This window comes from Apodemus sylvaticus, chromosome 21, assembly GCF_947179515.1.
Source record: "Apodemus sylvaticus chromosome 21, mApoSyl1.1, whole genome shotgun sequence".
NCBI lineage: Eukaryota > Metazoa > Chordata > Mammalia > Rodentia > Muridae > Apodemus > Apodemus sylvaticus.
The window spans coordinates 35595419-35664930 of record NC_067492.1 but is presented as its reverse complement, the minus strand read 5'-3'; the positions used below and the strand labels follow the sequence as shown (position 1 = coordinate 35664930).

The 69512-nt window shown below is 48.5% G+C and overlaps 4 protein-coding genes across 8 annotated transcripts in view; 3 read left to right on the top strand and 1 right to left on the bottom strand.

Moving 5' to 3' along the window:
- Cx3cl1 (C-X3-C motif chemokine ligand 1) overlaps positions 1-3384 on the top strand; it is a 10740-nt gene extending 7356 nt beyond the window's left edge. Inside the window, exon 3 of the mRNA XM_052167157.1 lies at positions 586-3384. Within this exon, the coding sequence (XP_052023117.1) occupies positions 586-1582 (997 nt within the window). The 3' untranslated portion in view covers positions 1583-3384. The remainder of the gene's footprint in view (positions 1-585) is intronic.
- Positions 3385-26229: 22845 nt separating this feature from the next.
- Ccl17 (C-C motif chemokine ligand 17) lies at positions 26230-27657 on the top strand. Its single transcript, XM_052166860.1, has 3 exons — positions 26230-26341; positions 27012-27129; positions 27480-27657. Exons 1-3 carry the CDS (start codon positions 26242-26244, stop codon positions 27562-27564), a joined length of 303 nt encoding a protein of 100 aa, XP_052022820.1. The 5' UTR covers positions 26230-26241; the 3' UTR covers positions 27565-27657.
- A 10359-nt stretch (positions 27658-38016) lies between these two features.
- Ciapin1 (cytokine induced apoptosis inhibitor 1) lies at positions 38017-52511 on the bottom strand. Of its 4 annotated transcripts, none has more exons than XM_052166183.1 (9): positions 52425-52511; positions 47492-47674; positions 46930-47082; positions 44706-44782; positions 44060-44222; positions 41691-41764; positions 39848-39963; positions 39152-39233; positions 38017-38647 (listed from the first exon to the last, which is right to left on the bottom strand). In XM_052166183.1, the coding sequence occupies exons 2-9, from the start codon at positions 47646-47648 to the stop codon at positions 38537-38539; spliced, it is 933 nt and encodes a 310-aa protein (XP_052022143.1). In that variant the 5' UTR covers positions 47649-47674; positions 52425-52511; the 3' UTR covers positions 38017-38536. The 4 variants fall into 4 exon arrangements, with proteins under 4 accessions (XP_052022143.1, XP_052022142.1, XP_052022141.1 ...); XM_052166182.1 differs by having other exon boundaries at positions 47492-47677; positions 52425-52510; XM_052166181.1 differs by having other exon boundaries at positions 47492-47677; positions 52129-52483.
- Positions 52512-52556: 45 nt separating this feature from the next.
- Positions 52557-68428, top strand: Coq9 (coenzyme Q9). Of its 2 annotated transcripts, none has more exons than XM_052166179.1 (9): positions 52557-52666; positions 56730-56874; positions 59059-59194; positions 63747-63889; positions 64142-64226; positions 65387-65491; positions 66640-66795; positions 67131-67184; positions 67634-68428. In XM_052166179.1, exons 1-9 carry the CDS (start codon positions 52591-52593, stop codon positions 67667-67669), a joined length of 936 nt encoding a protein of 311 aa, XP_052022139.1. In that variant the 5' UTR covers positions 52557-52590; the 3' UTR covers positions 67670-68428. The 2 variants fall into 2 exon arrangements, with proteins under 2 accessions (XP_052022139.1, XP_052022138.1); XM_052166178.1 differs by having other exon boundaries at positions 56727-56874.
- The last annotated feature ends 1084 nt before the right edge of the window (positions 68429-69512 follow it).

Here is a 69512-nt window from a genome sequence, read left to right as displayed (position 1 = left end):
CGTTGGCTCTGAGAAGCTGCTGCAGCCAAAGCACAAACCCTAGAGAAGGAAGTTCGGCTCCAGAGGGCAGCTCTCACCATGGGATTGGGAACTTGTGCATAGGATCTTTCCAGATGAAGAAAGCCCACCTTGTCACATACCTGGTGTCAGAGAACGCCTGTAGCATCCCCAGGAGACCAGAGCCCAGGGCCCCTTGATAGCAGTGATGTGGTTAACACGTGGTTACTTCTAAATCTTACAACCCCACCTCTGACAAGGCATTTTCTCACTTTCTCTTTATTTTGCTTAACAATATCACCGAAGTAGGATCCTCATTTGCCTGGGACTTTCCTGGTTTTGAAAGGGAAAGTCCCTCAGGCTGAATGTTGACTGCCTCAGTTCATCTTGGGTGGAGGGTTCCCCTCCAGACCACAGGCATTTGTGTCTTAGCTAAGGACTAGGAGACATAGGGGATGGAGTGGCCCCCAGCCTCATGCTTGCAAGTCCGGCCAACTTGCCTGCAGAGCATGCGAGCTGTACCCCCCACACCACAGCAGCCCGGCTGTCTAGAATCTGGGCATCACCAGCCCCCTGTTTTCTTTATAGCCTGGAGACAAGACAGCACAGATACTTCTGTGCTGACCCAAAGGAGAAATGGGTCCAAGACGCCATGAAGCATCTGGACCACCAGACCGCTGCCCTGACTAAAAATGGCGGCAAGTTTGAGAAGCGGGTGGACAATGTGACACCTGGGATCACCTCGGCCACCAGGGGACTGTCCCCATCTGCCCTGGCAAAGCCTGAATCATCCACCGTGGAAGACCTTGCTTTGGAGCCGACTACTATTTCCCAGGAGGCCCGGAGGCCCATGGGGACTTCCCAAGAGCCGCCAGCGGCAGTGACTGGATCATCTCCCTCAACTTCCGAGGCTCAGGATGCGGGGCTTACTGCCAAGCCTCAGAGCACTGCAAGTTTTGAGGTGGCTGCCATCTCTACCACCATTTGGCAGAGTTCTGCTGTCTACCAATCTGGATCTAACGTCTGGACTGAAGAAAAAGCTACCGAGTCCCCCCCTACCGCAGCCCTATCCCCTCAGGTATCCACCACTTCACATTCAACCCCAGAGGAGAATGTTGGGTCTGAAAGCCAGCTCCCATGGGTCCAGGAACAGGACCCAAGTCCAGAGAAGTCTCTAGGGTCTGAGGAGATAAACCCAGTGCATACTGATATTTTCCAGGACAGGGGGCCTGACAACACAGTCCACCCCTCAGTGGCTCCCATCTCCTCTGAAGAGACCCCCAGCCCAGAGCTGGTGGCCTCGGGCAGCCAGGCTCCGAAGGTAGAGGAACCCATTCATGCCACTGCAGATCCCCAGAAACTGAGTGTGCTTATCACCCCTGTCCCCGACTCCCAGGCAGCCACCCGGAGGCAGGCAGTAGGGCTACTGGCCTTTCTTGGTCTACTCTTTTGTCTGGGGGTAGCCATGTTTGCTTACCAGAGCCTCCAGGGCTGTCCTCGCAAAATGGCGGGGGAGATGGTAGAAGGCCTCCGCTACGTCCCTCGTAGCTGTGGCAGCAACTCATATGTCCTGGTGCCAGTGTGAGCTGCCTGCTTGCCTGCCTGTGTCCAGAGTGTGATTCAGACAGCTGTCTGGGGACCCCCATCCTCATACCCACCTTCATCCACGCTGGGAAAATGGGAATGGAGACGCTGGATCCTCCAGGGGCCATGGGCTCCAAACCCCTCCCCTGAAGGTGTGGCCCTGGAGGCCACCCTAGACCATTATTCACTTATCAGAGACAGAACAGGTGACCTTCCAGCTCTCCTGTATTTGAAAGAATCCTCTGCTGCTGGCTGGTTAGAGGGGCCCTTGACATCCCAACTCGAGTGAACAACTATTTATTGGATTCCCAGCCCCCGCGACACCTGTTTCCTGTGCGCACCGTGGTCCACCCATCTCACAAGCAGCAGGCCAGGCCTATCTGCCTGTTCCCCTGACCTCCTTGTGTCTCCTGGCTTTGCTGTGTCTCCAGCCCTCCTCCCCGGCCAGCTGCGGTGCTATCTGCCCTGTGTCTCCCTATCCCCTGTACAGAGCGCACCACCATCACCAACCATCAACACCGCGTTGTGTCTTTTCTTGCATGAGGTTAATGCTGTGTTTTCTGGAGCTCTCTGGGAAGGGAGATGAGCTTGTGTGAGGGTTTAAAGTGGTCCTCCCCAGACTTTGATGTGCTGTGAAGGCATGCTGCGTCTGAAGGAAGGGTCTGGTCCCCACTCGGCTACTGGCACAACAAAGTGCCCCACCTGTAAAAGAAAAGAAACGTGGCCCAGAGCTGGCAATAACCTATGGCCCTGACATCATCACTTTCTCTGAGGCTGTTCCCATTCCTGGATACAACCCCAGCCCTTATCAACACTAACAGTCACTGCCATTCCACTGGACTGACGCTTTTGTACCCTGTGACTCTGAGGGCTGGCAAGGGCTGGCTTGAGAGAACAGATCCTACCCTGTAGGCCCCCAAATGGAGGCTGAGTTGGAGACTTGCAGGAACAGAGGCCAACTCAGAAGGCTCCCCTGTGCTCTCACTCGGCACCCCTCCCCCATGCACCAAGGTGACAGTCACAAGGTCTGCAAGGCCTGAAGAGCAAGCCACATTAGAAAGATTAGGACACGCCCCTGGGAGGCAGAGGATCCAGGGTCAACCCCTGGAGTGGCCACAGACCCAGTTTCAGTTTAGGAACCTGTGCGTGTGTGTGTACTCGCACGGTCCAGAATCATTAGAGTCTGCCAGGGTCTTTTCCTACTTCTGAGAGCGCTGTTCATGCCACGGTCTCACCTTTGCCCCACCGCAGGCAGGGCCAGAACTCCCATAACATTCTCCGAGCGCCCTGTGAAGTTTCCTGGAAGGGACTCTGCCCTGGGCACAAAGTGACTGCTGAACCAAGGAGCAGCGGGAGCTGAACCGGCAGGCCACGCCCCTGGGGGGGGGCAGCTCTCCCCACCCTGCTCTGAATAGCTCCAATCTGTCACCTTAGTCACCTTCGGAGCTTCACCCAGAAGCCAGGGACTCACTCCTGGAAGCTCAGAACAGTTGGCTCTGTCCCAGAGTGAGGAAGCCACTTCTTGGCGACCCTCCTCCTGGGAAGCTTGTGGGAGGCTCTGGCCTGGCTCCAGAGTACTAGTTGAGGGCCTGAGGAGCAGCAGCCCGAGCACACTCTATCCTGGCTCCTTGGGTGGGGAACCTTCAAGGGTTCCTCCCTCCCCCAGCAGAATGTGGGCCAAAACAATCTGAGGAGGACTTTGGAAGGAGTTGGTTGATCCTTTAGGTTGGTTTTTTTTTTTTTTCCCAAGCATCATTACCAATGTCTGTGCCATTTTGTATTTTACTAATAAAATTTTAAAGTCTTGTGAATCAAATAAAGGAACTTTTCTCTGGGGTAGGCCTTGAGTGGGGTCAGGGGTGGAGGGGTTGGGTGGTGGTGAATGGAAGAGGAGAGGGGGCAGGTTCTGAGACCCTGTCTCTAAGTCACTTGCATGGGGGAGGGAGGCAGGGATTTTCCCAGAAGGCCCTGCAGATGGGAGTGCGGAGAACTGGGCCCTGGCCTGCCTGGCTCTATGCTACCTCTCTCTGTGTGTATACTGGCGACCTTTTACCTCTCTGGGCCACTATGCATGTGGGTGTGACTGGTCTCTTAGTCTGGCAAGACTTGGGATCTCTGTGGGTCCTACTCAGGGTCCAGTAGCCACCACCCTGATGTTACTGTGACTTATATGGTGTCCACATTTTCCTCTACACTGTCTCTACTCATTCCTGGCTCTTATGAAGATGAAGAGGGACTAGCTCGTGTCAAGAAACCAGGAAGCTCATTGATAGGACCCAAGCGGGAGCTGCTCAGTGGCCCTTCAGCTTTTCAGGATACATCTTTAGAGCTGCTACGTACAGTCGTGCAGATGGAAACCAGCACAGGGCTATCTCAGGTCAGGTCCAGCCTATGGTATACAATCTTTCATGAAGTCTAAAATAGACATTTTTTTCTCAGTGTGACGTTAGAGTTGGGATTGACTTTGCTATCGGTGGCTTAGCAGGGTGTTTGTTTGTTTTTTCCTTTTGAGTAAGGTTATAACCCCAGGCCTCAAGCCTGCTAGGCAAAGTGCTGTGCTCCCACCTGCACCCTCTGCTCTCTTTTTTGGTTTTTTGCTTTTGTTTTTCTGGGTTTTTGTTTTGTTTTGTTTTGTTTTGTTTTTCCAGACAGGGTTTCTCTGTAGCCCTGGCTATCCTGGAACTCACTCTATAGACCAGGCTGACCTCGGGCATGTGCCACCACTGCCCAGCCTCTGCTCTCTTTTTGATGTTTTGTTTTGACTCATTGTCTGAGTTACTCAGACTGGCCCAGGCAGGTCTCTCTCTTTTTTTTTCTTTTTCTTTTTCTTTTTTTCTTTTTTTTTATTGAACATAATCTACATTTACATTTCAAATGCTAAAACCTTTCCTGGTTTCCCCCCTCCTCAAAAACTCCCAACCCCCTCCTCCCACCCCCTGCCTCCAAGTATATGCCCCTGCACCCAACACACACTCCCACCTCCCCTTCCCTTTGTTGGGGCATCTGTTGAGCCTTCACCAGACCAAGGACCTCTCCTCCCACTGATACCCAACAAGGCCTTCCTCTGCCACATTTTTGGCTGGAACCATGCATACCCCTTGGTTGATTGTTTAGTCCTTGGGAGTCCTGGGGCATCTAGGTGGCCAACATCGTTGTTCTTCCCATGGGGCTGTAAACCCCTTCAGCTCTTCCAGTCCGTCCTCCATTGGGGACTCCTTGCTCAGTACAATGGTTGGCTGCTAGTATCCCAGGCAGGTCTCCTGCCTCAACCTCTTGAGTAGCTACCTAGCGTTACATATTCTGCAGTTATTAAATATCAGAACAGCTTTCGATCAATAACATCTTAGAATCAGTGTCTACATTGTAGTTTTAAGATTGGAGGCAGCAAGGGGCTGGAGAGATGTCGGAGAGAGTTAAGAGCACCTTCTGCTCTTGTAGAAGACACAGGATTGGTTGCCAGCACCCACATCAAGCGACTCACAGGGGATCTGATGCTCTCTCTCCAGCCTCTACGGGTACCATCACACACAGGCAGACACCCAGGAAATCTTCAAAAATAAAATTAGAGACAGCATTTAAAAATCAGGAAGTTGGCCACGGACACTCATTTCCTAAATTCTCTCAGTGACTCAGACAGGACCCCGCAGGCCTATGTTCTCCCCAGGTGACGGGTGGGGATGGGAGCGGGGTTACAGCCTATGCACCAGTTGTCCTGCGCAGCTCAATCATTTCCTGCTCTCTGGGCTCACTGGGATCCATCAGGTGCCATTTGTTGTCACTACCCTCTTGGTTTCCTGGGGTAAGGACATTGTTTTGGAGCCCCTGTCTCTATCAAAAACACATCAAGGGAAGGCAGACCATGACCTCACTTCCCTCTCTTCTGGGGCCTCCTTCGCCCCATCGTTTCCTGCCCACTTTCATCAGGAGCAGAAGCAGCTCCTGGAGGAGAGAGGCTGCCTCTCCACGTCCATCTGTGAAAGCTGCAGTGAGGGGAGCTCTTCAGGCAGACCTGCATCCTCTTGACCTGATTGCCACATCCAAATAGAAATCACCACAGTTCGTTGCCCCAGGTTTTTCCCTGGCTGGAATCCTTGGAGGTGTGGGTGACATCTTGAACAGTTCAGGAAGAGGAAGGGAGTAGAGAAACCTGGATCTGGGTTCAGGGCTCCCCAGGGACCTCAAAGTGCCGCCCGTGACCTCTCGTTTTCTCTTTCAGTTTAGCAAGCTCGACTTAGTGAAAGCAATTCCCATTACCAGTTCCAAGTTTGAAATGGTAGGTAGTTATTCTGAAACTCCATGCAATCGTGCTGATAATAGCCACTCTTTCTTCTTAGTTTCCACGTGCCAGGCCATGTGCCAAGTTCTTCCAACAGTCAAGTTCGCCAAGGGTATGTGAACTCGGGCTCGGGGGCACAGCTCAGTGGTAGAGCACCTGGCTCGTTCCCAGACCTGAAGATGTGTGATTTGTTCCCGTCTCCTGCAGAACTGGCACGAGACCAAGCCTTTCTGCAGAGTTCAAATCCTAAGGAAGATGTCATTAGGCTTTGGGGGTTTGGGTTTGTTGTTTGTTTGTTTGTTTGTTTGTTTTGAGACCAGCTATCCCCGAGTGGCCCAAGCTGGCTTTGATGGTATCTCCTCTGACCTCTTCCTACACTGCAAGAAGACCAGCAGAAATAAAGGGGCAGAGCAACTTTACCAAAAACTTGATGGTCTACCCTCTCTCCTCACCTTTCCAAGTGCCGCAGTGTGTGACCCCCCATGCCCAGCTCCACATTGTTTCTGTAAGTGAGTGGGTGTCCTGGGGTAAGGACATTGATTCGTGAGTGTGCAGACTCCTGAGCCCCTCAGCCCCCTGCCCTCAGCCCAGGAGTGTAGTCCTGGGATTTGTGCTCTTAAGCTACAGCCCCTCCTCCTCTCCCTTTGCCTCTGCCTCCTATTTGGCCATGGTTTTAGGGCCCACTGCAACAGGTACACCCCTTTCCCCCATAACTGTACCCCCAGCCCCCCTTACCCTTCACCCCCACCCCCTACCCTCCATCCCCCACCCCATCCCCCAACCTCCCACCCCTGTCATCAGGGAACTAAGGCAGTAGCCAGCCTCAGCCGTTCCACCTTAGCCCCTTAGCTCCTAAATCTCTGCTCCACTTCTGCATTCCCCAGAAGGGCGAGGTCAGACAGAAAAACATACAAATGAATGGCTGGGAATTTCCAGCTTTGAGCCGAATAATAGATGTTTTGGTGGTGGTGGTGGTGGTGGTGGTGTGTGTGTGTGTGTGTGTGTGTGTTGCATGTAGTATATGTGTTCAAGTATATGTGAGTGCATACATCTGCTCTCAGGGGGTTGCAGGGAGGGCTCAGAGGCCTCCCCATGCACATGTTCAAAGTACAGAATGACTCAACTTCAAGGACTTGAAGCAAAACCTAGTCTAGGCAGCCTTTCCTGAACCAGAGCCAAGTTCATTGGCTAGGACTCCCGAGGGACCTCTGTAATCTCAACCCACTGCAGTCAGTGCCTCTACTGCCAGAATTCCAGAGCAGATGCCCTTCCTTAACCTCCAGGTGACCCTGCTGCCCCTAGGGGGCAGAACAGTATTGCTCAAAATGAGCACCTTGTCTCTGGCGACACAGGGACACAATATAACACGGGTTTTGTTGGCTGCGCAACTTTAACCCAAACCCAGTCTCTTGTTTTTCTCCTATATAAAACAGGAATGAGAACTTATCTCAGGGGTATAAAAATCAAGACAAGTGATTATGGCCAGTGGGTTCCTAGCTAGTAACTAGAACCAATGATCCATATTTCCACATGGTTTGAAATTGTGCACACACACACACACACACACACGCACGCACACGCACACGCACACGCACACGCACGCGCACGCACACGCACACGCACACGCGCGCACACACACACGCGCGCACGCACGCACACACACACTTTTGAGACTTGATCTTAGGAGCTGAAGAAACGGCTCAGTAGTTAAAAACACTTGCTGTTCACCTGGAGACCTGTGTTCAGCTCTCTGCACCCATGGCAGGCTGCTCAGAATGGCTTGTTCTCTGGGTCCTAACGCCCTCGTCCAGCTTCCAAAGCCACCATATCATGTACACATGCTCACACACAAAAATACACACAACACACATAAATAAACAGTAAAAGGCATCCTCAAAGAAGAAAATAGAGAGGGTCTCACATAGGGTAGACTGGCCTTGAACCTAACATGTAGCCAAGGGTGACCATGAATTCATAATCTTCCTGCTTCTCTCTCCCAAGTGCTGGGGTTGCCACCATCCTAATTAGGGGAGTGGGGAGGGGGTGCAGGGCATCACATGTAGTCCAGGCTAACCTCAAACTGTTGGGCACAGGATTCTCTCAGCCTCCAAGGGTCTGGGAACACAAGATTTTGTTACTGGGTATTCAAACAAAACTATAGAATTAATTACAGGGTAAAGCCAGGCAGTGGTGGCATACCCCTGTAATCCCAGCACTTGGGAGGCAGAGGCAGGCGGATTTCTGACTTCGAGGCCAGCCTGGTCTACAGAGTGAGTTCCAGGACAGCCAGAGCTACACAGAGAAACCGTGTCTTGAAAAAACAAAACAAAAAAAAAACAAAAAACAAAAACAAAAAAGAATTACAGGGTAACCATAAATAAAGTCTTCCTAGTCTTCAGGGAAGTAAAGAAATACTGTGGTGTTGAATCCCAACTCTAGAGAGACAGAGGCAGGAGGAGGATTGCTGAGAGTTCAAGACCAGTCAGACCTAAAGGGAAACCTGTCTCAAAAAAAGAAGAGGAAGAGAAAGGCAGAGGGAGGGAAGAAAGGAGGGGGGAAAGGCATTATGGTATTATTAAGCAGATAACAATAATGTGTAACTTGGGGCTGGAGAGATGGCTCAGTGGTTAGGAGCGTGCACTGGCTACTCTTCTAGAGTGCCCAGGTTCAATTCCCAGCACCCACACGGCCATCCATCTATCGCTGTCCCTAATCCTAGGCCCAGATTCCCGGGAATCTGACGCCATCTTCTGACCTCCTCCAGTACTGCAGGCACATGGAGCACAAATACACATAAAACAAAAATACATAAATCTCAACCAAAAAAAAGAATAATCTGCAGTTGCACCATTTGTTCCCTAAGCCAAAACTTTCTGTCTAAATTGATAGTTTTCTCCTCTCAATTGTTTTGAACTTGGTAATTCAAAACTTATTGAATCACAAGTAATTCAAACCAGACTATCCATATGCTTGGACAGAAAGGGAAGTTTGGGTGGTTTTTTTTGGTTTTTTTGGGTTTTTTTTTGTCTTTTAAGTTTTCGAGTCCTTGGAGACTGGGGTTGCTATTAATCTTCCTGGCTTGCTGCCTTTCAAGCACATGACCTGACACACCTCTTGGGCTGGTGGGGCATCTCTGGTAAGTGAGATGGGAAACAGTGTGCAAACTTGGCAGAGTTTGGGGTAGCTGAGTAGACCGATACTCACCAGGGCTCCCCGCACAGTAGGGAGCCAGTGGAGTCTGAATGACTAAGCACTGCTTGGAAAGCCTTGTCAAGAACCAAGGTCTGAGCCTCATGGGAGTGGCAAAGCCATGCCGGGTGACACTCAGCCTTCCTTGAGACCAAGTGAGTTGACAGGGAGCAGAATATGCCTACTGCAGCTTTCTCTCCCCAGCTCCCCCCTGTTTATGGCCTAAGGGCTGCTCCTCTGCAGAGCCTGCTCCTACTGAGATTGGCTATACATGCCTTCCTGTTCAGCTGCATGCAATAACCCTGCTTCTTCATTTATCTGTATGCAACACCCCACCTTCCCGGACAGCTGTGTATCCACTAAGCATACTGAGTTTTGAGGGGTGCTGGGGGCTTTGAGTTTCTGGAGGTGCTGGGGCTTCTCCATCACATGTTTCTGTCATTTCTTCATCGACCCTAGTTAGGGTTCTGGGACTGACTGACACTGTGCATGACACCACAACTGGCCCAGCCTCTACAGTATTCCAGGAAGTACCTGGGTTCCAGAGCACAAGGGATGTGGAACTTCTGGCTGTGGAAGAGAGTCCAACTGATCAACATGCAGAGTCAGAACAAATAAACATTTGTGGTTTTCATCTGGGAGGGCTGGAGGGTTCTTATCAGTCAGTCAGCATCACCGGCCCGTCCGGTTAGCTCTGACACCATCAAGAAAACATAGCCTTGGCTTGGAGGATGACATATTGGCCATGAGGCCATTCAGAGGCTGGACACTTCTAAAGAGGACGTAGGTCTTGAGTTGCAATCACCCCAGGCTGGCCTTGAATTCGCTATGTATGGGAGATGACCTTGAACTCCTAATCTTCCTATCTCCAGACTCCAAGTGCCAGGATTACAGGCATGCACCACCACACCCAGCTGAACTCTGTCTCTTAATGGACATAAATATGCTGAGCCCCATCCTTACGCACTGGCCACGGTTGCTCCACCCATTCCCCTTACTGTGATGGCCATTCTTGGATGTCAGCCTGTCTACACCTGGGATTACCTGAAAACCCAAGCCGAGTGGCACACCTGTGAGGGATGGCTCTGGATTGGGTCTTTTAAGATTGGGAGACCCATCCTAAATCTGGGTCATGTCTTCTCACAGCAGCCCATATAAAAGACACACACAAAAAAAAAAGAAAGAAAGAAAGAAAGGAAGGAAGGAAGGAAGGAAGGAAGGAAGGAAGGAAGAAAGAAAGAAAGAAAGAAAGAAAGAAAGAAAGAAAGAAAGAAAGAAAGGAAAGAAAGAAAGAAAGAAAGAATGAAAAAAGAAAAAGCATTTGTTTTTTGCCCTCACCCACAGGCAAGTTCATACACCTGCTGCTGAGGCCATCACTTTGCTGGGTAGCCTTTTCACCCTTAGCAAAGAATGTACCCCAACCCCCACCTCCTGAGGAAATCAATCCTTCATTGTCTGCTATCCCTGAAGAAGATAGCAGACAAGATAGTACCGATGTCCCTAAGGGGACATGGTAGTTGCCTCTAGACCTATGACCAGACTTAAGGCAAAACAGGCACCTAGAGAGGAGGTAGAAAGAACACAACGTAGTCTGTGAGGAAGCGTACAGCACCACCTAGGAGCTTAATGAAGTGCTGATTCCAGCGGAAGTCTGGGGAATGTGTGTGGGAGAGGATTTTAAGCTTTTGGGATAATGATGGAAGGAGCATACAACTGGATGCGGCTGGGTTTATTGATATGGACCACAGAGCAGAGAGTCTAGGTTTAGGAAGCTTGATCAGTTAAACATGGTGTTAAATGCTTGATTTTTGCTTCAGAGTACCAGAGCAAATGCCTGAAGCATTTGTCAAAAGATGACATATTGAAAAGAAGCTCAAAAACGACTTATATCCTTCAGCTTAGAATCGATTATAAAGAGTCCCAGACTTAGTGGGCTCTGAGACCTTAGCACAACTGACTCCATGATGGAAGTACCATTCAGGCCACAAAACTCAGTGTGTAGGTAGGACCACCTGCCAAAACCAAAACAAAGGCCCTATCCATCAAAGGCCATACTTCTAGAAAACTCCCTAATTACACTAACCTTATTTTTTGGCATCTGGAGTTCTGCTTCAGGATAACTGTTCTTGTTAACAGTTATGTCAAACCAGAACATTGGTTTTGGGGTTTAAAACTCACCCTTAAAAAAGGCCCAGTGCTATACTGGGATCCCAAATACCAAGTATAGTTGCTGGTTGGCTAATATAGACTTTCAATTGACTTAACCCATGTCTTAGCTGCTTTCTCCGGTGACTACCCCACAACATTGATGAGGGGATTTTAAGGCTCAGGAAAATCACAATGCTAGATCTAGTACTCTTTGTAAAGCCTAATCCTTCATAATGGACAGGCCCAGAAGACATGCCCTTCACTAATCCTATAAGATTCAAAATGGTGAGCGGGGCACCAGCACATTTGAAGAGCTTTGTAGTTGCCCCTTTCCTTGTGTCAGACCTTAGGGTCAGAGATGCTATTGGATGAATTAGATGTGATGAGTTTATTTTTGCTTCAGAGTACCAGAGGCCAGGTGCCTGCACTGAATTGCCAAAGGCAAGATGATCTCAGTTATCAGGATGGCTAGCCCAAGCAAAGCAGTGTCCGTAACAGCCTGACCTGTAATGGGCTGCCCAGGAAAAATGATTAATATACTAACATGACCTTTGGTACTGGCTAATCAGCCATGGTGTTTCCAGGCATGAAACAGATAAGGAGCTGACTGCATTTTTGCTTGATCTGCATAAGTGGAAAAAAAATCTCAAACAAATAAAAGAATAGCTATATTGGATCGTGGCAAAGGGGAATCATCTCGGCCCATGAATTGATCTCCAGACTTGAACCAGTTTTCAGACTCAGAACCCCTTGAGTGAACCGACAGCCAGCTTTCTCTGAGGAAGGACCTTGACAAAACACCCAAACGTTTTGTTTGTTTGTTTGTTTGTTTGTTTTTTGATTTGGTTTTTTTGAGACAGGGTTTCTCTGTGTAGCCCTGGCTGTCTTGGAACTCACTCTGTAGACCAGGCTGGCCTCGAACTCAGAAATTCACCTGCCTCTGCCTCCCAGAGTGCTGGGATTACAGGCGTGCGCCACCACCGCCCGGCCACCCAAACGTTTTACTGTTAGCCTTTCCCCAGTTATACAGACCCTCTGGACTTTTACATGGGTAACTTGAAATAGGAGGAAAAGGAAACAGACTTTCTAGGTCTATTGGATACTGGTTCCAAACTGACTCCAATTCCATGAGACTCCAAGAGACATTGTGACCCTCCAGTTAAAGCCAGCGCTTATGGTGGCCGGGTGATTAATGGCGTTTTGACCAAAGTCCAATTCATAGCAAGTCGAGCGCATAACTGAACTCATCCTGTGATTATTTCTCCAGTTCCAGAAGGTATAATTGGAATAGATATAATTAGAAATTAGGAGTTCCCACGCTGGTTTTCTGACTTGTGGAATAGGGCTATTATAGAGAGGCTAAATGGAAGCCTCTGGAGTTAGTTTTACCAGGGAAAATGTTAAACAAAGGGAGTGTTGCATCCCTGAAGGAACTGCAGAAAGTAGTGCCACCATCAAGGACGTAGACGAGGCAGGGGTGGTGGTTTGCAACGTATCTCTCTCTAACTTTCCTATGTGACCTGTGCAGAAGAGGAGCAGATCATGGAGAATGACAGCTGACTTAATCAAGGGTAGACGGAGGAATGGTTACACTCACTATCACCGCTAGTGACCCACCAAGAAAATTTTTCTTCCTGCTCCAGAGATCTTAACTTCTGCTAAGTTTGGATTCCAAAGTTGGAAGAGCTCCTGCCTGGAGATACACCAAACATTTCATTGAACTGGAGGCTCTGACTTCCCCCTGGACACTTCGGGCTTCTGACCTCCTTAAGACAACAGGCTAAGACAGGAATAACAGTGTTAAGAGGGAGTGATTGATCCAGACTTCTGGGGAAAAAAAGTCTGATTGAGTCTCCTGAATGGAGACAAGAAAAATTACATCTGGAGTGCAAGAGACGATTTAGGGTATCTCTTCAAGTTATCAGGGCCCGTGATTAAAGTCAATGGAAAAGCTCAACAGCCCATCTTGACAAAGGGCACAGGCCCTTCAAGAATGGAGATATGGATTGCTCCTCTGGGGATAGAACCAAGGCCTGCCGAGGTGCTTGCTGAAGGTAAGGAAATACAGTATGAGTATTTTTAAACACCAACCAAGGCCAGATGATCAGCTGCATGCATGAGAATTAAATTGATCTGGGTGTTTCTGTCCTGTCTTGTTAGGAATGTGTTTGTCCAGATGTTTGTTTTCTTTCCTCAGTTTCTTTATCATGCAATGTATCAATGGTTATCATATTTGGGTTATGAGATACTAAAAGAATGTTCCTTAATCCACATTGCCACCTGTTCTAAAATGCATAGAGTTTGAGGTTCTACACAGGATAGTTGAATCATGCTAGGTGTAATTATGGCATGACTATTGTTTTCATTTGAAAATAAAACATGACGTAAGGAGATATGAGTGTGTGTCAAGGCGACAATGGAAGGATTTACGATGGCTAATCTCAGTTGTCACCTTGCCTTGACTACATCTTGAACTAACTAAAAACCCACACAGCTGCACTCTCCCGTGAGGGATTTTTCTCTGTTAGATCATTTGAAGCAGGGAGACTCACCCTAAGTCTGGGCCGCTCCTTCTCATGGCAGCCCATATATAGGACATGGAAGAAGAAACCACTTGCTATTTGCCTGCTTGCCTCTCTCTGGCAAGTTGATTCCTTCACTGGCATTAGAACCTACTTCTTTGGGATTGCAACATTCGCTGAAGACCAACTAAGACTTCCGGCCTTGAGGACTGAACAGCTAGTGGATTCTTGGACTTTCTGTTGAAAGACGACCATTGTTGGACTAACTGGAGTACAACCTGTAAGTCATTCTAATGAACCCCTCTGTGTATACGTAGATCATTCTATCAGTTCTATTCTCCTAAAGAACCCTGACTAATACACCTACCCACCCCTTTGGTCACACGCTTTGTAGATCCTCTTGCCTGGATCTAAAACTTCCCCGTCTTTGTTCCCCTGTAACCTTTGAGCTTAGCTCGGGTGTCACTTATTTCAAAGGCCTGTCTTGACTTAGTTTAATGACATCCTTCCATGCTTCCGCTGTAGCTGCTGCTTCGCTGTGGTTCTATAGGCTCCCAGGGGAGGACTTTCCGCTCCCCTCTCTGTGGCAGTGCCTCCATAGATACTGGAAGTAGAGAAAGGGAAAATGACAGTCACCTGTGTCCTTCGGCACCCCTAACCTGGTGTCTGTGCTGTACCCCATCTCTCTGCAGAGAGCTAGACGTCTGGTGGATATACATAATTGCCAGGGCTGGGGCAATGTTCTGTTTGTCCTTCTGCCTCCATAGATAACTGGCTAGCAGAGATCCAGCAGGCCTGAGCCCTGGGCAGCCTGAGAACTTAAACTCATTCCTTACCAAATGATTTTTCTGGTCCACATTGCTCTCTCTGTATGCATGGGACCACTTTTAAGTGACCCTGTATTATCACAGTCACCACTGGATAGATAGGATTGAAGTGTCATCCACATGGCCCAGGGGTCAGAGGTAGAGCCGCTGTCAGCTGCCAGAGGCTCTGATCTCATTGGCACCTTTCTAGAGAGGTGTTGTGAGCTTTGGTGGTGGTGGTGGTGGTGGTGGTGGTGGTGGTGGTGGTGATGTGTGTGTGTGTGTGTGTGTGTGTGTGTGTGTGTGTGTGTGTTTCTAGGTAGGGCAGCCAGAGCCTCATGCATCCTAACCACTAAGCCAGATCTCTATCTGTGCTGCAAGCCTTTAGACAAACGTTCTTATATAACTCCTGCCGATGCTCTAAGATTAGTTCATGCTGAAAAAAGCTACCTCTTCTACACGGGTGTACAAAGACACAGAGAAGGTTCAGAAATATAGCCAAGGTCACAAAAGTACTGAGAAGAGTAACGCCCATGTGGAATAGCATACAGTCATGGGAAGAGAGACGTGGGCACCCAACAGCAAAGGATTAACAAGCAATGCTAAGGGATGTGGAACAGACCCGGTGTGAGCCTGCTAGTGCAGAGCTAAAGTATGCTTTGAGAATTGCACACAGTCAACCCATACCCCAGGGTCCACATGCAAAAACCAACCAACCATGGGCCCAAAATATCAGGTCAAAATGTGTACCAATTAAAGGTGTGGTGGCACACGCCTTTAATCCCAACGCTGGAGAAGCAGAGTCAGTTGGAGATAGAGCACTGTAAGATTGAGTCCAACCTGGTCTACATAATGAGTTCCAGGCTAGCCAGGGCTACTTAGTAAGATCTGGTCTAAGGGAAAGAACAAACTAAAACAGGGCTGAAGCTATAGCTCAGTGGTAGAGTGCTTGTCTGCTGTGCGCAGGCCCTGCATTCTGTCCTCATCAAAAAATATATCTCAGGGCTGGAGAGATGGCTCAGTGATTAAGAGCACCGACTGCTCTCCCAAAGCAACCAAAACAAAGTTTAAATCCCAGCAACCACATGGTGGCTCTCAACCCTCTGTAATGAGACTGACACCCTCTTCTGGTGTGTCTGAAGACAGCTATAGTGTACTTACATATAATAATAAATAAATCTTTAAAAAATATATATATCTAGTGAACACATAGGACTTTCTTCTTATCATTTATCATTCCCCAGCAGTCCGAGATAGATGGCATTCACGTGGTGCTTACATAATGGCAGGCAATACAAGCGATCATCTAAAGAGCAGTTCATAGGAGAATGAACAGAGAGACTGGTAAATACTGTGTCATTTCACAGTAGGGACGTGAACATTCTTAGGCATTGGTATCTTCAGAAAGCCCTGGATCCACACCCTGGGGTACTGAGAAGCAACTGTATGTTAAAGGTGTACACACTGCTTAGGAAAGTACAAAGAAATACGGGGCCAGCAGATGCCCAACTCTGCTCTTCCCAGTCCAGCGGGATGTGACTGCAGAAGCACCTGCACATTCATGGCCATGGCTAACACAGCTAAGTGCCTGGGCAGGACACAAGGGTGTGGCTCACTGTGCCAATCCTGTCTGGCCTGGCTCTCTTTGGTTGGTCTGACTTCTGACCCTGAGCAACCTGGAGCAGCATGTTGAAGTTTCCCCTCTGTTTGTTAAGTTAGTCTACCTTCTTATACTCTGACTCCCTCACCACCTCCTTCCCCACTATATGCTATGTGTGTATGTGTGCATGTGTGTGTGTGTGTGTGTGTGTGTGTGTGTGTGTGTGTACTTGAAATTGAGCTAAGGAGCTGGGCGGTGATGGCGCATGCCTGTAATCCCAGCACTCTGGGAGGCACAGGCAGGCAGATTTCTGAGTTCAAGGCCAGCCTCTTCTACAGAGTGAGTTCCAGGACAGCCAGGGCTACACAGAGAAACCCTGTCTCGAAAAAAACCAAATCCAAAAAACCAAAAAAAAGAAAGAAAGAAAGAAAGAAAGAAAGAAAGAAAGAAAGAAAGAAAGAAAGAAAGAAAGAAAGAAAGAAAAGAAAGAAAGAAAGAAAGAAAGAAAGAAAGAAAGAAAGAAAGAAAGAAAGAAAGAAAGAAAGAAAGAAATTGAGCCGAGGGACTCATACATATCCAAAGGCTACACCATGCATACACATTTCCATCTCTCTTTCAAAAATAATTGTAATTGTAATTGTCTCTTTTATTTTATATATGTGGATAGTTTGCCTGCCTGTATGTTTGTATACCACTACTGTGCCTGTGACTGCAGTGGTCAGAAGAGGGCAGTAGATCCCTTGGAATTGGAGCTACAGACAGTTGTGAGCCACCACACAGATGTGGGAATTCGAATTCAGGTTTTGGAAACAGCACCAGTCCTCTTAACCTCTGAGCCATCTCCCCAGCAGCAGCTCCCCAGTCTTTTACTTTTGTGTTTTGAATCAGGGTCTCATGAAATAGCCCTTAAACTTGTGATCCTTCCTGTGAAACTCAGTCTTCCAAGTAGCTGGATTGCAAACCTGTGCCAGCAAGACCTGCCTGCACATCCTTGAAGGCCCACCTAAGAGGTTGGCAGTGGTCGCCCATGCCTTTAATCCCAGCACTTGGGAGGCAGAGACAGATCTCTGAATTCCAGGCCAGCCTGGTCTACAGGGCAAGTTCCAGTTTGGCCAGGGCTATGCAAAGGAACCCTATCTAGAAAAACCAAGAGGGTTGAGGAGATCACCTAAGAGGAAGGAGCCCCATCCCCTGCTCCTGTGGAAAGAAGGGAAGGTGGAAGAACTGGCTTGTGGAGGAGATGGGGGGTAGAGAAGATGAATGGGACAGATGTCCGTCTTCCCTAGGTAATCTGTAAAGTCAGCGCAACTCCAGTCATCTGTGGAGGTGGAGTAAGCTCCGTTAGTTTCATTTAAAATTAGAAGCAGCAGCTGAGAGCTGGAAGGAGCCCAGGCATGGCAGGAAGGGTGTGCAAGCAGCAGGCGGAGCTGGGAGGAAGCTGCTGTCCCTTCTGGCTGGGGCAGAGATTGTGGGGTGCCAGCCTCTCTCAGGAACGGGGTCTTTAGGGCCATGCTTCCTGGGTCTGGACCCTGCTCAGAAGGAGCCACACCCCTCTCCAATCCTGCCTGCTAGGGGAAGATATGAAGTGGTTGAGAGGTCAAATCACCAGTATTGGTGGGGCTTGGTTGACCTCGCCCTGGTGGCTTTTTGGCTCTGGATGGCGTTGGGTAAAGTTGGAGGCGGGGCCAGGGACCCTTCTACCCAAGCCTTTCAAGCAGGCAAGATTTAGTCTAGACACCATTTCCTGGACTCCGGGGGGCCAAACGCTGGCCCTGGTGCTGAACCAAGAGGGTCCGATTGGGCAGGAAGAGCCCCGAGCAACCCAAACAAGCTGTCACCCTAGTGATGACAGACTGCTGGCTTCTCAGTGGCTTCTTTCATTGCACCCATCGGGTGAGCCTTGAACTGTCCCAGGGGCCATTGGAGAACCAAGGACCCGCCTTTGAAGTAACCTAGAAACTGGAATAAGTGCTCTTTGGGAAGAGCTGGCCCTTCGCAATGGGCAAAAAGAACTGACGTCCATGCAGACAGAAGCTCAGTGCCTTCTGTCCAGACATCAGAGACATGGAGACAGGCTCATTATCATGAGAGAGCTTGTGATAAGCTAATGCACTCTGCCTCGAGAATGGTATCAGGCTGGCTTGTTGTCCTCCCCCCTCCCCTCCCCTTCCCTCCCCTCCCCTCTCCTCCTCTTCCCTCCCCGCCCTTCCTCTCCCCTCCCCTCCCTTCCTCTCCCCTCCCCTCCTCTCCCTCCCCTCTCCTTCTCTCCCCTCCCCTCCCTTCCTCTCCCCTCCCGTCCTCTCCTCTCCCCTCCCTTCCTCTCCCCTTCTCTCCTCTCCCCTCCCCTCCCCTTCTCTCCTCTCTCCCCCTTCACCTCCTTCTCTCTCTGTCTCAGTTGATGGTGGGCCAGAGACCCTCAACAAACTGGTGAACAAAAGACATATTTTAGCCCAGCAGGAATGTGGTCTTGGTGCAGGTAGAAAACGGCTGCCAAGCAGCAGACATGAATGAGTCTGCAGCAGTGTCAGCAGAAAAGGAAAAACGGAGAGCCAAGGAGGGGCAGGACGCCAGCGGAAACTGGGACACCTCGTGGAACATCCAAACAAGGATCCAGAGGTGTGCAAATGTCTGCAGGCTGTTCTTCCAGAGGGAATGTGTCAGGGCATGCGGGGTTAGTGGGGAAGACCCGGGAAGGCTGGGAGTGGCCCCAGAGGGCTGCGGGCTTGTTCCCTGAGTTAACACAGCGAGCCTCAAGGAACCTCTAAGCAGGAGAGCTGTGACATTTGGGCTCCCGGGCTGGGGACAGAGTGCAGAGCAAGTGCAGCACAGGTGGATGAAGGAATCCAGAGGAGAAGGGATGGCTTCTGAGGCCCGGCGAAGGAGGCGCTGAGAGCTCTCGAGAGGCAGACGGGATGTAGGGAGAGAGGCAGAGGCAGTAAGACAGCACTCGGGCTTCTGGCCCGTTCAACCGGAAGGAGGGGGCTGGTGGAGAAGGGGGGGCGGACCACGAGGGGGGCGAGGGAATCAGGAACTCAGCTTTGGACACGGGGGTTGGAGATGCCTATTTAGTGTGTTGAGTGGGAAGCTGGATATGCGTGATTCTTCAGTTTGTGGAAGTCAGAGTCACCGGCATAGAAATGGCTTTTCTTTTCTCTTTTTTCTTTCTTTTCTTTTCTCTTTTTTTCTTTCTTTTCTTTTCTTTCTTTCTTTCTTTTCTTTTCTTTCTTTCTAGCTTTCTTTCTTTCTTTCTTTCTTTCTTTCTTTTTTCTTTCTTTTTTTTTTTTTTTTTGCCTGCTATAGTCACCACAAGGCACCTTAGACTTCTGATGCCATTGCTATTATTATTTTCAAATGTAGAAACTAAGGGTTCAGACGGAGGTGACTTTGACCCTAAGAAGTGCCACCACCCGTTAATGGTAGACTGGAATCCCAAGCCAGGCACCCAGCTTACCCACTGCTCCTAACTCTTCTGCTGCAAGGAGAACACTGGCTATGCATCTTCTAGAGAGTTATGCTCGAGGGGTAGACTGATTTGAAAGGGACAGTCCCCAGCCACATAGAGGTAAAAGGACACAGAGAGCCTGTGTTGTCAGCTTTCTAACTGTGTGCCACATGCCCGGGAGAAGTGAGTTAAGGAGGAAGAGCTTAATCTGGCTTTTATGGCTTTAGTGTGTTGACTCAGGTCTATGCCGAGACAGGTTTGACCTGGCTGTCCTGGAACTCACTATATAGACCAGGCTAGCCTTGAACTCAGAGAGATCCTCCTGCCTTTACCTCCCGGGTGCTAAGATTAAAGGTGTGCCACCACCCTAAGCGGTGGTAGAGGGGAGATAGCATCTCACTGTATAGACCAGGCTGGTCCCAAGCTTTTAATCCTCCTTCCTCAGCCTCCTGGATATACGGGTATAGCCTCGGATACAAGCTAGATAGCAGTGGGAGAAACTTCCCAGGAGGAAGTGGGCCCCGTGGGTTGGATTGCGTGGGTGGGAAGGAAAAGAGGTAGTGGGATGAGGAGGGGGAGGTGAAGACAAGTGACGGAGCAGAGCCTCTGTCTGATGACGTGTTGGGTGGGGAGGCGGGCCAGGAATGAGTCAAGGGCAGAGCTCCAGACTGGGTGGTGATAGGGAGGTGAGCGAGATGCTAGTGCGAGGAGAACAGAGGAAGTTGTCTGAGAGGGAGCTCGGTCCTGAGGCTGAGTGGGTGCAGAGGGCGTGATGTCCTGTCTCCCAGGAGCATGTCCATCCATTACCAGGATGACCTCGCAGCTGCCAGACGGCGAGAGGAATGAAGGGTTGAGGAACTCACAGATAGACAGGTGAATGAGCGAGGCAGCGGGGTCCCAGCGGTCAGCATCTGGAGCTGTGGGTGTAGATTAAGGAAGTACATGTCCAGAGGACAGAGGCGTGCAGAGGCAACACGAGGAGGGGAAGTGGGCAAAGTCTAGAACAGAGACGGGGCTCCTGAAAATTGCTGGCCCTGTGCCCTGGGACAAGCTTCTAAACCACTCTAAAGAGTGTCATCTGAAAAATACAAAGGATGCTATGGCTGTCCTCAGGACAATGTAACCAGGAGCTAACATTGCTGAGTGTCTACTGGCCCACTGTGGGGACACAGGGATGCTCCTGGGGAAGAAGCCCTAGGAAGCCCAGGGGAAGAATCCCATCCCACATCCCAGGGGGACGGAGTATCAGGAAAGGAATGGCCTCCTTTCCTGGGAACAAAGAACTTCACATACTCCCCTCACCTACAGCACCATGACGGAGCGTCCAGCATCCTGCCCCATTGCACAGAGAGAAAGATGAAGGTCACAAAATTGTCCTTGGCTATATCAACCTGGAAAAAAAGGGAAAGGGGCAGGACAGGAATGACGATGCTCCTCCCAGGGTGTCTGCCGGGCTGCCACACATCCTGGGGGTAGCCTTGGACAATTCAGAGTCCCACATAGCATGAAGAATGAAGTTGGCACCCTTATGAGCTAATCCTCCAGCCATACTGCCAAGGACAATCACCTCACAGATGAGTGGAGAGGAAGTGGTGGTGGGAAGGGTGGACCGCACCGGGGAGAAAGCAGAAGAAGCAAGACCACTGGAGAAGGGCGTGGGTCAAGCAGAGTTCTTTATGTCGCAGAAGGACAGGTGGAGAGGGCTCCTGGGATCCCTACCACAGGTGGCCTGTGGGGATCCTCACAGATGGTAACTGTTACTATTACTGTCCCTCAGTACTGTGGTCATTGTTTTCTTCCCCTGCTCTGGCTTTTTTCCTTCTGTCAGAAACAGAGTCAGTGCTGAAGCTGTGGATGAGAAAAGGGGGCCTCTATGGGATGAAGGCAGGCTGTGCGACACCGGCTACCACAGAAGCGATTCAGATCAGCAGACGTGCCCACAGCCCACAGGAAGTTGTGAACTAAATAAAGGGTCATGTCTAAACCCTAACTGCCCCAAATAAGCCCAGTCTCCTCACAAAAGGGGCATTTAGCTCCATTCTCTGCCTCTTTCAAGGCAGAGGGGCTCCAGAGAGACCCGTGAGTACTGGGACACACTGACACAATAAGTTAAATTCTGTATGGTGGCTCATACCTAGAATCCCAATATTTGGAAAGCTGAGGCACGAGGATTGTGACTTCAAGGCCACCTGGGCTACATTAGTGAAACTATGTCTCAAAATAATAATAATAACAATGATGATATTACTAATAATAAATAAATAAATCTGTTAAAGTGGGCATGGTATAGCATCCTTTTAGTGCCAGCACTTTGAAAGCTAAGACTAGAGGGTTATGAGTTCAAGACAGCCTGTGCTACATAGGAAAATTATTAAAGTAAAATAGATCATTGTTCTGAAGTAAAGGAGCTGAGCATGAACCTGCCTGCAGTTTAGAAACTGGTAAGTGGCCATGCATGTGTGCATGTGTGCATGTGTGCATGTATGTGTGTGCATGTGTGTGTGCATGCGTGTGCACATGCATGGATCATCTCTCCATCCACCCACACACCCATTCGTCCACGGATTCACCCATCCACTTGATGACCCACCTACCAGCCATCCCCCATCCCTCTGACCGCACGCCGCAGCCATTCGTTAGCAGGTGCATTTAATTGAGCACATGCTATGTTCTCTGAGTGCTACCCGGTCTTGTTTCTGTGGATTCCACAGTCTCTGAGTGTGACACAACACACAATGCAATGTGAAGAAAAGTAAAATAGCGACTCTGTGACCTCTGAACGCAGAAGGTTGGGAGTCAAAGAAAGACTCGAGAAGGAGTCCCAGCTGTGATCCGAAGAAGTCTAGAGTGTAAGGAAGTAGGAGAGGTGGGTGCGAAGGCTTTGGACAAGAGGAACAGCCCTGGGTGTCCATTAACTGAAAACTGAGCAGTAGGAGATGGCTCTGCAGGAAGGGCTGAGGCTGGGCAGTTCCAGGGGAGGTGACTGGACTGAAGGTATTGGGGAGGGGGTATGGGTAAAGATTGTTGGGTGTTAAAATTGAGGACTCCCTGGACAAGGCCCTGGGATGACATTTCTGTGCTGCCTTTAGTTCCAGCTATGTGACAAGTGTCCCAAGCCACTGAAGGTGATGACGAACTTCCAGTCCAGACACCTGCTCTGTGACCTAGGGCATCCTAAGTCCATCCCAAACCTTAAGGTCCATGCCTAGGAGAGTCTTGGATAGAAGCAGGGACCTCTCAGAATAAAAGAACCAGAATTCCACTGGTCCAGCTCCTTCCGGTCAAAGAAGGGAGGGGTCTCAATGCCTCGATCAGCTAGAGTCTGACTGGTTTTGCCCCAAGGACTCCCTTGATGCAGGAGTTCAGAGGTGGGGGCCAGAACAGGGAGCCAGAACATAGGTCATGGGTCTGACTACCTTGAGTTGTAAGGATCTGGACATGGCATACCCAAAGATGCTAGGACATTCCATTCGGAAGGTCCCCAAGGAATCCACTTCCTTGCTGGGATGATGGAACAGATATGGTGTGGGTAATCCCTGGTGAGGAAAGGCCCTCACAAATGTCCCTTCGTGTGCCTTCCCCAACATGTGGCCTGGCCCTGTATTTACCTCTTCCTGTCTGCACTCACCAGCTATGCTAGGATGGACAGTTCTGACCTAGTGGCTGGGCTAGAGTTCAGGCCGGTCTCCCAGCTCTCTCTCTCTCTCTCTCTCTCTCTCTCTCTCTCTCTCTCTCTCTCTCTCTCTCTGTGTGTGTGTGTGTGTGTGTGTGTGTGTGTGTGTACTCCCTCTGTGCCTCTGCCTCTTCTATGCCATGGGTAGATGAATGGCCCTTCTTGCCTCTCTGGGTAGGAATTCGACCTGCAAAAACCCTCGAGTTGTCACATCCTCTTAGACAGCCCTCCAAAGTGTCTATCTCACCTGGAGCCCCTTCCCCACTTCCTGGGGACCTCCCCAAGAGCAGGCAATAGGCTGCCAGGACCTGGGGCAATGGCTGTCCTGTCCCCCTCAAGTCCAGAGGAAACTGTTCAGACTCTTGCTGTAGCTGGCTGCTTCCCTAGAAGGACAGGGGATTTGGGTCTTTCTGGAGAAACGATCTCAGTGTGCAGTCGAACAGAGGCGTTGAAATCCATGCAGGGAGTTTCCAAAGCGGTGCTCAGGCTGTGTCCCTGGCAACAGAGTTGTTGATTGCAGCATAATCATCCGTTACTGTGCTCCAGCACAGAGCAGCATGTGCTGGCCTCTGCCCTGCCGCAGGATCCTGGGCAGGAGCCACTGGGAAGGGGGTGCAGGGGTGAGGGTGGGAGCTAGGGGAAGGGAGCAGGGGTGCAGTGAGGTTAAGAGATGCCCATAAGATGCAGATCAGCAGGCAACCACCTCTCCCCCAAGCATAAGGCTTCCATCTCCAGATTACAACTTCCTACCTGGTTCCCAGACCAGACCGGCCTTAACTGGGACCCTACTAGACATACATAATCGTCTTTGTGGCCAGAAGGGTGGTCAGCCTCCCCTGCATCCTCTCTGAAACACTGGAGGCCTGGCCAGGGGAACAACGATGCAGCCAGACAAGCTAAAGGCAAAGCTACTCGGCTGTGGCTGTCGGGAGGGCAGGGAATCCGGCAGCCGCGGGGCTCCACGGGAAGCAGAGAATCGCTAGGATGGCCTGCCAAAGGAAGACCCCACCTCTACCATCGCCAGTTCTACCATCTTAGCAGGCTCCTGGGAACTATGTGGACTTCCCCTACACGGGATGAAATTGACACCCGGAGAATATTTGTGGGATGCCCTAGGTCACACAGTGAAACAATGGCACAGGACCCAGCCTGCAGGGAAGTTTGGACAAAGCAGGGGAAAGTCCAGGCCTCAGGACCTGAAATAGCCAGCGTCCTGCAGGGGAGAGAGAATGCCTGGACTTTCTCCTCTCGATCTCAGGAATGTCCCAGGGACTGAAGGGCTTTGACTCTGAGCACTCTTCCCAGGAGTCTGTTCTCAACAGATAACGACTGCTGTTCTACCATCACTCCCCAAACCTGACCCCTGGAACAGGGTTTCTCTGTGTAGCCCTGGCTGCCCTGGAACTCACTCTGTAGACCAGGCTGTCTTTCAAACGCACAGAGCTCCACCTGCCTCTGCCTCCCGAGTACTGAGTTTAAAGGCGTGTGCTACCACCACTGCCTCTTACCATCACTACTTCTAGTGAAATTTTAATGGCCGTTCAATGATTAATGTGGGGCCAGAGCTGGCAGCATGAGACGGGGTGAGAGTGGATGAGGTGTCTTTGCAAACTGCCTCTGGACACTTAGGGACAAGGAGAAGCCAGGCCCAGAACTCAGGTGTCAGAATCAAAGCCCAAGCACCTGCCTGCCACAGCCCCGCACAACTGGGAACAGGTCTTTAGAGAATGGACGGCTTTGGCCCAGGAAGGCCTCTTACTCTGGGAGAATGAGCAAATTTAATAATGCCGTGGCCTTAGGGCACGATCAAAGGAAAATGAGAAGGGAAAGGAGCCCCTCAGCCTGGGTCTGTGTTTCTTGCTGGCTGGAGGAGCTGGGGTGTGGCTCAGTTGGTAGAGTGCCTGCTAGCACATGCCTGCAAAACACCCACAGGCATAAGTGTAAGAAATAAATAAGATATTGATAAGTTAAAATTTTAAAGAGTAAAACACATGGTGCTACATGCCTTGTCCCTGAGATGCCCTGGGTCATGCGGCAAAGCAGTGGCATTTCCCTTTATTGTGACAGGGTCTCACTAGCACCTGTGAACTCTGTTAGCTCAGGCTGGCCTCCGACTTGGAACTTTCCTATCTCAGCCTCCCCAGCAGCTGAGATGCTAGGCCTAAGCCACAAGACATGGCTCTTTTTCTCAACAGACCCTGGCTTTACTTAATAGCGACTTGTCCTGACACCCTTGTCTGGGCACTGTTGTTAACAGTCTTGGGGGATGCTGAAAGTTCTTCCACACAGGTTTCTTAAAAGTCTGCTTGAGGCCTGGAGATGTTGTGCAGGCTTCTAGGGCAGCCTCTGACGTGCAGCTCCTGTAGAGGTGAGCAGTGCCCCCCCCCATTCCACTCATAACAGAAGCTGAGCTTGCCAATCCACTGACTCACACATGTAGATGCACAGTGACTAAAAGCCCCACTCAGCTTAGCCTCCTGGGGAAGGACAAGAAGACAGCCTCAGCTTCAGCTGAGTCTCCGGTTTCCTCAGAATAGGATAGAGCTAGGCCTTTTCTACAGAACATCCCTATAACCTGCTCACCCTCCTGTGGACCTTCTGAACCCCAGAACCCTGGCTGGCATAGTCCCTAAGTTCTCTGTTTAGGCCCCTACCCTGCCTCCACAGGGCGCTGAGGAAGTTCACCAGTGCTAGGACAAGGGATGAAATGAGTTGAGACTAAGGCAATGCATCCTCATTAAATAGAGGAAACGTTGCATTTTTAAGAGAAGTAAGTCATTGTCATTCCCCTAGACACGGACCCCCCTCCCCTGTCCTGAGTCGAGTGATCATTCTCTAGAAAGCCACAAATATTCCCAAGCTGGATTTCTCCTGAATTATCTCAAATTCTTTGAATTTCTCTAGTCTGGAAGGATTATAGGAGGGGGCAGGAGGCGTGGGATGACCTCCAAAGAGGTTAAATAGGTCCCCTCCACGCCGGGCACCAAAACAAGCAGAAGGACCCATGAAGATCTTCACCTGGGCTTCTGGTACCATGATGTCACTTCAGATGCTGCTCCTGGCTGCCCTGCTTCTGGAGACTTCTCTGCAGCATGCCAGCGCTGGTGAGAGCCGGGCACAGACAGGGCACAGGGTAGGGTAGGAGGGAACCACTCACCCGCACAGGAACCATGGCAGAGACACAGGCTGTGTGACTTATACCCTGTCCTTAACAGGGGTCACCAGGGGGTGGCCACAGGAGCTCTGGATGGAGGATAATGGTGCTGAGGATGGTGGGGATGGTGGGGGTGATGGGGTTGGCGGTGGGGGTGATGTCAGGCACCTGACCTGGACACACCCCTGGAACACCACGGACCGCTCATCCCATTCTGGGATGTTAGGACACAGTGACCTTGATTGTGGGCTTTTGACACAGAATGAACGATTCTCAGAATCTCTACCATTTGTTTCATTAATGGGCTTCATGTATCATCAGGGAACAACATAACAACGGAGAACCGGTTCTAAGAATGTATGAAAAGATTTTTATATTTAGTTTAGAACGGGAAGTTGAAATGAGGTTCCTAGATGCAGTCAGCTGCACATGCGGACACACACATATGAATATGCAAACATGCAGACGGCACACACACACACCAGGAACAGAATACAAAGAGCGATGCGGGCAGTCACCAAGCACAGGCTCTCACAGGACAGGCACACACTGGCACATCCCATGGGTCCTTAGGCACCTGGCCTGACCCTGAGGGCATCTGCCTCCCATTGCTCTTCCAGCTCGAGCCACCAATGTAGGCCGAGAGTGCTGTCTGGATTACTTCAAGGGGGCCATTCCCATCAGGAAGCTGGTGAGGTGGTACAGGACCTCAGTGGAGTGTCCCAGGGATGCCATCGTGTGAGTATCCGTCTGTCCCACTCCTATGCCTAGAACCCAGAGTGGTAAGTGGGGTGGGTCTTAGAGTGCCCGGCAAGGCCACTGGGAAAGAGGGAAGGAGAGAACAGGCCTGGTTTCCCCGGGCCTGCAGCTTTGGACACCCAGGGGGTGTGGACCTCACGCATGAAGTCCTACAGCTCCGGCCCAGGGAGGCTGGGATGGAGTCAGGATCCCAGCAGGAAAGAATTGCTAATGGCGGATGTCATCCAGTTCTTGCCCAGGAAGCTCAGGGTTCAGGTCAATGCAGGTATGGCTGGCTGGCGAGCCCTGAAGGCCTTCCTGTCTCTCACTCACTGCCCTCTCCTGTGTAGGTTTGTGACTGTCCAGGACAGGTTCATCTGTGCAGACCCCAAAGACAAGCATGTGAAGAAGGCCATCAGATACCTGAAAAACTAAAGGCTGTGATCTTCCCACCCAAGCATTTGGAGTCGCCAGGGCTGCTGTCCATGGTCTCAAACTAAAGCCACCTATGTCCAGGGGAGGCCTTGAGAGTCCACGAGCGGCCACAGAGCAGGAGTCCCTGTCTCCCTTGTGTGGACTTTTATGAGCTATAGGCACGCACACAGAAGCACTGAATAAAGTCTTCCTCCCTCAGACTGGGTCCCCACAATGCAGAACGCCTTCCGCTCCGGCTGGGTCCTCACAGGGCAGCTGGGCCTGCTCTGCCCAGGTTAACTGAGGCTGAGAGGGAAACATGGAGATGTACAAGTGAGAGGTGGGACTGGGGAGACATGGTCAAGGGCAGAGCAGAGGTGGACAAGGAGCCCAACAGGACCCTCACAAGTGTCCCCCCTCCCCTGCCCCTGTATCCCATGGAAAGTATCCAAAGGAATCCCAAGAAGGGCCTGTCTTCTCGGCACCCCAAGTCTCCCAGTTACCCCAAGAGGAGCCCCTATTATTGTCCCACATGAAGCTGAAGTCACCCTTCCTGCACTGGACTCTGCCACAAAAGTATCTGTCTTCCTGAAGGCCCTGTGTCTCCGCCTTCATTTCCCAGTCCCTCCCACTGCAGTCTGTCTGGCTCTGGGAAATGCTCAGCTGCCCCCTTCCCAGGCCTCGGCTGTCTCTCCTAGGTGCAACATAGCTGTCGCCTAAGCTGGCTTCACAGGGCCCTGGTCCTCTGTGGTTTTTCAGAAGACCCATCACCTAAGCTGCGATGCCCACTCCATCTCTTCCTGCACCCAGACTCTAGCTGGCCCCAGGCTCACGATTCCTCCTCTGTCCCCTCTGTACACGGAGAGCTGTTGATGCCACCCACACAGGCCCTGGGATTCCTTCCCAAGCTCTTAGGGGCTGGCTGCCCTGCCACTGGGCTCTGATGCTGGTGGTTCGCCAAACGATGCCTGTGTGTACCTGCAGATCTGGCTCTGCCGTTCTACGGAGGACTCTGTGAGCACTCTGGAACCTCTGTGAGACACTGAAGGAACGGCACAGGAGTCTAGGAGGCCCTGGGTCCAAGCCTAGCTCAGAGCTGGGGCTGGGCCGTTAAGGTCTTGCTAGTCCAGGTCAACCTTACCCACTCCGCAAGCGTCTCTTTCTAGGTCAGGTTGTAGCACAAACAACCTCCTCTTCCTAGGACTCTGCCTAGGCTGCAACAATGAGTTAGCTAAGGGAAGATTTTTTTTAACCTGCTGCTGCCACCTTGTGGCCAGATTTTGCCTTGCAGAACGAATGTGTATGTGGGGCTTGCAAAGGGTCCTAATAGTGGCAGAACCAAGAACAACACATTAACAATCAGGAGGCTGGTGGCTATGGAGCGGTTTGTTTCTCTGTGAACCCAGGGTTCCTTCTACCACAATAGGCTTCTCTCCCTTGAGCACTAGGAGTGTCCTTCCAACAACTGCTTAAGAGTCTGAGTCCTGAAGCACCTTCTGTAGAGTCTTTGTGGGGGGGAAAGCCTCTGGGAACTAGAGAAAGGATGATTGGTGGGAGGTGCGAGGCAAAGGGGAGCCCCTCCTGGAAGCTTGCATTCCAGAACAAGGTGCTGTTTTTTTGTTTGTTTGTTTGTTTGTTTTTTGTTTTTTGTTTTTTTTTTTCTCTACTAGAGCAAGACTTCCAGAGACATCTGTTGGGTAAACTCAGATAAGCAGGGCAGCTTGCAGAGACCTGTGAGAGGTGTTCTGTGGGCCCTAGAGAGAGTAAAGGGGTTGTTTCAAGGCCACTGGGCAGAGAAAAGGTGGGGCCACAACCGGCAATAAAATGCCAAGAGGAGGAGCGGGTGCAAGGTGTGTATGGTGATAGTCCCACATTCCTGGGGGCACTTTGAGGCACTGTGGCTTGAAGACGCTCATGCTTAAGGAGAGAGAGGTAGAAATGGGGGTGGGAAAGGGATTGACAGTGAGGAGGACACAAGGCATCCGTTTGTCCTTCTGTCTTGAAAGTGCCTCCCCTGTCCACTTCTGAAATACAGCTTCCCTTCGGTGCTCAGTGCAAACACCACCAGACCCACGAGACCTTCCATGGTCTTCCTACTTTTCTAGGACACCCCCAGCCAGCCCGACATATACATGCCTAATCTTGGCCAAATGTCATCTGTCACTTAGGGAGGGGCTTATAGTCCCCCAATAAGTTTACAGTCTCTGATAACTTGGGTCAGCTAACTCAGTAAATAAATTATTTATATAGTGGAAATCCGATAATATATTTCATCAACGATGGCTAGATGAATTCCTAAAGGAACACCTACAGGGAAATAAATTTCCAGAGAATCCCTAACACTAAAACACCTTTTAAGACGTGGAAATTGAAATTGGGCAGTTCTTCAATAGGCCACCAGGGGGCGCGCTGGTACAGTAATAGAGGTCCAAGATTGATGATAGCCACACATACTCTGGCCTCGGGTTATTGATTGAAGCTATGTTAGACCTTAAACAGGGATGTCTGTAGCTGCTCCAATGGTCCCCTGGGAGAGCAGAGGTCAGGAAATCACCCAATATACTGCCAGAGTTAGCAAGATGGGAGGAAGGGAGGTGGATTACAGGGACTTGCAGGGCCACCAACACCGGGAGCTTGGGCAAACTCCAAGAGCACTGGGCAACACTGGGTAAGAAGCACACAGGCTTCTATTTCCTTCACCTGTAACTGTTTCTCATCCACTTATCACAAGGCCACAAATACCAAATAGTGTTTGTACATCTGTGACCCAACTTTTGTGAGTTTTAAAAAATCGTTATAAGCTAGGCATGCTGGCTCGTGCTTTAATCCGAGGACCTGTGTCAGAGTAAGCGTTAATTGGGTGTTTCTGCCCCACCTGAGATAATTTATTGCCCAAATAAAAGACAAAACCTTTATATTTGTAACACTCCTTAAAGCACTAGAGCTGGGCAGATATTTATCCCCTCTGCTATTCTGTCTACTTTGCTGTCAAAATCCTGAGATATCACTCGCCATGGTCTGCCTGGACCGCTCCTACTCCAACTGGCCGGTCCTCATGGCCACGCCCTCATGATCCACAGACCCCGGTGGTCTCTCCTCAGACCCCAAGACCAGGAACCACAGCCCTCTTCCTCCCAGCTACAAGCTATAGGCACCTTTAGTCAATCAATAGTCTCGAATTAAGGAGCAAGGTTTGCAAACAAAAGCTGGTCTGCGTGAGAATTCACTCATCTGGAGGCGACCAGACCTTGGGATATAGAATTTAGCATTACAATACAGGAACAGAGCAAACCTCAACATGCCTGGGAGGAGGGGGCAAGGGCAGCTTCTGTAATAACACGGGCCATCCAAGGCGAGCCTGGCGTGTAGGAGAACCTAACTCCAAAATGAAACAAAAATGAGTATAAAGTCAGGGGTAGTCTAACATACCTGTAGTTCCAGCCACTTGGCAGACAGAGGCAGGAGGATTGCTTGCACCCAAGAGCAGGCTGGGAAACATACAGAGAAACCTTTGTCTTGGTTATGTTTTCTATTGCTTCGATAAAAACACAACGACCAGGGCCATTTACATGAGCTCGCTTCTTTTTCTTTGTTTTTCAAGACAGGGTTTCTCTGTGTAGCCCTGGCTGTCCTGGAACTTGCTCTGGACATCAGGCTAGCCTGGATCTCTGAGATCTGACTGCCTCTGCTTCTCAAGAGCTGAGATTAAAGGCGTCATCTTCAGGCTCTGAGACTTTTCCAAAGACTTTAACTCTTCAACTAAAAAAAACAAAAACAAAAACTTCCAGGCCAAGTCAGATGAAGCAGATTTGGCATTTACTAAGAAGTGGCGTGATCGTTAAGAACACTTGCTGCTCTTCCACAGGACCCCAGTTCGATTCCCAGCACCTCCATGGCTGCTCACAACAGTCTTCTTTGGGCCTCCAAAGGTACGAGGCATGCACACGGCTCACAGACATATATGCGGAGGAAACACCCACACGACATACTGGATTAAAGACATGCATGACCACGTTCAGCTAGGAACATTTTAAAATGAGATCATAGGGTGTTATCTAGGGGCCCTTGGAGAAGAGTATGTATGGGCTGAGGAGATAAAGCCGTAGACTCCGAGGATTAAATTAAATCCTTATTATCCTAGGTCAGAATGGAGTTTAGACATGTTTTGACAACAACAACAAAACTCACAATCCTGTTTTTGAGATTCTCAAAGAAGCTACTCCTTTCCCAGCTGTAAACCCGTGAGGACCTTTGAGTTTAAAGGTCACACCCACTCAGGCCCATAGCTTGACTCACCGCTGTTTTAACGTCTTTGTGTTATCTCTATTGAGAGGAGTATGTAGGCCATTTTGGTGGCAAGTTTTGTTAGCCTTGCTGAATTTCTGGACTCAGCTGGGCAGCCTTCAGCCAGATTCTGGTAAGGGCTCCTTTTTCCTTGACATAGCCCCTCAACACACCTGTCTCCTTCCTCCAGTCTGCTGCTGCCTGGCTGTGGGCTTTCACACTTTGGCTTCTCTTTCCTTGGCCCTCCATGGACCTCTTGGGGGTGGGCCCAGTTAAGTTGCTGCTTTCTTCATCACACACCACCTTACAGAAACCCTGTGTTGCCCTGTGGTCTGGTTGACATGGGCGTGGTCACCCTATCTGTATTGATTGGTTGTTTTGTCAATTTGACTCAAGCTTATGTTATCTGAGGAAGCTCAATTGAGAAAAATGCCTCCATCAGATTAGCCTGCGGGCAGGTCTATGGGTATTTTGGTTAGAGATTGATGTGGGAGGGCCCAGCCCACTGTGGGTGGTGCCACCCTTGGGCAGGAGGTCTTAGGTTTCTATCAGGCTGAGCAAGCCGGCAGGCATGAGCCTGTAACCAGCAGTCTTTCTGTGGCCTCTGGCAAGCAGTCCAGACTTGTCTAGACTGTTTTACTTCACCCGTTTTTAGTGTCTTATGGGGTTTTTTGATGGTGGTGGGTTTTGAGGTAGCAGAGTCTCCTATGTAATCCAGGCTCTCTCTAAACCCAGTCCTACGTGGGCCTCCTGATTACCAGGATTATATATATGAACGCCACTCCTTTAAGGGTTGAGAATTGACAAGGCCTCCTAGACACTGCACAACACATTGTGTGCAGGACTCCAGGAACTATAAATGGTTCTGAATCAAACTATTTTCTATGTGAAACATCACCACCTTTTAAAATGTTATTTATATTGACCTTCTGGTCCCTTTGTTTGAGACAGTTTATGCAGCTCTGGCTGTCACTCTATAGACCACACTGGCCTATAACTGAGGTCCACCTGCTTCAGCCTCCTGAGTGCTGCTGTTAAAGCCATGTGCCACCACGCTCCATTTCTCTCTTGTAGATGACATTTTTCCTTTGAAGATTTTTGTGAACGTGTCAATATATGTGCTAAGACGCCAGGTGTCAGATTCCCTGGAGGGGCTACACAGGCAGTTGTGAGCTACCTGACATGGGTGCTGGGAACTGAACTCAGGTCCTCTGGAAAAGCAGTAAGTTCTTAACTTCTGAGCAATCTTTCTAGACCTATAAATCAACTCTTACTTTCTGGATAATTCTTAAATTGCATCTAAGTAATTATTTTGATATTTTGTGGGTTCCCCCTCCCTCATTCCAGTATAGTTTGGGCTTTCATTGCTTCTGTGTAGTAGGCTTTTTTGACTTATTTTTAAAATCTTCAGTTGGAGAGTAAGCTCAGCAGTTAAGAACACTTGTTGCTCGTCCAGAGATCTAGTTTTGATTTCCAGCACCATGTCACTAACCATCATCTCTAACTCCAGTTCCAGGGAACCCAATACCCTCGTCTGTCTGGGCACCCTATGCATATATGATATACATATATAGATGCTGACAAAACACCCAAACACATAAATCTCCACTTTTTTTGTAGGTGATTCATAAAGTGGCAAGTACATGTATATACATGTGCATGTACGTATGTATGCATGTACACAGTGAGAGTCACTTCATATGACGATCCAATACATTCAATCTGGGTTGATTCCATTCTGTTCCAAGTCCATTTCAGGACTCTGTTCTTCCCTCTTCCTTGTGACATTCTCAACAACCCAAACCATTCTTTCTCTGTGAGCCTGCTGGTAAGCGGATTCATCACACTTCCACGCCGTGACCACTTCCTGTCGTGCTTCCGTGTCACTGGATTTTATGTTTGCAAAGTTTTTTAGCAAAAATTTCCCCCGGGGCCAGTGAGATGGCACAGCAGGTAAAGGTCCCTGCCACTAAGCCTAACTCCCTAGTTTGATCTTAGAACCCACATAGGAAAAGAGAAAAACAAGTCCACGTTGTCCTCTGATCTCACACAAATCATGACAAACACACGCACTCACACAGAAACTAAAACATAAGGTTCTGGTCAGCAGTCCATAGCACTGCTATGTAGTGTGCCTTCTTTCGTAACTTCCGTTTTTCAGGTAGCACCTTGCTACAGCCCAGCGTGGCCTTGAACCCTCTGGCCTGCCTTTGCCTCCTGCCTGCTGGTGTCACAGGCTCTGAAGCCCCTGTATGCAGCTGCTGTGCTGTTCCACATATGGAAACTGTCCCTGAAGATCCAGGTCAGGAGGTTCAGGACTTCGCTCTGGCCTAGTGGAAGCTTCCCTAAGGCCCAGGGTTCACGTTTCCTTGTTTTACAAATAAAGTATCCTAAAATACAAAATACATGTATGTGTAAGGCACATAAGTCAATGACAACATAGCTTAGAGAAAGTCACTGGCTGGGGCTGTAGCTCAGTGGTTAAGTGTGCTGAGCATGTGTGAGGGCGGAAATGAACAACCTTGCCAGTCTTGCTAGTAGATGTGGTAGCTTCATGTCAGCACTCAGGAGGCGGAGGCAGGAGGACTACCTTTTTAGGCTAGCTTGAGTTACACGAGGTGAGTTCTCGGCCAACCTAGGCTAGCTTGAGCTATAAGGTGAGTTCTCAGCCAGCCAAGGCTATCTAGGCTATTGTGTGAGAGCCTGCCTTGAACCAACTAACCAACTATCCTACCCTGAAAACCTACATCCCTATCTCTATTCCAGATCTGGTCCTGAGCGTGTTCGCCAGTTTTCTGGAACATCTTTGTCACATGTATATGTATGTACCCTTTAGATATTTATAATATTCCCTTTCACCTCCCCCATCTCCTGTGCACATGCATGCATGGGCACACACACACCCTTCTGACACCTTAGCTCTTCCACATCCATAGCTATAGCCCTACAGCCTCAAGCAGTTCCACTCTCTTCTGGCCTCCACTCTCTTAAGGGCTACCTGATTGCACCCTAGGTTCTTTTTCGAGACAGGGTTTCTCTGTGTTAGCCCTGGCTGTCCTGGAACTCAACTCTGTAGACCAGGCTGTCCTCGAACTCAGAAATCTGCCTGCCTCTGCCTCCTAACTGCTGGGATTAAAGGCGTGCGCCACCACTGTGCTGCCGCACTGTAGGTTCTTGCTCTTCAAATATCTGTTTGGGATTTTTGATTTTCAACAGTCTCATTATGTAGCCTAGCCTGACCTAGAACTTTGGCCCAGACTGGCCTCAAACTTTCAATTTTCCTGCCTCAGCCTCTAGAGTGCTGGAGTTACAGGTACACAGCAATACCTGGCTGGGGTGGTTTTTACCTTGTTTTTTTGCTGTGTAAGAAAAATCTTCTCTAATTCAGAATGCACTTTAGAATCATCTGGGAAAGTCTCAAGAAACGCTGCTGCCCTAGACCACTCTGGAAGATTCTGATTAACTGGTTTTTGTAAATAAAACCCAGGCACAGGAAGTTTTTTTTTTTTTTGGAAGCTGTCCGGTGATTCCAATGCTCAGCCAGTGTTGACCTGATCCTGCTGTGTCCCCATCTGGCCACGCCTCCACCCTTATCTGGTGGGGTTTCTGCTTAGCCTTCCGAATCCCCATCACCGCATACTGGGTGAAGCAACACTGTACCATCAGAGAACTATCAGCTTCCAGCAGTGGCAGGCTTCCCTCCCGGTGGACTCATCTCAACCATCTGCACAGCCCAAGGGCCTTCACCTCTGCAGCCTGTCTCACTTAGTTCCCTCATGCTTAAGCTCCAAGCCCCCTTAAGGCTCAGCTGTCACCAAAGCACAGGAAAGTTGTGGCCTGCCTCTGCTGTGTATACCAACCAAGTGATTTCAGAATGAGGGGAGACCGAATGCCACACCACCAGATTCTAAGCCAAAGACATCACAGAGTTAAGCCAGAAAGAATCCTCAGCGGTTAAGAGAACTTAGCTGCTTTTACAGAGGACCTGTGTTTATTCCCAGCACCCACATAGCGGCTCACAACTCTTACTCCAGTCCCAGGGGATTTGATACCATCTTCTGGGCTCCCTGGGCACCGCACAAACCTGGTACACAGACATATATGCACACAACACATAAAATGAAAAAACCATTTTCTTTTAAAAGCCAGGTCTGACATGATGGGACGTGCTTGGAATGCAGTATGCGGGAGCCTGAGGATCTCCATGGTTAGTGAGGCTCACGCAGGCTAGTTTGGGCTATGCAGTGAGATTCAGGCTACAGCAACCAGAGCTTGTTTCAGACAGGGGAAGGGGGGGAGGTGGAGGACAGCCAGGCTTACATATAACCCAATCTCAAAACAACAAGAGCCAATGAGATGGTCACGGGGTGAAGGTAATGGCTGCCAAGCCTGAGGACCTGACTTTGATCCCTGGGACCCATTGCGGGAAGAGAAGCAGCTCCTGCATGTTATTCCCTGCCCCCACATGTGCACCATGGCATGTATGCTTGTATACACATAAACACAAAGAAATCATTTCATTGGGGCTGGGGAGACAGCTCAGCGGTTAAGAACACTGACTGCTCTTCTGGAGGTCCTGAGTTCAACCCAGCAACCACATGGTGGCTCATAACCATTCGTAATGAGATCTGATGCCCTCTTCTGGTGTGTCTTAAGAGAGCTACAGTGTACTTAAATATAATAAATAAATCTTTAAAACAAACAAACAAAAACAGCAATAAAAGAAATTATATTTACTAAAAAACAAAGGCTCCCAGGCCCACACAAGTATTCATGTAAGTTTAGGTTGAATTTGTTTTTGAAGTCTATAAGCTTATACATGGCTAAAACTCCTTAGGCTATCATCATAGAATCATGAGTCTGGCCAGAGAAATAGCTGTACCCCTTTGACCCCAACTTCCTCAGTGTGCAGTAGGCAGGCAGAGTCCTACATGTGCTCTGGGCAAGGTTTCTCTCCTCCAGCCTAGGATCTGACTGAACGGGATGTGTTCCTTCTGCCACCAGGGCCCTATTAACCATGCCAACCAAACCATTTTCCTTTGTGCCAGTCATAGCTGGCAATCTGCAAGCAGGTCTGAAGGGCTTAAGGCATTTACTAAGCCCACAAGGAAGCTCTGGCCCAAGAGCTTCTCCTCAACCTAGAGGCCAAAATGTTTGTGCCTCACCTAGGCAACTGCAGTAGAGGCAACCAACAGGTCTGTGGCTCAGCCAGTTGGTCAGCACTAAACCTAAACCCATCTGGGACTGTTAGTCTTTGTTGCTGTGTGATAAATCAGTCAGCCTCACACCCACTTATTATCCTGGCTTTTCAGTCAATTGCTCTGGCCTGAGAAAACCTTTTTTGGTTTTGGTACTAGGAATCAAAAACAAGGCCTTATGCACACGCAAGTATTCCATCCATGGATCCCAGCTGTGAATGCAGGCACAGGCTGTGTTCCCATTTGAAACTAAGCCCTCTTCCCGGCTGGCCCAGTGCTGCAGAACCAAGCTCCTTGTGGGGCTGTGGCCCCACTGTCTTAGCAGGGCTTGTACCTCTTAAACCTTCAGCACTAGCTTCTGCACAGGCAGCAACAAGGGCTTTGGTTTCTAGTTCTTTTAAAGGATCAACAGAATGGGCCAAGGATAATCTCCCTTCTAATTAACGTTAAGACCAGCAGGGACTGTGAGTCCATCTGTAAAACCCTTTCACTTTACCAAAGCCTCTCCATTCAGGACAGAAGAGAAATGCTAGAGGCTTTCAAGTTTTGCTGAAATTGGAGGGGAGGTAACACAAGGCAAGGGTCACTGGGGTCAACAGAAATTCTGCTTCTCAAAGGGCTTTTCACCACATCCACCCATAGGTAAGCCTCAGCCGCAGGGACCAGCAGAAGCAAGCTAGGAAGATCAAGTGTCACAGACAGGTAACAGCAGGCACGACGGACGACAGGTGTGTGGGCAGAGGCAGGAGGGAGACTGAGGAGGGTCTCCTGCTCTGCTCCTTCCTACTGCTGCTGGCCCAGCCTGCCCTAACCTGCACTCTCCTCAATCTGGTTCCCTCAGGAGACGACAGATCCTAATCAACAAAGGCAGCTCTGGCCCCACTCCTGTGTGACACTGACTTCTCCAAAAACAATTTTCATAGTCCGAGTTGAATGTGGCTGACTGACAGACAACCCTCTGCCACCACACACAGACACACAGTAAAAGGGAGACATAGAAACACAAAAGTTTAATACCCATTTAACGGAAATGACAACAGGACACAGATACAACACTACAGTAAAATGGGGTGAGGAGAGAAAGGCAGAGGGACACAAGATGGATCACAACTGGGGACTGACTTCTTTGGTGCCCTCGAGGCCCTTTGACAGCTGACCCACGGCTCCAAGAAATCCATCCTGAGGAAGTCCAGTAGGTGGCAGCATTACTGAGCGGAGCCTGGAGCTTACTCAGCATAAATATTCAAGGGCGGCTAGACTGAGGGTGGAGAGGGTCAGCACTCCATCCCCAGGAGCAGAGCGCCATCCTCTCCTAACACTAAGAGGCAGGTCCCCTCACACCGTGGTCTCAGACATAGCAGCACCACACCCCACTGCCCACAGCAGCTTCGCTCTGCACAAGGCTCTCCGGTGAGTGTTTTCAGAGTGACTGAATCAGAGCTGGAAGGAGGCCGAGGGAGGAGCTGAGGGACCGGAGGGCTGGAGGAGGAGGTGTGTGGCCTTGAGGCCCCCTAGGCATCCTGGAGATTGCTATTGCTCAGGAGCACCTGCTCGCCAGGCTTGAAGGCTGGCATCCCAAGGTAGGGGCAGTTGGCACAGCGGAAAGCGTCGCCCAGGTAGCACTGTGGAGAAACAAGAGTCACATAGAGAGGCTAAGGGCCAAAGGAAAGGGCACCTGTGTACACCCAGAGGTCCCTTGTTTTATGAAGTCAGTTAGTAAGGGCCCCAGGCATGTGAGTTGGTAACACAGCTGTAACTGACGTTACACAGCTGCTTGGGAAGCTGAGGCAGGTTTACGGCCTGCCTGAGCTACGTCACAAGCCCATGCAAAGAGGCGAGGAAGCTCAGACAGCCTCTGCTACAGTAGATCACAGCAGGGTCAGCCAAATGGCCGAATAAACCACATCCCACATCAAGGAAGAGACAAAATGGCTAAAGAAATAAAAACTGACAGCCCTCATCAGCATGGGCACAAGGGTGCAGACTCTCTCCTCTTGTTACAGCCTTTCATACCGGCCCACTATGAGAATACTCGAGATCAAATTCCTTTATGATCAGCTACTCTGTGCAGTTAGGGGGGTCGCATACAGCGGGGGTTGATAGGGGCCGGGAGGTGCAGTACGTACATTTCCACAGGCTGACTTGGGCTGAGAGCTCTGAGCCTTGGACTGCTGTTCTCTCTCCAGTTCCTCTGCGAGGCCACAGGTGCTGGGAACCAACAGAAACGTCAAATCTCTAACAGTGCTAACGTACACCTAAGATTTTTCTCTTGTTACCAAGTGTCAAGTTAAATGCTATAGAAGCAGCAGGCTAGAGGTGAGGCTGCCGGGAAGACAGCAAAGTGGAGAAGGATAGGGGAGCCATACTACTGACTTCTGTGGGAAGCAGACCCAGTGTCACTATTTTCCAAATTCATGAGCAGGAGCTGAGATGTGGCTCAGTGGTAGAGCACTTACCTAGCATGTGTAGGACCCCGGGCTGTATCACCAGCACCACAAAATAGTCTTGCCATTTAGGCGACCCTGCCTCAGCCTCCTGCATGCTGGCCTGGAACTCTATGTAGACCACGCTAACCTTGAGTTCAGAGAGCTCTGTCTCTTGCTTCTGCCTCTCCAGTGCTGGGATGCCCAGGCAGGATGCTTCCATTTCTTAATTTACACCACGGAGTGTGGGTCTTTTCTATTCTTTAAGGTTTACCTGTTTAGTTTATTCCTCTATATTCCTCACATCTCAGAGGAAAGCCATTTTCTAGAGAACGAGGCACCGAGAGATGCCTTGACCCCTGGTACCCAGGTAGAGCAGACCTGCTCCACAGCGCTTACCAGTTCTTACAGGCCTTCCTCTTTTTCCCTTCCCCACATGAGGGAGCCTTCAGGGAGGCTGGATCAGGCTTCTTCAAATCTTCTGGATCCAGCAGCTCGTCAGAGTCAATGAGATCCTGGAGAGTGATCCAAACACTTAGCAACACAGCCATGGTCCCTGAGGAAAAGCTGAGGTAACCCCAGGCTATGAGAACAAGCACACAGTGCAAAGTAAAAGCAGCGCCCACTGTGAACACGCCACAGGCTGAAGAGGCTAGTGGTTCATGGGAGACTGCATGAGGCCAGAAATCACTGCAAAATTGGCTGGCACTAGGGGGGGAGGGGAGGGAGAGGGGGGGAGAGAGGGAGAGGGGGAGAGAGAGAGAGAGAGAGAGAGAGAGAGAGAGAGAGAGAGAGAGAGAGAGAGTGTGTGTGTGTGTGTGTGTGTGTTTTCATGGGGAGGGAGGGAGTAGGTAAAATGAAGTTTTGTATTTATTTCAATATGTGACTAGTAGGAATAAAATATAGTCAAAGGAAGTAAAACATTTTTTAAAAAAATCGAGAGGAAAAAGCAAAGTTATAGCTCTATTTGTGTAAGGTGGAGACAGTCATGTCTGTCAGCTCTGAGGACATAAACCATGATGGATCCTGCTTGTCACTCTTGCCTCAATAGTAAAGGTGCAGAAACAATTTTCTTTCTTTTTGTTTTTTTAAAGATTTATATATTTATTTAATGTATGTGAGTACACTGTTGCTGTCTTCAGACACCAGAAGAGGGCATCGGATCCCATTACGGATGGTTGTGAGCCACCATGTGGTTGCTGGGAATTGAACTCAGGACCTCCAGAAGAGCAGTAAGTGTTCTTAACCACTGAGCCATCTCTCCAGCCCTTCTTTTTGGTTTTTTTGTTTTTCTTTTTTTTTTTTTCCAAGACAGGGATTCTCTATGTAGCCCTGGCTATCTTAGAACTCCATTTGTAGACCAGACTGACTTCGAACTCAGATCTGTCTACCTCTGCCTTCCAAATGCTAGCATTAAATGTGTATCCTACCTCCGCCCAGCTTAATTTCTTTTAAAGATAGGGCAGATCAAAGGTATGGGTTTAAGACAGTGTTCAATGATTTGCCTAGACAGAGGCCAATAAAATACGTCTGCCGGCTTCTTTTCTGGTTTATGTGTCTACAAGAATCTTTACTATTTCACATAAAGGGAAAACAAGAAAATCTGTTGAGGGGAAAGAGATACTAACAAAACAAAACAAAACAAAACAAACAAACAAAAAAAACCAAAATTTAAAATACTACTAGGAGCTTGGTGGTGGTGGCACCACCCCTATAATCCCAGCACTCTGGGAGGCAGAGACAGGCGAATTTCTGAGTTCGAGGCCAGCCTGGTCTATAGAGTGAGTTCCAGGACAGCCAAGGCTATACAGAGAAACCCTGTCTGAAAAAAAACCAAAATCCAAAATAAATAAATAAATAAAAAACCTAGTAGGAAGGAATGTCCTAATGAAAGACGTCAATGTCAGGCACAACTACAACGCGGGGCCTTAAACACATTAGCACCCCAAAATCTAAAAGGTCATTTTCAGGGCTAGAAGCATGGCTCAGTGGTTAAAAGTTTTGAGTTCCCACACAGCAGCTGATGACTACCAGCAACTCAGCTCCAGTCCAGGGGATCCAACCTCTCTTCTGGCCTCTGAGAGCACCGGGAATGCATATAATGCCCATATATACATACAGATAGATAGACACTCATACACATGAAATTAAACAGACAAAAAAATTCAAGATCACTTTTCACTGCAAGGCATGGGAGTGAGTGGGTGGGAGGAACGGTCAGGTGACCACAGGATCAACTCACCACACTGTCATCCTCCATGTCATTGGCTGAGAGGGTCCAGAGCTTGGCAGCAGCAGGATCTACAGCAGGCTTCACTGAGTCAAACAATAAAAGAAAAGCAACTCTTTAAACCGTCAGAAGCAAGCTATGAGCTAGCCCGAGTACCTGTGGAGACTAGCAGAGCATGACTGTACAGACTGGGGAGACAGGACGGGAGGCTAGGCTCAGCTCCACTACCACCCCATGGCACAGCCTTCACACAGTACAGGAAGCCTGTGTTCCTTACCTGTTAGCTTTAAACTAGGCACTCCACCAGCTCCCTTCAGCTCCCTACCCATTGTGCTGGGAACCTTGGGAGGTATCCCACCTAGTTTATAGCTGCGGTTGCTATGTGGAGCTACAACATCCATTCTATGCTGCCTGTTCCTTGCTACGGAGTTTAACACTACAGCATGGGTTATAGCACTCCCTCTGCCTACTCTAAGTATATGCAGAGTCAAATGAGAAAAGTATCAACAACTTCGTAAGTGGCTAAGATTTAGCCTCACTTAAGCCTGTTACAGAAGAAAACAGACTAGTGAGGCTGGTGGCCAGGTTACATAGTCAGTGATAGAACATTTCCCACGTAGGTCAGGACACTAGAAAGAATCTATGAGGCTCAGGCTTTCTGAGTAAGTACACCACCAGAGACTGTCACTGTCACCGCTGGATGCTCAGAACACCCACAAGATGAATTGCTGATCTAAGCTATCCCAACCTCCCAGGAACTACAAAATCAAAGGTCCAAGTATTTCCTCAGGCCAGGCTTGAGAACATAAGCTTATAATTCCTGCCACTTAGCCGGCAGGGAAGTAAGGACTGTAAACTGAGGCCACAGTACTTCGTAAAGATTAAAGCTAGACAGCAAAAGAGTGCAGTGTGGGTGAAAGGATAGAAAATAATACAGCCTAACTCTAATGACCCCAAGAAGTCAGAAGTTTAAAATGCTAACTCGCTTTGTTAGAAACTAGGTAAAAGGTCACATTCCAGAGCCCACCCTTTGTTTAGACCTAGAAGAAAGACCTTGAAGGTGATCCTGGCCCCACAAGGTAACTGGAAATGGGCTAAGCTTATCTTGCTTCTGTAAACTGCTTACGCCCTTACCCCTATACAGGAGTCCATGCAGCTATTCAAGAAAATAGGAAACTAATTGGTCCACTGAGCACGGGCTCCAATAATTTAAACTGATTGGCCTAAAAACTATGGAGTGGTACAAATCAATTGGTTCTCATTTCGAGGGCTCTCCATGCTAAGAAATGATTGGTTTGTGAGTCGAGGGCTTTGTTGTAAACTTATAAAAGCTGTCGCAATTTGGCACTCGTGGTCCTCAGTCCTCTACCCCTGTGTGGTGTATGGCTGTGGAACCCAGAATTCTGGAATAAAGAAATCCTCATGCTATTGCATTGAGACCATTTCTCTCGAGTGATTTGGGTGTCACCTTCCGAGGCGTGGGTGGGGTGCTGGGGCACCCTCGGTTTTTGGGGTCTTACATGGGGCTGGAGAGATGGCTCAGAGGTTAAGAGCACTGAGTGCTCTTCCAAAGGTCCTGAGTTCAATTCCCAGCAACCACATGGTGGCTCACAACCATCTGCAATGTAATCTGATACCCTCTTCTGGTGTGTCTGAAGACAACTACAGTGTACTAATATACATTAAATAAATAAATAAATAAATAAATAAATAAATAAATAAATAAATCTTAAAAAAAAAAAAAGAGTGCAGTGTGGATATGCCAGCAAACTTCTGTTAAATCTCTGCATTCCTCACAGACCAACACACTTGAGACCTGACAACTAAGACGTGGGCAGACAGGAACAGGCAGGATGAGGAAGGAAGGAGCAGCGCACACACTGCAGAAAAACACGTGTTTTGTGTTTAAGCATCCCGCAGCATGTTCCACCAAAATCAGACCAACAAGACTTATGATTACAGCTCCCGCAGAACGTTAAAATAATATCTACGCAGCAAGGGAGCACAGAGAGCAGGATGATGATGGATATGTAAAGGTCATGACAGAAACCTGTGCTCTAGATGAGTGTTATGTATGAAAACGTTTTCACATCGTGAGGTAGGTCTCCTGAGGACAAACCCATCCTCCCAGAGCCTGAAGAGACATCGTCAACTGAACAAATGACTCAGGCCTCCAAGCCAAGGTGGTCTCAGACAGGCCGCACTAAGAAATATCTATGTATTATTTCAGGTTTGGATACTAGTGTGTCCAGATAAAAGCACAGGAAACATTCAGCAGCGTACAAATGACAGACACTGAAGGACCAATCTAAGAATATTTACATCAGCCCAGCCCCACCCTCCTCCACCACACGCAGAAGAGTTTCCCCAGCTAGTCTTACCTGAAGAAGACTTCTTATTGAGAAGCTTTAGCTGGCTAGACGAACCCACTTCAAAGTTCGGCTTCTTGCCAGTGACGTGGACTGAGAGCAGGCTGTCACTGTGGTAGCCCAGGTGCTCCTGCACGGACTGCACCTCCTCAGGGCTTAAGGCCTCCCGCTGCAACTGCAATTGAAGACATCCCATGTCCACTCACTGTTTCACCAAGCCAGCCACATGGCCTGCCTGGGCAACATCCAACAGTGAGTCTCTGTCTCAACAAGAGAATTTAAAGGCCCGAATCACATTTAAAAAAAAAAAAAAAAGCAGGTTGTCTTCACCAAAAGTTTTAAGAGACAACACTCAACGAAGCCTAAGAGCCGCATAAACTGGGACAGACAGAAGCAGCGAATCACCATCCTCCCTGCAGCACAGCCACCACTGTAAAACAGCTCTAGGAAGATCAGTGCAAGTCCTCAGAAGGGATCTGCTCCCAGGGGTTTCCTTTTCAAAGAATCCTGTATCTCCCTCGGGTGGCAAGTCTCACATTACTTCCTAGTTCTGCACGGCATCTGTCACCGCACTTGCCCTGGGATCACCGACAAACGCTGTAGGTTTGGGTCACCCAAGGTCTACATACCTAGCAAGGATGGATATCCACACACTTACCTCTTTTATTTCCACAAAGCCAGAAAGAGTCAGGGCTGAACACAGCTTAGAGGCTGTCTTCATTTTGTCATTGTTAACTGTCAAAGAAAACCTCCATTAATGGCTCCATATGTCAAAGTTGGGAAAACTATAAGGCTCTACCCTATGTGAGTCAGCAGGCTCCCAAACATGGAAAACTTACTTTGTTTAATGTGCATATAGTTTAGTGATAACATTTTACCTTGAAAAATCTTTTGGTGGTTCAAAGTATTCTTTTTTTTTTTTAAATTTATTTTATATGAGTACACTGTCGCTGTCTTCAAGCACATCTGAAGAGAGCATTTGATTCCATTACATATGGTTGTGAGCCATCATGTGGTTGCTGGGAATTGAACTCAAGACCTCTGGAAAAACAGTCAGTGCTTTTAACCGCTGAGCCATTTCTCCAGCACCCCAAGTATTCATATGTAGGCTAGTACAGGTCATAATTCCATCATTCTGCTTCTTGGAAACCCCTCCCAAAGGATGTTAGATAATGAACAAAGTTATAAACTGTGAAGTACACAGAAACCTAAGTACTGTCTCTCACCATTTATGACTCAAGGTTTAAATTTCCAGCAAGGACAGGCTGGAAGACAGCTCAGTGGCAGTAAGTACACACTGCCCTTGCAGAGGATGGGAACTTGGCTCCCAGTGCCAACATCAGAAGGCTCACATCAGCCTGACCTAAGGGGGGGGGAGGGGGGCTGTAGGACCATGAAAGGCGGCCTGGTTCCTGGCTGAGCTAAGGCTGGAAACCCCGGTGACCCTAAAGGAATGGAAGATGTTTCACCCCCTCCCGGGGAACCAGGCTCCTGGCATGAGGCCGCAGCCCTCCACAGATCTGTGGCCATCACTCACGTAAAGGCAACACCCCAAGCCCCTCTACAGGTAGAGGATGTGACCTATGGTCATGTAGCCTCAAGACAGATGTACCTTTATTAAGGTACATAAAGGCCTGTAAGACTTAGCTAATAAACTCTTCTTCCCAGACACTCTTCCCTGCGAAAGGTATTTAACCTCAAGCCCACCAAGAGAAGTGGGGTGCGCTTTTACTCATCCATTTTCCACTACGACAATAAATGCCTTAAGACCACGGACTGCCTCTTTTCATCAGGATCTGCCTGGGGAGCCGTGGAGAAGGGTTTCACCTAAAAGCCGCCATCTCATCTCCCGTAGAAGGCCTCTCTGCATTCCCAACCACGACCAAGCCCAAGCCAGCCGCTGACAAACCAAGGACTCCTCCCCACAGATCCAGCCAGGGCTCCCCTTTTACCCCTTGGCCCCAGGCTAGATCATAGCCCAACACCTGCCCAGCAATGGCGTGGGGGTAAGCGCAGTTAAAGTCCTGTGTCTTGTCTCCCCAGTGGTCGTGCCCTGTGGCAGAGTGAACTTGGGACCTCACTAACTCTACAAGGGGTCCAATACCTCTGGCCTCCTGCACTCATGTTCATATACAACCACAGACAGACAGACAGACAGGCAGGCAAACAGATCAAACACACGCATGCATATGTGCACATTTCTTCTCTCTTAAAAAATCATAAAAGTTTCCAGCAAGAAAGCTTGTGTCTTCTATGCACATCACAAGGTCACAACTGCAGATACACGATATATTTCTATTTACTCCAAAATACCTCCATTTCTATTATTTTACTGTTTATGATGGGATATATTTCTATATCTTGATTGAATTCAGTGAAGAAAAAAAGAAGCTAGAAACCTAGCATTAACAATTCTGACAGTTACACTACCGAGCCAAAAGGCTTGAGTTCGAGGATTAGTTTTAGCTTGGAATTCTTGGAATAGTTTAAGCTTCCCACACATTATTCTTTTCTCTCAGGATTCCAGCCATTACTTTAAACCCTGTATCCTGGAATAACCACAGATTCACAGAAAGTTGCTGTGAGTGCTCCTCCTTACTGCTGGAATGTTCTGTGTGTCGGAAACATGACAAAGATGAACCTTTCATCTGGTGCGAGATTCAGCCATTTTAGGTGGCAATTTCCTTCTATTTATGATCTGGTGGGTCAATCAAAGATCACATCTATTCAGCTCTGTTGCCTCAGATTCTAACATCTATGCTTGAGAAAGTAATACTACTTTTACTGTAGTAAAGGTACCTCTGTCTCGGGAAGACAGCGTGCATGTGCAAAGACTCAGCTGTGCTAAACTTTCACCTTCTGAGCAACAACAATATCCTTACCTCCAGTTGTCTCCACTGGTTCTTTCAGAAAAAGACATCCCCCCGGCCGGAGGATCCGGGCCATCTCAGCTAGAACCTCAGCACTGTGCAGGGAGGTGCTTCCTGGGACTACACCCGACAGAACGACATCGAAGCTGGATTCCTTATGGGCAGCTGAAAAGAATAATCAACAGTTGCCCAAGATGGGCAGCAATCTCCCAACCCTCCTATCGAGCTCCCAGAGGACACAGGCCTCACCCAGGAGAGTGAACCTACACAGCAAATATTAAACCACTGATACTAGCAAAAGGTGGTAAGACTATTCTGCCCTGTATCTTACTATTTCCCAAACTCTTAGTAAGACCAGGGGAAGAAGTAAAAAAGAAGCTTTTTAGAATGGGAATAGACTCCAAAACACAAGAGTATGCAGAAACTACCAACTGCACACCCAGGTCCATTATATTTCATCTGAAAAGAAATGGGGTGGCCCCAAACAAAACCCCAAGCATCAGGAACTACAGACAAGCAGCACTCCCATGAAAACGCTTCTAGCCCTGCGAGCAAAGGACAGCTGGGTACTCACACTGCAACAGCTGGGTGATGTTCTCCATGAGTACTTGGCCCTCGCTGCCAGTTAACCCTTGAAGTCTATCCACCAAATTTTTTAGGGCTTCCTCAGGAGATGACTTGTCCCAGAACACTGCCACATGCTGGCCAGGGGAGATCCCAAACTCTGCCATTCCTGCAGTGCTGCTGGACCTAAATGCTACTGGCAAAAGAAAAAAGACAGGACAAAAGTGCAGTGTAACCCACGGGCTCTCATCAGGCATGATTTGAATCACAGCCTCCTCTACAACCTCCCGCTAAGGAGGACTTTACAAAGCTTGTTACCCTAAGAGCTTGACTGAATGAACCTAGAGCCTCCGGCTTCAGAATCTCAACAGTCCCAGACATAACAGGGAGATGTGACTGATAAGGCAAAGTCAAGACAAGGGGATTAGCACCAAGTAAGAAGGGTGGAGACAGAAAGATTTCATCTTTGAGATAATTCAGTTTGAGCTGGCTATAAAACAAGTAGGACGTTCACAGGCACAAGGGCTCAGCAAGGAAGGCAGGAAGTTGGCAGATAACCTAACCACAGCTAAAAAAAATTAAAATTTGTTTTAATTTACAAACCAAACACTTCTTTTTCATTACTTATAAAAATTCAGCTCCACTGAATCTGTAGTTACCAATGCTGCCTTCAACGTTTACCCTTTGCCAGCCTCTTTAAAGTACCTTATACATACATAACCTCAGATGACAGTCTGATATTAGGTCACTCCCAATGTAGAGGTAAAGAACTGTGTCAGCCAACACTGATGTAATGTGATGTAAAACAAAAATTAGGATTAGAATCCAAACCTATGTTTTAATTATGAAAACTCCCTGCCCCAGGTCAACTTTCTCCTCCACTTGATATGCAGCTCTGTGTACAGGATGCTTACTGAGAAGGAGGTCAAGGGATACTTTTGTTCACTCCTCCCTCCTTAAACATTAATGCTACCTAGTTTCTAGCTTCAAGTAAGTGAAACAAAAGAGGCAGTGGTAGGAGGTTCCCACTCAATACTTCTGACTTCTTCAGAGACAGCCAGCTCTGCGACAGGGACACTACCACACTCCCAGGCAGATTTAAGTAACATGCATTACAGTTTCCTTCTGTAAAAGAATTTACTGGGGGGGGGGGGGGGGGCGCGGCGGGGGGAAGGACAGCAGGATGGATCAGCAGGTAAGGACACTTGTTCCCAAGCTTGATGATTAGAATTCAGTCCTCATGAACCCACACGGAGCAAGGCAACTTCTACAGATTGTCCTATGACTGCCACATGTGTAGGTGGGCACACACAAAGAAAACGTCACTTAAGAAACTCATTTCATTTTTAAGGGTTTTTTTGGGGGGAGGTGGGAGGAGTCAGAGCCTCATATAGCTCAGACTGGTCTTGAACTTCTGATCATGCTTCCTCTAATTCCTAAATACTAGGATCACACCCATACAACATCAAGTTTGGCTTGAAAAAAAATGTTCACTTCACATAACTTGATTCCTTTGTGACTAAAACCATGACCTTTAACTAGTCATCCTTGACTACACAGCTCTTTGTCATGTTAAGAAATAATTTACTAATGGTTTTAATTTCTTCAGCAAAACTGAACTCCTTATCTGGCTAGATTCAAAATCTGGCTTCCATTCCAAAGTGACTCTTGCCTTATTGTATTTCCAACCACACCTTTTGTTTAGTCTCAACATGTGAACATCAGCTGCGTGCTACCCTGACTCAGCAAAGGGCTGAAGTAAAAGAATGCCGCGCGGTTATCAGGTGGGCAGGATTTTTGGTTGTTTGGTTTTAGATTTTTAAATCTATAAGAAGTACAGCATCAGGAATGAACACTTTTAAGCTTTTAATTGTCACATGGTGTTGAGAAAGAAGCTTTGTAAATCTTTAAGTTGGGTAGCATGGGATCAATCTCACATTTAAGAACTGGCTAGGGAAGATCAGAGAGTACTTTCTGCTGGTGTCTTAGTCAGGGTTTCTATTCCTGCACAAACAACATGACCAAGAAGCAAGTTGGGGAGGAAAGAGTTTATTCAGCTTACACTTCTGCATTGCTGTTCATCACAAAAGGAAGTCAGGACTGGAACTCAAGCAGGTTAGGAAGCAGGAGCTGATGCAGAGGCCATGGAGAGATGTTCCTTACTGGCTTGCTTCCCCTGGCCTGCTCAGCCTGCTCTCTTATAGAACCCAAGAATACCAGCCCAGAGGTGGTATCACCCACTAGGGAACCCCCCCACCTTGATCACTAATTGAGAAAATGCACCACAGCTGGATCTCATAGAGGCACGTCCCCAACTGAAGCTCCTTTCTCTGTGATAACTCCAGCCTGTGTCAAGTTGACACACAAAACCAGCCAGTACAGCTGGGTAGGAAGACAGTAAAAATACTTTTGTTTCCTTAGGTATACAACTACACCAAGTCAGCTTTTCTGAGTCTTTTCTCTTTTCCCATCAATAAACAGGAACAGTAAACAACCTCATGTTCTTAAGAATGAGATTAAGAGGGCTGGAGAGATGGCTCAGCGGTTAAGAGCACTGACTGCTCTTCCGAAGGTCCTGAGTTCAAATCCCAGCAACCACATGGTGGCTCACAACCATCCCTAATGAGATCTGATGCCCTTTTCTGGTGTGTCTGAAGACAGTTACAGAGTACTCATCATATATATCATATATATCATATATGTAAAATACATAAAATCTAAAAAAAAAAAAATGAGATTAAGAAACCCTGGGACAGTAAGCTATATAAAGCACTCCGCGGACACTGACACACAGAGGTCAATGAAATAATGTTCATGAAAGGACCCAGATCCACTACTTCGTTGTTTCCAACAGTCCTGATAACAAGATGCTTGTAAAGAAAATTTCCAACGCTCCTTCTCCATCTGAGAGCCTCACCTTTGACATCCCTGTACCAGTGGATTGTGTCAGGAAATTATTAGAGTAAATAACGCATTCTGCTTCCCATAACAAGAGGGACCTCATGAGTAGATCAAACCTTAAACCTCCCCTCCATCAAACACACACTCTTACAGCTTCTAGTCAGCATTCCTTAACAACGTTCTTTTAAGCTCTAGAAGTGTAACAATGTTCATCTGTTTTGTTTGTTTGCTTGCTTTTGTTTATCTATTTAGGAAAAGAAAAACTATAGCAACTTGGTCTACAAAGCAAATTCCTCAACAGCTGCAGCTAACAGAGAAACCCATCTCAAAAAAAACTAAAAAACAAACAAAAACTCCCAAAACAACAAAACCAAAATTATTTAAAAAGAAAAAAAATTCCAGTGCCTAAGTCAGCACACTCAGGAGCTGTGAGTCAGGACTGTTTCACAACTAAAAAGGTTAAGTAGAAGTCAAAGTCACATAACTGACCTTGTTTGCTTCTCTAACTGACACCGCCCACCCATGGCTTTTTTAAAATGTTACTAGCAGGCGAATAGGCATTTGCTTTTAATACTAGTACTCTCCAGACAAAGGTAGGCAGATCTCTGGGAGTTTGAGGCCAGTCTGCTAAGTTACCAGCAGGCAGGAAGAGCAGATGCCTTTGCAGATGCCTTGGAGAGGAACTTCTGGAGATGGGCTTATCTATCTTTAAGGCACCTAACAAGCATAATCTTAAGTTTGTGGTCCCATCTAAGGTGGCAGAGAGGCTGGAGATGACTCAGTGGTAGCAGATACAGTCGATCAGGGATAGGAGCACAGTTCACTATGTGCTTAACCCAGAATGTCCTGGGTTCAGGCTTCAATACTACAAAGCCAAACAAACACCAACTTAATAACCAAGAATGTCAGAGCCTGCATGTCATCCTAGCTCTCTTGGGAGATTGATGAAGGAGCATGAGTTCTGAGGACAGTTTGGGCTCCTCAGTGAAACTCTTCTCTCCAAAATCATTATCAGGGCTCTGGGAAGCACAAACCTGTGCTTGGCAAGCATAAGGAGTTTGAGGCCCAGAATTCACATAGAAAACCTTGGTGTGTGGGCTATCAAGGTGATTCAGTGAATTATGGGTGCTTGCTACACAACCCTGACAACCCGAGTTTACCCCCTCAGAACTCAAAGTAGAAGCAGAAAAGCAACTCCTCAAAGTTGTCCTCCGACTTCCATTGTGCACACGCCACCCCAACACACACAAAACAATACAAAATAGAATATAAAAGCTCATGTAGCCGGGTTTGTAACTGGGCAGATAGAATCCAGCCACAACTGGTAAGCTTCAGGCCAACTAGGGGCCTTGTCACAAAGAAGGTGGCCACAGTTTGACGAAAAACCAAGCTGTCGTCTGGCCTCCACACACATGCATATGCACCTACATGTACACGTTCCCTCCATGACCATGACAATAAGTATACACCGTTTACTTCTAGCAAACATCAAGCCTTCCCTGGTGGAGGAGCGAGGCATCCGCTCTACTCTGAAGACCCGCTCTACTCTCAGGCACGCCAGACGCTGAGAAGCAAACTTCTCCCAACCTTGCAAATGGCTTGTTACTGCTAGATCACCGGACCACACCCTGGCCCAGGGTCAACTCTCCAGGACAAAAGCCTGGGTGGATCGTTTTATAAACAAGCATCCTAGGGAAATAGATGCCAGGCTCGAATGGACAACCTGTGGCTACAGGTTCTCCCCACCTTTGTTGCTTTCCGCCAAGTGCCCTGGAAGAGACTCAAGGTCACCACAGATGGCTCTGAGTAAACTTGCGGTCCCGATGCCAGCTCCGGGATTCACGAGGAAAGAGGCGGCAGACGAGCCCCGGCGTCAGGCACGCAGCGGGCAGGGCCCCGGCCGCCGCGGCTACTCACACCGGCTTTCCCGGGCGTGACAATGACGGCGCCGGGAACCGAAGCGAGAGCACGGAAGCCGAGAGCGGCCCCTAAGAGGGCCGTTAAGCTCGGCCAGATGCTCGAGCCGCCCCGAGCGTCCTCACCTTCCTCCTAGCCTGAAAACCCGCTCCGCAGACGCCGGCTTCTCGTGCCAGTGTCTCGCGAGAGGATGCCGCACAGCACCTGAGTCCCAGAGAGTCGACGCGGTCCCGTGACGTCATGACGCTGCTCGACGCGTCGCCGCCCTCAGCGTACGTGCCCACTTCCAAGATGGCGGCGACGGCAGCCGTGTCTGGTGTCCTCGGCCGGTTGGGCTGGAGGCTCCTGCAGCTGCGGTGCCTGCCCGGTGAGGTGACAGCCGAGCCGGGGCGCGGGGGGGAAGAGGGAAGGAGAGACGCAGGAAGGATCTGGGCTTGGCGTGGGGCGACAGAGGCTGTGGTGGGGGCTAGCAAGGTGAAGGGCATCGGCGTGGAGTCGCGAGCTGGAAAAAGCTACTTATGGGTTTCAGTCGCGGGACTTGAGCTGTGAGGGGCAAAAGCAGCGGGGCAGTCCTGTCACCCCGGTTTCCCAGAGGTAATGGAGCTTCAGAGAGGGCTCGGTGTGCCCAAGGTCACAGAGCTCGTCCGTTGCGAAGCGTCCCGTAGGCGCTGTGCCAGCCTCGCCGGAGAAACCGACCGAACAGCCGCAGAGAGCGTCCAGCCCGTTCTTTTCCCCAGAGTCAGTTATTGCCACACCACGTCACTAAGCTGGTGACATTCGTCGTTGCTGCCATATGCCCCATATTTTTATTTCCACATTAATAGTAGATATTTACTTTAAAAAACTTTGTACACTGTCGTTAAGTGGAAAAGCAAAAAAAATCACTGTCCATAAGTAGAAACTTTCTGCACTGACACATTAACAAAAAAAAATAGGCAACTAAAATCTCCACAGCCATACTTTTGGGGACTCCTCACATCAAATGTCATTTGCTCCATTTTCTGTGCATATACCAAATGCTGATGTTTTTATGCATGATGATGTGTTTCTTTCCATATTGTTTTCAGTAACTTTTTTTTGTCGTTTTTAACAAAATATGTTTAGCAAAAATAATACAATGTGAGCCAACAAATCCGTTTCTTTCTTTCTTTCTTTCTTTCTTTCTTTCTTTCTTTTGTTTTTTTGTTTTTTTGTTGTTTTTTTTTTGTTGTTTTTTGTTTTTTTGGATTTGCTTTTTTGGAGACAGGGTTTCTCTGTGTAGCTCACTCTGTAGACCAGGCTGACCTCGAACTCAGAAATCCGCCTGCCTCTGCCTCCCAGAGTGCTGGGATTACAGGCGTGTGCCACTACCGCCCGGCTAGCTTCTTTTTTTTTTTTTTTTTTTAAGATTTATTTATCTTATGTGTATGAGTACACCATTGCTCTTTTCAGACACTCCAGAAGAGTGCATCGGACCCCATCACAGACGGTTGTGAGCCACTATGTGGTTGCTGGGAATTGAACTCAGGACCTCTGAAAGAGCAGTTGGTGCTCTTTACTGCTGAGCCATCTCACCAGCCCAACAAATTCAGTCTTAGGGTTTTTACCCATGAAATTGTGTCCACAAGAAGTTCACGTGTATTCACGGCAGCTTTAGAACAGTTGGACCCCAAGAAGACAAGCATTCATCTTTTTTTTTTCCGTACTATGCAAGGAGTGTGTCCTCATGCTTTTCCTTTTTGTTCCTTTTTTAAAAACTTGTTAATCCTGTCTCAGCCTGAGTTATATAGGAAGACTGTCTCAAAATAATATGGGCTGATCTTTTGGGGTGTGTGTGTTTAAAGCAATTGAAGTTTAACAGATTTTAATGTAAACTTAAGCACAAGGGTTGAGGGGGGGAAGGCGGGCACTGTAAAGGAAGACAGATCCAGGAAGATGGCTTTTCAGAGAGTCATAGAAAACAAAACATTTCTAACTGTTGTTATAGACTCCTCTGAGAGTTAACCTAGACTGATCATGTAAAAACATACTAATTGGGGAGGCTAGGGAGAAGCTCAGCAGTTACGAATACCTGCTGCTCTGCAGAGGATGCTAGCTGGCTTCCCAGCACACGTGGGCTGCTCACAGCTACCTTAGCCCCAGCGCCAGGGAATCCGGTGCCTTCCTCATGGCTCCCCCACAGATTAACCCTGTCTTGAAAAACCAAATAAACAAATAAAATACATGAAAAAAGAAACTTTAGAGAAATTCAAAGACAATCAAAAACTAATCTAGAGTATTAGTTTCAGAACAGAAGAACGGGAGCTGACTGAAAGGTTGAGAGGGAATTTTCTGGGTGATGGTAATGTCTGTCTACAATTAAAACTAAATAATGGTCTGCAGAGAGGGCTCAGGGGTTAAGATTACTGGCTGTTCTTCCAGAGGACGCAGGTTCAGTTCCCACCAGTCACATGGGTCCAGCAGCTTCTTCTAGCCTCCGTGAACATGAGGCTTGCACATGTAGCACAGGCACACATACAGGCAAAACACCCAATAGTCATACATTTAAAATGTATACTAAGCAGGACTTGAGAAGTGGCTCATTGTGTTAGGAATACTCACTGTTTTTGCAGATGTTCTGGGTTCAGTTACTATCGTCCTCTTCTGACCTTTGTGGGCATCAGGCAGACATGTGGTGCACATACACACATGCAGGCAAAACACTCATACGCATAAACAAGTTTTTAAAAATTAGCCAGACGGTGGCACATGCCTATAAAAAGCCTTTAACCCCAACATTCAGGAGGCAGAGGCAGGCAGAACTCTTTTGAGTTCGATACCAGCCTGATCTACTGAGTGAGTTCCAGAACAGCCAGAGCTACACAGAGAAAACCTATCTTGAAAAATCAAATAAACAAATAAAATACATGAAAAAAAGAAACTTTAGAGAAATTTAAAGACAAGCAGAAACTAATCTAGAGTATTAGTTTCAGAACAGAAGAATGGGAGCTGACTGGAAGGTTGAGAGGGAATTTTCTGGGTGATGGTAATGTCTGTCTACATAGGATTCCAGTTCTACAAGTATATGTGTTTGCATTGCGTACAGGACTGTGTTTAAGATTTGTATATTTCATCTTATATAAACAGTCCATAAAGGAACAGTAAGCAGTCAACTCTACTGTTACATGGGCTAAAATGTTGGAGCTGAACAACAGGGAGATCTGCGATAAATAGCGAGAGTAGAGAGGGTTAATGAGGGCATGATAGGTGTGGAGCCACTGGGATGATACACAGGCGTTCACAGTCCTTCACTGGTCTACAGGTTTGCGAATGTTGATAATGAGATAGATGTTGGGAAAGAAAAAGTAGTTTCAAACACTACTGGTCTTTCCTAAGTTAATGAGGCTGCAAGGGCTAGGGAGACTGCTCAGAGGTAAAGTGCTTGAGAGTGAGGACCAGAGTTCTGGACCTGAGAACCCACGTAACATGCAGCGTGTGAGGGTGCATGCCTTTGACCCCAGCACTCAGGAGGCAGAGAAGCAGATTTCTGAAAGTTTGAGGCTAGCCAAGTCTACATAGTGAGACTGTGACAAAAAAAGAAAAAAAAGGGAAGGGAAGGAAGGAAGGAAGGAAGGAATGAGTCCTCAGAGGTGGAGTCCAGGGATGTCTACTGCAGGCTGGCTGGTAAGACTAGCCATATGCTCTGGGTTTGATTGAGAGATCCTGCCTCAGTACATAAAGTAGAGAGCAGATGTTTTGGGGGTGACTCCCAAGGTTGACCTCAAGCCTTCATCTACTTGTGCATGCTCACCCACCCACCCACATGCACGCAAACATGTGTATGCACACGCACAGTACACACAGACATGGAAAGGGAAGAAAAGAGATGCCATGTAAACACTGGGAAGGCAGGCACAGTTAGGTCCACATTTGGGGTACCATAACAACATTGTCATTGGACAAGTAGAGAGTAGTACTCTCAATTTGTGGGGTTTTAAGCTGCATATTAAGGGGCCAGCAATATGGTCCAGTGGGTAAAGGTGCTGGACACAAACTTAGGTACCTGTGCGCCATTGCCAGAAAGTATGTAAGGGCAGAAAGAGAGAACCAACCCCACAAAGGTGTCCTCCGAGCACCACACGTGCCATGGAATGAATATCCCTGCACATCATGTACACAGTAATAATTCAGACAATTATATTAGTCTGCATATTGAAGGAAATGGTTTATACAGAGCCACATAGCTGACCAATAGTAGAAACAGACCAAGAGGACAGCCAGGTCTTGTGTTGAGTGCATTACATGTCTCCAGGCTCCTGTTTTACTCAGGGTGTCTGTGGGGCACTCAGCACTGGGATGAGTGGCTGCAGAGGCATCTCTGCTGTGCATTAACTCCTCAGCCCAGCCACTCTGGGCCTGGGCTCTTCCATGCTGAACCTCCCTAACCAACATTCTTGTTTCTGTTTCAGCAGCCCGCTGCCGATCGCCTCTGATGCCACGTGCCTTCCACACTGCCATGCGCTTCAGGTCTTCAGAAGAGCAGAAGCAGCAGCCTCCCCACTCTTCTCAGCAGCATTCTGAGACACAGGGGCCCGAGTTTTCTCGTCCACCCCCCAGGTCAGCATTAGTGTCCACATCCACCCATTGCTGGCCACCTCGCTTCAGAGTGTACCTCTCTTCACCGTCCTCTCCTGCCGGCACAGTTTTCTTCTTTTTCCTTCCTTCTATTCCCTCCCCCTTTCCTCCTCTTCCCCTCTTCTCCTCTTCTCTCTTTTCTTTCTGATAGGGTCTTGTTATTTAGGGCTTGCGGGTTTTTTTTAAATATTTATTTATTTATTTATTTATTTTTAATTTATTTACATTTCAAGTGTTATCCCCTTACCCAGTTTCTCCCTCATGGAAACTCCCTATCCCATCCCCTCCTCAGTTTTTTTTTTGTTTGTTTGTTTGTTTTTTTGGTTTTTTTTTTTTTTTTTTTTTGAGACAGGGTTTCTCTGTGTGGCTGGGGCTGTCCTGGAACTCACTCTGTAGATCAGGCTGTCCTCAAGCTTAGAAATCCCTCTGCCTCCCAAGTGCTGGGATAAAGGCATGCGTCACTGCTGCTCAGCTCTCTCTGTCTCTCTGTCTCTCTCTGTCTATCGTGTGTGTGTGTGTGTGTGTGTGTGTGTGTGTGTGTGTTACTCTTATTGAACTGGTGGTACTTACTGTGTATCCCCAGACTGATAGCTCAAACTTGCCTTGAATTCTGGGAATCTTCCAGCCTGTCTCCTAAATACTGGGATTACAGGTATGAGCTACAGTGCTTAGCTACTTTCAGTCATTTCTAAGGCTAAAAACAGTACCTTTTCATTTTAGAAAATCTAAGCATTGTGGAAAACACTTGAAATCATACACAGAGATAACTCAGCTGACATAAAAATGTCTTTTAGATATTTCTATAAGTTTTTCTTTTTAAGCTGAGATCTCACTCTATAGCCTAGGCAGGCTTTGAACTCAGAAATCTTTCTGACTCAGCCTCCCAAGGGCTGGATTATAGATGGGGACCACGGGAAGCTCAATGGGAGATTCTTAATGTCTTTTTACAGTTTGTATCATTAGATCTGTTTTTCATGTTAATCCTGCACTGGAAATTGAACTTTCCTCAATGGAGAATTAGAGTGCTCATCAGTTTTCTAATGTTTTGTTTGTTTGAGAAAGGTCTCACTGTGTAGCCCTGACTGGGCTGGAACTCTATGTAGACTATACTGACCTAGAATTCAGAGAACCGCCTACCTCTTTCTCCCAAGTGTCAGGTTAAAGGTATGTGCTTCCATGCCCAGCCCAGATTTTTCTAGTTTTTTAAAGTACTTTTAAAAAAGTGTGTGTGTGTATCTGTTGTGGTATGTGCACATGGGTACTGGTGCCAAAAAGGCCAAGAAGAAGGCATCAGATCTCCTAGAGCTTAACTTACCAACAGCTGTGAGCTGCCCCATGTGGGTGCTGGGAACTGAGCTCAGATCTTCTACAAGAGTAGTAAATGCTCTCAATTGCTGAGATATTCTCCAGCCCCGATTGTTTGTTTACTGATTTACTTGAGATGTTCTCATGTAGCTAAGACTGGCCTTTAACTATGAACTTCCTCCTGTCTCAACCTCCTGTGGGCTGGGATCACCCGTATATACCCAGCTAAACTACTATGCAACCCAACAACAGTTTTGAGGATCCATACCTGTGAATAGAGTAACCATTTTTTATGCTCTCTTGGAGTTATAGCCTTGTGCAGACATAACTAAGCCAGGCAGTGGTGGCGCACGCCTGTAATCCCAGCACTTGGAAGGCAGAGGCAGGCGGATTTCTGAGTTTGAGGCTAGCCTGGTCTACAGAGTGAGTTCCAGGACAGCCAGGGCTACACAGAGAAACCCTGTCTCGAAAAAAAAAAAAAAAAAAAAAAAAAAGACAAGCCTCTAAATAACCATGTGCTAACAGAACTGTCCAGCCTATGACTCTGCAATAAGGCCTACAAATGTATCAAGCCAGACCATAACTCTCCCAGGTTGTCTAAGGATGATCAGCAGAAACCCAGGCTGCTACAGCACCATTGTCTTCATATCATAAGACCTCAGATCCCTGGACACTTTCTTACTGTGGGAAGAGATAATAGGATTCGAACCTGTTGGTATTAAAACACCCATACTAATGCAGAAGTGTAGCCCCTCTTACCATGCTCAGAGGAGACCCAGACCCTCTGGTTCTGGTCGGCTCATTCTGCATTCCCGGCTGTAGACAGTGAGCTGTGAGGTGGGCTGCATTCTGATATTTCAGGTACACAGACCAGAGTGGAGAGGAGGATGAGGACTACGAGAGTGAGGAGCAGCTACAGCACCGCATCTTGACAGCAGCCCTAGAGTTTGTGCCTGCCCATGGCTGGACTGCAGAAGCCATTGCTGAAGGAGCCCAGGTAGGCAGAGGTGAGGGTGGGGCAGCAGACCCAAATGAACCCAGAGTCAGAACCACAAATGCCTCATGCTTCCAGCCTAGGCCAGAGCTGCACAGCTTCAGGATTGTCTTCCCCATAGGACTGTCTCTGTCTCTGTCTATCAATCAAGCTAACTATCCATCTATCTATAGACAGAGTCTCTCTACATAGCCCTGGCTGTCCTAGAACTTACTATGTAAACCAGGCTGGCCTTAGAACACAGAGATCCTCTTGCCTCTGCCTGTGTGCTACCACCCCAAGCTATTTTTTAATTATTAAAAGAATGTACCATAGAGTTGGCTCTTGGGAGTTAAGTCCTCAAGCAGCTTGTTTTGTAGCAGCAATGTTTGTTTATTTGCTTGTTTGTTTGTGACACGGTCTCTCTGTGTAGTCCTAGCTGCACTGGAGCCTTGCTATCTAGACGAGGCTGGCCTGGAACTCAGAAAGATACTCCTGCCTCTGCCTCTCTCCACCTTTCCACCTCTGCCTCCTAAGTGCTGGGACTAGAGACATGTGCCACTATGCCTGGCTTAAGAAGCACTGTGTTTAATGCATTGATTTAAAAAAAAAAAATGCTGGCTGTGCTACAGTGCTTTCCCAGCATGCATGAAACCCTGGGTTTAATCTCCAACAACACAAAAAACTAAGTGTGAGCCAGTTGGTGGTGATGTGGATCTGAGTTTGAGGCCAGTCGGGTCCATAGAGTGAGTTCCAGGACAGCCAGGACTACCCAGAGAAATCCTGCCTCAAAAAAAAAAAAAGAAAAGAAAAGAAAACCAAAACAACAAGAAGAGAAAAACCAGGTGTGTTGCATATCTGTAATTCCTTCATGACTCAGAAGGTGGGGTCAGGAAGCTCAGCGGTTGGAAGTGAATTGTACTTAGAAGTAGGGAGTGACTACAAGGCCAGCCGGCACCACATGAGACCCTCCCTCCCTCCCCCCTCACACCCCCTCCCACCCACTGGAAGAGCGGCAAGTGCTCTAACCAATGAGGCGTCCCTCCAGTTCCTACCCTTTATTTTAAGACAGGGTCTTCTTTTGCTAATTTAGCCAGACTGCCTTAAAGTCACTCTAGCCCAGGCAGGTCTTGTTTATTGTGTGTGAGAATAGGAACTTAGCCTAAGTATGCTAAGCAAGTGTTAGCATCACTGAGTTTTCCTATTCGTTATATTCTGGGGCTAGCATACAAAGAACCGAGTTTTATCATGACTTTTCAGACCTCTATATTATTATTCTGTTTGTATCATTAGTTCCTACCCCTCTTCTGTCTGGTTTCTCTCTGGTTGATCTCCTTTCTTCCTCCACCCCAAATAGGTTCCATCTGCTTTTGTGACATATATTCCATTATATTCCCATGTCCCCTCCATTTTTAGACCTTTCCTCCCTCACAGTCTTTCTATTTCATGTCACATGCACACGAATCTCCATTCTGCCCATGAGAGGACACTTTCAAGTCTGTGTTCTTGTGAACCTAGCTTATCTCACTTATCAAAATGACACCCGGAGCCTTGAGCTTTCCTATGAATGCCTTCACTTCGTCCAGAATGCAGTTCCTTTGCGTATATTCACAACCTTTTCTCTGTCTGTTCACTGTTAACGGGCAGATCAGGGTGGGATCCACGTCTTGACTATTGAGAGTGGCGTAACATAAACACGGATGTGCAGGTGTCTCTGTAAATGACGACAGCCTCCTTAAAGCACACGCCAAGGTGTGGTCTAGCTAGGTCAGACAGCTGTTCCTTCTCATTCACTCAGACGCTCCACTGATGTCCACAGTGCCTGAACCACTTTACCTTGCCATCAGTGGTGTCTAAAGTCCCAGTGTCTTTATCAACAGACACAGTGGCTCATGCCTGAAATCCCAGTACTTGAGAGACGATCATCACTACAAGTTGGAGGCCAGTGAATGCCGGAGTCCTGGCGCCCGGGATAGTGAAGCACTCCCCAGACTCCTCTTTTCTCTTATCCTTGGCATCATCTCTTGTCACTTGTTTTCTTGAAACTAGCCGTTCTGACCAGGGTGGACTGGAGTCTCAAAGCCATTTTCTGTTTGTTTTAAGATAGTCACTTATTGGCTAGACTGGGCTCAGATTTGCTGTATATCTGAACTCCAAATTACTGATCTCCCTACTTCTGCCTTCCAAGAATCGGGATTATAGGTTTGTGCCACCATGCCCAGACCTCAAAGTAGTTTTGTTTTAAATGAAATTTGTTGTTGTTGTTATGGAGTATGGGTGAGTTTATGTGTATGTATGTATGTATGCATGTATGTGTGTGTGTATGCTTGCATATGAGAGGGGGGCAGGAGGGGGGAGGAGGGGGGAAGGGGAGGAGGAAAGCATATATTAACACCACTTGTAGGGCACTGGTTCCCTTGGAGCCAGAGTTAGAGGAGGTTATAAGCTGCCCAGTGTGGGTGCTGGGAACTGAACTGAAGGCGAGACGCTCCCGGAAACTAGGGATGGAGCTGTATTTCCTCACATGCTTCATTCTCTGGGTCTAGCATTTTGCTTATGTATGTCTTGATTTGTTAACATCTGGCCCTCCTCCAAGCTGGAGGTGTCAGGCAAACATGGGGGTCTGAACTTGAGGAGCTGGCAGACCTGCAGATGGCTGTTTGAGTATTCTAGCATGTGTCTGTCAGGATGTGGGCATATGGGATATGGCAAGGGCATAAAGTGAGAGCGAATCCCAGTACTCTGTGGTGACTCACACCTGTTCCCAACACTAGGAGTCTGAGGCAAGATGACTGTTGCATGTGTGAGGGCAGCCTGGGCTGCATTTTAAGAGCCGATCAGGAGAAGGGCTGGGAAGGAGGGCATGGGGTAGGTCTGGGGTACAGCATCCTGGTACTGGAGAAAGAACAAAGGCCGTCTTCTGTCGGTTACTATAGCAGTAGCTATTGGGGTCCTGGGTCAGAATCAGAGGGAGGGGGCTGTGCATGAAGAAGTAGAGAACCATTAGGCTGACAAGGCTGTCAAGCAGGGGAAGCGGAACGGAAGGCGAGCAGGGTCAGACCCTTGAGGGAAGAGGAGGGAATCATAAGTCGAGGTGGAGACACTAGAAGGCAGGGGGCAGAAGCAAACCCATGCGATTCCTAAGGCAGGAGGTGCAAGATTCGGAGAACAAGTGGAAGGACTGGCCTCGGATGTGGTAGGACAAAGTTGGAGAAGGCAGCTTTGGGATTGTTGTGGTTTGTTTTTGAGAGGGTCTTCCTGTGCAGCCCTGGCTGTCCTGGGTCTCACTATCTAGACTAGGCTAGCCTCAAACCCACCATGTTTAGTTTCTAAGCATTAAGGGAATTCCATGGGATGACTTTGTCTTCTTTGTGTGCATGTGATAGCCTGGAGAGCCTTAGGTTAGGAAGGAGTAGAGGGCAGCAGAGGTTGGTGGGAGAGGGAAGAAATGGATGGAGCACATGTGAGAGAAAGTAATAGGCTTGTTTGGAAAACGTGGATGAAATGGAATTCTCTGTGAATGGGCTTTCTGCACCTGCTTATCTTCCTTTGTGCAGGGTGCATGACACCTATAGACCCTGCCAACCCAGTGTGTGGGTGAGAGCTGTAAGCCTCAGTGTCTTGCTTTGGAAAGTATACCCGAGACACGCCCACTGAATAGAGCCAGCGTGCTGTTCGGTGAGATAGTGCACAGCTGCCTGCCGTGGTCGGGCAGCTGCTGTTCATGTAACAGCCGTGCTCTCCTGCAGAAGAGAGGCAGTTCCCCTGCTCGGCAAACAATCTGGAGCAGGGAAGCACAGGGCGGCTCTGACTTATTTAACTCCTCAATGCATTCAGTGGAAAAAATGTGTTTTAAACAACTGACAGAGCTTGGGATGTAACTCGTGGGTAAAAATGCTTGCTCAGCATGCCCCAGACCCTAGGTTTGACACTACAGAATTGAATGCCCAGGGCTACACAGAGAAACCCAGTCTCGAAAAACAAAAAAGCTTGGAATTGGAAGCCAAAGAAATTCTTCCTGTGTTGCTTTAGGGTTTTTGGTTTTTGTTTTGGTTTTTGGGTTTTTTTTTTGTTTTTGTTTTTTTGTTTTGGTTTTTTTTTTGTTTTTTTTTGTTTTTTTAGAGAGAGATAGGATTGTAGCCCTGGCTGTCCTGAAACTCAATCTGTAGACCAGGCTGGCCTCGAACTCAGAGGTCTGCCTCTCTCTGCCTCCCGAGTGCAAGGATTAAAGACATGCCATCACTGCAGCCTTGTGTTGCTTTTTATAGGGGTATTGTCATAGCGACAGAAATGAAACTAGAACCTTTGCCTACTAAGCAAGATACCTATGGTCGACTCCTGACCCTTCTGCATGGTTGTACACTCGTCCTCAAGCCAGTCACTGAACTCCAACATGCACATCTGGAGTCATGGTTTACACAGACTAAGGGACTTGGTAGACGAGTAGTGGTCACTGAAATCTCAGGAGCTTAGAGTTGGGGATCGCCATTGAAAACCCAGCCCCTGTTAGGGGTGAGGTATCCTGGGAAGCCGGCTAGCATGCTTACCCACCACCTTGCTGCTCTCCTCTCTGTAGTCCCTGGGGCTCTCCAGCGCAGCGGCCAGCATGTTTGGGAGCGACGGCAGTGAACTGATTCTGCACTTTGTGACCCAGTGCAATGCTCGCCTCAACCACGTGCTGGAGGAGGAACAGAAGCTGGTGCAACTGGGCCAGGCAGAGTAAGTTTCATGGCATTATAGCTCAAAGCAGCAGCAGCAAGGGATTGGCCACTTGCCCCACGAGCTATCCCCAGGCAGCTGATAACAGACGTGCCCACGGTAGTGCTAACAGCCTGGACAGGTCTGAAATCCTGCAGCCCGTGCTGACAGTTTTCCTCTGCAACTGGTGGCACATTCCTTCCGGGGCTGCATAGGAGGTGTGGCCCCGACTTTTTGAACTAGAAACACACTGTTTTCTTTTCCCTCTGCCAGGAAGAGGAAGACAGACCAGTTCCTGAGGGATGCAGTGGAAACAAGACTGAGAATGCTGATCCCCTACATTGAGCACTGGCCCCGGGTACAGAGTTCCTACTACTCCAGAGCAGCAGTAATAATGTCCCATCCTCAGCACCGTGCACGAGGAGGACTTAGCACACCACTGAGACATTAGCTCACGATTCACCATGGGACAGAGACACAGAGTTAGTGCCCTTGGCAGAGCTAGAGCCGTGCTAGGGAGAGGCCATAGGGAGTAGAGATCCGTGGACCTGGGAGTGCTGCAGACTAGTTCATTCATAGGTGGACCCGGTAGCCCAAGTATGCCAGCAGGTCTCCAGGGAGGACCCGTCTTCCTTGAGTGAGGTCACAGCAGTCTGAACTTGGTATCAGCCATCTTTGCTCAGTGAATGCCCTGTTGTGTCCCAGATCTGGAAGACTGGGGCTTTTTACTCTATTGCTAGATAATGCTTGCGAGAAGAGTAGTCATTGCAAGGACTTTCGAAAGCTTCACTTTCTCCTTTCTGAAGCATGTCATAGCGTGGGCCTTTTCTGAGTTTAGAAAACACCCAGCATCCTCTGTCCAGCTATAAGACTTGACTGTGTGACCTTGGGCAGCCGATGATGAACTTCGATCACCTGTGGCACATAAAACCTGGGCAGAGCAGTATTGGGTTTCAGCTGCCTGATTCAACACAGTCCTGCCTTTTGGGCTATTTTGTAAGGGGATGCTTTCCAGCCACTGAAGGCCCTCTCTGCCAGCCTCACAGCCTAGAGGATTATAGGGTAGGTAAAGTGCCTAGAGCTTATTCCGTAAGGCCCAGAGAAACTGGTATTTGCTAAAGGACGCTCTCAGATCGGTGCTGGCACTAGTATCATCTGGGGAATTTTGCCTATTGGGAATAGGAATCAACTTGAGTTAAGCAAGGCAACAGGAACTTACTGTGACAGAGTGGGGTGCCTTCTCATCCTTGCTCCAGAACTCTTAGACAGGAGTGACACCTTTAGCTGTCAATATTCCCAATTTCAAATGTTGGCCTGGAGAATCTGATTAGGTCATCTTAGGACAAAACCACGTTGTCCCTGGCCCCATCACCTGTAGTTAAGGGTTCTCAGTGCTACCTCCACCCATGATGACTTTCAAAGAGCAACAGCTAGGGCGACCCCAGTGACCTCCCATGCGAGCCCTGTGTGTGCCGCTCTCAGGTGTGTATGGTACCTCCTCTGTCACTTGTTCTTCAGGCCCTCAGCATCCTCCTGCTCCCTCACAACATCCCGCCGAGCCTGAGCTTGCTCACCAGCATGGTGGACGACATGTGGCACTACGCTGGGGACCAGTCCACTGACGTGAGTGTTCCAGTAGGTCATAGGTTGCTAGCAAAGGCTTGGGTTTCCTTAAAGCTTGTGAATTTTCTTTGATCAGAAAAGCCTGGAAGGACAGCAGTGTCATTCCCATTTTGGGAGGAAAGGTCCTTGATGAGCCAGAGAGGTATCTGGGTCATCGTCATTCAGGGACCAGCCTTTGAACATGAGCTGGTGACTGTCCTTCCCAGTTGTAGAGGTGGCACAGGGCCTTATGATGGTGCTGCTCTAACCATCTCCCTTCAGTCTCTTAGACATAGATTCTGCAGCAGAATTCCTCTATGTGTGCCTTTGCTGAGACTGAGCCAAAACCATGGAGACACCATTGCTTTAAAAAGAAACTCCTCCCTGTCCTGACCTGCTTTGTTGAGAGATCAATAATCCCCCTTTAAGCCGACACAAGGAAGAATATGACTTGTTAATGTTACCATATTTCCAGTGGGATAGTAAAAAAACAAAAAACCAAAATATGCCTTCATACAGGAAATTAAAATGTGATGGTACTTTGTGGCCTCTAGGATGGGAAGGTACACAGCTACATACTGCCACCACACTTATAACAAAGTGCTTTAATAAACGTTGTCTGTGTGAGAATGTACCACCAACAGAGATGGTGGGAGAACACAATTAGAAAGCAATGAAATTAAAGGAATAAAGCACGGAGCAGCTGAGCTGGTCCTCCAGAGTGCAGTTACTAGGGCTGGCGGACGTCACCAGGGACGCGGCTCTCAGCTCTGCCCCTGCCCCTGCCTCAGCCCTCCCATGGTATACATGCTAAGGTTTAGTCATGGCTGTTGGAGCATAGAACTTCCCCAGGACTCGGAGGGCTTGGCATTTCACCAATCAAATCATCTTGGCCTCTGGTTAAACCTCCTGGTTCCTGGTGCTTAATTCAGACCCACTGACTCTCAACCCTGGAGCTTACAGTTTTAATCTCACAGGCAGCTTTTTAAATCTCACAGCCAGCCAAGTTTGGGGTACTAGTGGTATCCAGAGGGCTATGTGTGTCGGCAAGGGAGAGAAGAAATGCAGAAAGAGCCTGGGCGTCCCTGAGGTCTTGAGTGAGAAGAACCCAAGACTCCCTTAACCCACAGAGCAGTGATTTCCCACCTGCTGGGTGGGTCTCTCCACAGTTTAACTGGTACACACGCCGTGCAGTGCTGGCTGGCATCTACAACACCACAGAGCTGGTGATGATGCAGGACTCCTCCCCAGACTTTGAAGATACTTGGCGTTTCCTGGAAAACCGGATTAATGATGCAATGAACATGGGCCACACGGCTAAGCAGGTGTGTGTGTGGGGGGGGATTGGCCATTTGGAACCCTTTTTCAGTAGGCTCTTGTCTCAAACATGTGATCACCTGGCTGTTCTCTTGTTTCCTGTTGTCCTTAACTGACTGTCCCAAAGGCCTTCCCAAGGAGGCCAGCCATTTCTTCCTCATGCTAGCCCTTCCTTAACAGTCTGCTCGCTCTGTCTGTGGTGTGTTGTCCGTAGGCTCTTTTCCAGTCCATTAAGCCACCTTGGCTCCACTGTGAGGCTCATAGGCTTCCTGAATTGTCCTGTCTGTTTCACCTTTGAGCTCACTCTGGGGGCTTAAGAGAATCTGACCCAGGCTCCTCTTAGGTGAAGTCCACTGGAGAGGCACTGGTGCAAGGACTGATGGGTGCAGCAGTCACGGTGAGTACTGCCCAGTCCACACTGCCTGCCTCCCATTCCACTCTGGTCCCGTGCTGTTTGTAAAGTGACACCAACCCATATAGCTTTGGAGTCTTTAACTGAAGCTGAATAAAACTGATGTTGGTTTACCCCCAGTAGCTCCTCCAGTGCCTCAGCTCTCTTCCCTGTTGTCATCAAGAAACAAGTGCTAGAGCGGGGTGAGGCGGAGCAGTGCACACCTGTATTCCATTACTCATGCTAAGCAGGAGGGTAAAAAGTTCCAGGCCAGCTTGGCCAAATGGCAAGTTCCCCCCAAACCCTAAAGAAGACCACCTCTGCCTCTGGGCCCCCAGTATGCTTGGAGCTGTGTCCTAGCTACACCTGCTGCCTTGAATACCCCAGGGTTTCCCATTGAGGTCTTAGAGGTAAAGCAAGCCTCACCATTCTCTCTGATTCTATTCCTGTGCTAGCTCAAGAACCTGACGGGTCTAAACCAGCGCCGGTGAGAGAAGGGGAACCCATGTGCCTGGAAGGAGCAGCAGTAGACATGAAGGGCTTTGACAAGATGCACCACCCATCGAACAGGGTGTGGATGAGAACACACTGAAGAACTTGGAGTTGCATGACAGCCACAAGGCTGGAAATCGCAATGCACTTGCTACTGTTCTGACCTGGAATTGGGCCACTTCTTCAGTTCCTAATACCAGGCCTGGCCTCTCTGATGCCTTTTGCATTGCAGCTGTGTGTTTGAAAATTGAGACTCACATCCAAGGTTCAAACAACAGAAACTTGGCACGACTCTGCCACAGTGTCACAGGCATCTTGATCATGTCTTGACCTTAGCATTGCTCTCTAGGAGCTGGACGTGGTGACATATACCTGTATTCTCAGCACTCAGGAGACTGCTACAGCAGGATTGAGAAATCACAGGCAGAATTACAAGCCTGCTTGAGCTACAGAGTGTGATCCTGTCAAAATCCCCTGAGGAATATTCTTAGGGGCTCACAACCAAGGTCTGAAGGCACTACATGGTGGGAGCTCTTCCCAAGCACAGGGCAGACAGTGTGCTCACAAACGTATTTGCCACTGGCTATTGCTCCTCTGCATCCCCACAGAAAGCTGCCTCACCTAGACAGGTGCCTTTTGGACAGTCATGCTGAGCCTGGCCAGAGGTCTGACCCAGGCATGGCATCACAGACACCAGCATGTATTGCAGGATCATTAGTGTATTTAGAATCTGTAAAAATAATAAATGTTTGAAATAACTTCTTGTTGTTTTGTCTAGACAGTGTCCATCTAGACAATGTTGAGTATCCAAGACCCCAGCAGTAGACAGCAGTGTATGGAAGAGGTCTGATTCTGGCCGTGGCACTTCCGCACACCTACAGGGCTACCGTGACGGCATTGCATCTCTGGGCCCAGTCAAATGAGAGTATCCCAGGCCATGAATGTCTGGTCTGCTCCTCGACTGGCTACTTGAGGCAGTCCTTAGCTTTCACAGTCTTCGGCCTCTACACTGGCTCCATTTCCTTTGTGCCCATGGTTCCACTGTCTTCTGTACCCTTCTGTTTAAATCAGCTGATGGGAGAGTTGAGTTTCAGATCTTGTCGTCTGGGCTTTCTGTCGGGCTCTTTCTGTACCTCTGATTTGTTTTTAATGCCTCTCAACATCCCATAAAATTACTGCCACATAATTACACTTCATTTTTTCTCTAGCCTTCATAGCGTCCCTCTCAGCAGACAAGTGTGATTCACGATTCACAGGGATGGTGTGTGCTGTGGACCAGGGCCCCCTCTGTCAATGCCTTTCTCTCTCTCAGGAAGAAATGTCACTCCTTGTTAACAGCAACTCTTTATTCTCTGGTAACTCTGCCCTCTAAATGTAGTTCCTCCAGGGTTCTGTTTAAGGGCCTCTCTTCTCTGTGTGAACAGCTGCCACTTTTTAGAGGCCCATTTAAACTCTTCAGGTGCAACTACACAGATCTGTAGAAGTGGAGAGCATTGTATCTACTTCAGAAGTACATCATACTTTTCTCAAGGGGTGAAAGAAAAGTGTGTATCATTTGACATACATGAGCATTGTTGGAGTATACATTGGGGACCTTTGAGGTGGCTCAGTGGGTAGGAGCACTTGTAGTCAGTCCTGGCATCCTTCCACATACATGATGTGTTGGTACCACCACATACACACATACAATAAAAATGCATGGGTTTTGTTTTTCCTGTGTATGCATTACAGTACTCTCTCTGACATTAGCTCGGGGGGTGGGTCTTTTGTTGTTTGTTTCTTTGTGCTTTAACTGTCCTGAGATTGTCCAGGGGATTCTTCCTACCCAAGCACTGAGATTGC

Excerpts from the sequence above, each read along its gene's own strand:
- Coq9 (XM_052166178.1), top strand. The coding sequence starts at position 52,591 with ATGGCGGCGACGGCAGCCGTGTCTGGTGTCCTCGGCCGGTTGGGCTGG. Across the intron at positions 56,875-59,058 it reads TTTTCTCGTCCACCCCCCAG|GTACACAGACCAGAGTGGAG; the intron begins GTCAGCATTAGT and ends CTGATATTTCAG. Across the intron at positions 65,492-66,639 it reads CTGGGGACCAGTCCACTGAC|TTTAACTGGTACACACGCCG; the intron begins GTGAGTGTTCCA and ends GTCTCTCCACAG.
- Ciapin1 (XM_052166183.1), bottom strand. The coding sequence starts at position 47,648 with ATGGCAGAGTTTGGGATCTCCCCTGGCCAGCATGTGGCAGTGTTCTGG. Across the intron at positions 44,223-44,705 it reads GCTTTGTGGAAATAAAAGAG|TTGCAGCGGGAGGCCTTAAG; the intron begins GTAAGTGTGTGG and ends CTTCAATTGCAG. Across the intron at positions 39,964-41,690 it reads ACATGGAGGATGACAGTGTG|GATCTCATTGACTCTGACGA; the intron begins GTGAGTTGATCC and ends ATCACTCTCCAG.
- Ccl17 (XM_052166860.1), top strand. The coding sequence starts at position 26,242 with ATGAAGATCTTCACCTGGGCTTCTGGTACCATGATGTCACTTCAGATG. Across the intron at positions 26,342-27,011 it reads TCTGCAGCATGCCAGCGCTG|CTCGAGCCACCAATGTAGGC; the intron begins GTGAGAGCCGGG and ends TTGCTCTTCCAG. Across the intron at positions 27,130-27,479 it reads TGTCCCAGGGATGCCATCGT|GTTTGTGACTGTCCAGGACA; the intron begins GTGAGTATCCGT and ends TCTCCTGTGTAG.